At 43.1% G+C, this 72,089-nt stretch overlaps 1 protein-coding gene across 1 annotated transcript; it reads right to left on the bottom strand.

The window, feature by feature from the left end:
* Positions 1–11,017: 11,017 nt before the first annotated feature.
* GRPR (gastrin releasing peptide receptor) lies at positions 11,018–44,392 on the bottom strand. The gene is made up of 3 exons (XM_006122838.4): positions 43,523–44,392; positions 19,913–20,264; positions 11,018–16,333 (listed from the first exon to the last, which is right to left on the bottom strand). The coding sequence occupies exons 1-3, from the start codon at positions 43,939–43,941 to the stop codon at positions 15,941–15,943; spliced, it is 1,164 nt and encodes a 387-aa protein (XP_006122900.1). The 5' UTR covers positions 43,942–44,392; the 3' UTR covers positions 11,018–15,940.
* Positions 44,393–72,089: the final 27,697 nt, after the last annotated feature.

Raw genomic sequence — 72,089 nt, forward strand, 5'->3', positions numbered from 1 at the left:
TCCTGTCCCTGGAGTTCCTGTGTCCTCCCTTGTGTCATCCCAGTGTCTATAGCATGGGTGGGCAAACTCAGACCTGTAAGCCAGATGCAACCCCCTGCTTCCCTGGATGTGGTCCCTAAAGCTCAGGACCCCACCCCCAGCATTGGGGAATCCATGCTGGTGCTCCAGCCCCCATACTGCACCACCAAGAAGCTGGAGAACACAATATCTACTAGGCTGGGCCCCCTCCGGGCTCTGGTATGCAAGGGGAATGTGGGGAGTGTCTTTCTCCTCAGTTGGCTACATCAGTGGGTTTTTTTGGTTAGTTTGTTTGCTTTGCTTCTCATCTATGTGCAATCCCTAACTGATTGTTCTGTGGATCAGCGGCCGCTGACCCCAAAAAAGTTCCCCACCCTTAGTCTATAGGAAATGGTATAGTTCTTCCTTTTTGTCTTGCTTCCCTACTGTAAGGTTCTGGGCTCTGTGGTTCATCCCCTATGATAACATCTGTGCTAACATCGGAGTCATTATTGTTAGGTTGCAAGGAGTCCTAGTTTGTTTATTTGTGTTATCTAATACAGATCTTGTTGTTTTATCTAAACTACCTGCATCTCAACTACACTAAATACCAATGATGAGATGTGGATAGGGTAGGATATTGCATAGATCTAATTGTTTTGGGCTAACAGTGTGGCCTAGATTCATGTAAAGTCAGGAAGCTGTGAACAGAAATGTAGCTATCCTTTGTGGATTAGAGAAAGAAGGAGGGAATCCAGGAAAAAAGTAAGAAACCAGTCTGCTGGAAGGGTATATCTAGAAGAGAGAAAGGTGGAGAAGAGAGCCTGTGTGGCGGCGGGGGACAAGAGGGATTGAATAGACAATAGTCGAGAGAGAGAGAGAGCAGTAAGGATGGATACTGAGCAGACATTAGAGGTGAGTGGTAGGGTTCCTGGGCTGGAATCCAGAGGAGTGGGTGGGCCTGGTTGGCATTGCTGGGACAGCAGGTCTCATGAGACACTATATGCCAAAAGAGGAAACCACATATAGTAAAACCTCAGCATTATAAATAACTGGGGAATAGAGGCTGCTCATAACTCTGAACAAAGCATTATGGTTGTTATTTCAAAACTGTACAATTGGTTCATTGACTTAATAGAGTTTTAAAATTTAACTATGCAGAAGAAAAAATGCTGCTTGTAACCATTTTAATTCAAATGAGTCAAGCACAGAAACAGTTTTCATACCTTGTCAAATTTTTAACGGTCCCTTTTTTTAGTGGTTTGCATTTAACACAGTACTTTACTAGACAGAATGTGATTTTTTGGCATTTGTTCTGATCTCTCCTGCCTGATTGTATATTTCCAGTTCCAAATGAGGTGTGGTGTTGACGGTCAGTTTATGACTCTGAGGTTCTACTATAGTAGTTGGCTGGAGGACATAGTCATGAAGAGGAAGCTGCAGCTCCTAGATGGAGAGGCTGCATCATGAGAAAGAGGACAATGTGGGGGAGAAACAGCAATGGGAAGTGTTAGACCAGTAAGAGAGCTAATCCCCAGAAGAGCCAGAAGGAGGCACCACCTGTGGTGAATGAGTAAACCCATGATACCGCTGCTTCTCCGTCTTCACTTTTCTGCTGAAGACCCACTTTAGATGTGGTGCCTACAAGAAATCAGCCAAGTAATGACTGATGATAAACTGATGAGCAAGTTGTACACTCATGGAACAGCTTGATCTTATCGTTCTCATTATCTCTTGCCTGTTCCCTGCTACTGTTGTTACTCACTTGTTTCAAATTAGATTGGAAATATTGGAAGAGCTATGTTGTACCAATCTACCTGGCTGTGTCCAGACTGGCCAGCTTTTCCGGAAAATCAGCCACTTTTCCGGAAAAACTTGCCAGTTGTCTACACTGGCTGCTTGAATTTCCGCAAAAGCACTGACTTCCTACTGTCTGAAATCAGTGCTTCTTGCGGAAATACTATTCTGCTCCCGTTCAGTCAAAAGTCCCTTTTGCACAAAGCTTTTTCACAAAAAGGCCAGTGTAGACAGCTCAGATTTGTATTCCGCAAAAAAGCCCCGATCACGAAAATGGCGATCAGGGCTTTTTTGCGGAAAAGCGCGTCTAGATTGGCCACGGATGCTTTTCCGCAAAAAGTGCTTTTGCGGAAAAGCATCCATGCCAATCTAGACGCTCTGTTCTGAAAATGCTTTTAAGGGAAAACTTTTCCTTTAAAAGCATTTCCGGAATATCATGCCAATCTAGACGCAGCCCCTGTGGTTTTGGACATTTCGGTGTTCAGTGGGGCCTCGCTCTACAAAATAAAGATAATAAAAATTATGATTAAATGAGAACATTATCGGTTCCTGAACCCTATTCTTTAAAAGTATTAAGATGTCTAACTGCACTGAAATCAAAGAGAGTAGGGCCCCTAAATGTCTTTGTAGAGCTGTGCCTTGACTGGGTGGCAAGCATGGGACCAGCTCCAATTGACTCTACAGGGAAAAGGATCAACATCTAAGTGAGAAGTACAATGGCATTCAGTAGTGCCATTGTTTACCTTTTTACTCAGATTTTTGCTTGTCCTCTTTTACATTGAATTGACACATAATTAAGTGCCTTGTTTCTTTCCAAAGTCTTTTAATCACTGGTCTGGCATTACAGCCCTGATCATTGTGAGAAAGTGGTTGATGGTTATTTTTAAATTAGATTAGTTTAGTTACTATTGAAGATGTTGTTCTCCCACTGACCCTTTTTAAGAGTGGATGTTCATTACCTAAGACACTCATGGTGCTGATATACTGCAGCTAGCCCTAGTTACACTAATTTTAGTCATTGCTATGCAAGACTACTTTTTCAAGGGAAAGAAGTATTTATGGGGGGGAGGGGATTTGGGAGGTTGTGCAATGTTAGTATAAACCGTATTTGCAGAGACTAAAATAACATCATTCTTGGAGCTCAAAATAGCATGTAGAGAAATTTTCTAGTGATATTTGATTAAAAAAATTAATCTAATCTTTTTAACTAGAAGCAAGCTAATTGCCAGTATTTTGGGAAAATATTATTTTAACTAAGATATTACATACAATGGGAGTTAGCCCATTTCCATGCATCTAATGTATTGTAAGTATTTCTAGATAGGCAATGTGGTAATAGGCAAAGTGCTAAATCCAGTAGTTTAGTTTGGTATAGGAAGATGGTTGTGGATTCTGCTTTTTGCTCCTCTTGTGTTCTGGGAAGCTTTGCTTTCATAAAGAGCTTATTTTATTTTTATTTTTATGAACAGTGGCGTTTTTCCAAAGGTTTTTACTTTTAACAGATGAAAGACCCAATTTCATTGTTATTTGGATTGCTCCTGGGATTTCAGTAGATTTAGACCCAGTCTCTGTTAGTAAATTCATATTTGTAAGAGAGAAAATAATCTTTCTAATTAGCAGCTTAGTTCTGCAAGCTCTCAAGGGCTCACGGTTCAGTTCACACAAAATTCAACAGGACTAGAGAGTATTCATAACTTTGCAGGATCATACCTTATACTAAGGGGAGACTTGGGAAAACATAAGGATCAGATCTAGATCATGTTCATGAAATAGAATTGATTAACTAGTTTGAAGCATCTGAGTATCATTCCTCAGGATGATTGTATGAGAAATAATACTGCTACACGGGGCGTTTTATTTTGCAATAACGTGATTTCAAAATGGCGGCCAGACACGATTATGCTAATTAAGGATGGGACATTTAAATCCCGCGCTTCATTAGCAATTTTGGTACACTACATTTGCATCCCTATTTTGAGATAGGGAGCAAGTGTAGACATCCCCCAAGAGATGAATACAGATCTGTACTGAAAAAGAAATATTACTAGAACTATAGTCTGTTTAATATGTCTTTTGAGCTTTTGGCAGAAAACTAATTGGAAGATCTGCTATGTTGATATTTAAAATATCAAATCCAAATCAACTAAAAGCATAATATATCCTAATTGTTGTAGCAGAAAATACCTACAGCTAGCCAATTATTTTAGTTTTGGTACCTGGAAAGAGTCCACAGCACCTATCATACAGAAATAAATGCATGTGTATCACTAACTAATGTTAAAATTGTAAGCAAAAGTCTCAAAAGCAAAATAAGAGGCTGAATTGCTTAGTGACTAAGGGTGAGTTTACACTGCACCGTTTTTTCTGGAGTAACGGCTGTTATTCTGGAAAAAAATACTAGCGTCCACACTGCAGTTGCATTATTTCAACAGAAAGTCAAAATAATGGACAGCTTTTTCCAGTGGCAGGTGTGTGTAGACACTCCACTGCTGCTATGTTGAAAAAGATCTTCACTAGGGCCATTCTAAAGTTATCCCAGTGCCTCCTGGGATTCTAAGTCGAGAAAGCGCATCCACATTAGGGAAGCCTGCCTCAGACTAATTTTGAGGCTTCCTGAAGTGTGGATTCTTTATTTTGAAATAAGCTTTTTGGGAAGATATCTTCCCGAAAAGCTTATTCCAAAAGAAGCTTGTAGTGTAGACATACCCTTAGGTATTAAGATTTCTGCTGTTAGTGTCAGTTCCTTTGCTTTTGTGTATTTCTAGGTTCACAAAGCAATATAACCTGATCTCAGGCAATTCTTATTTATTGTCCATACAGGTACATTAATTCCAGAACTGTTTATCTATCTTATGGCTCAAAGACTTTTCTTGGGGCTGTTCAATATTCAATCTAATTGTATCTACTTTCATCTATCAGGATGTTTTAATGGACCAAACATCACAGTACCTAGGGACCAGTTTTCAGTGATTTCAATATATGTTAGGTGTCTTCATGCTTTTAAAAATCCCACTAGGGCTCTATCTTCATTTTTATGACCTTACATGGTTCTTTTTTAAATCTAGATGACTATGTGAAAATATCTGTTCAGTTAATTCCAAGTAGACAGTTGTTCATAAGAGCACCAAAACACCATCATAATGACACATCTTCTGCTTGTTTTACTAGAAAGCAACAGGGTGGAATAAGCTTAGAATCTGAACTTTCCCTACAGTTACAAAGAGTGACTCACTTAGGGTATGTCTACACTAGCTCATTAATTTGAGCTAGGTAGGCAAATCAGGCAACCGGAGTTGCAAATGAAGCCCGGGATTTAAATATCCCGGGCTTTATTTGCATGTTCCTGTCCGGCCGCCATTTTTAAATCTCCCTTAATTCGAACGAACTGCCCATGGCTACATGCGGCAGTTTAAAGTCCTTAGTCTAAATTAAGTCCTTAGTTCTAATTAACTGTTACTCCTTGTGGAATGAAGGACTTATTTCGGATTAACTTTAAATTGCAGCGTGTAGCCGCGGGCAGTTTGTTCGAACTAAGGGGAATTTAAAAATGGCGGCAGGATGGGAACATGCAAATAAAGCCCGGGATATTTAAATCTCGGGCTTCATTTGCAACTGATTTGCCTGATTTGCCTACTTAGCTCGAATTAATGAGCTAGTATAGACATATCATTAGAGTAGTGTGTGATGAGTAAGCTTGCACCACCTCTGAGCAGACAATAAGTGTTCCATGAATTAAAAAGGGCTTTCCATTTTGTGCAAAGCACTGAATTTTAAATTTGCATTTAAAAATAGTGGAATCTGTGACTATCAAGTTTCATATTCCCTCACATCACACATACTAAGGTGAACGACCTTAGTTTGGATGAATATGATGTCTGAAAACTCCACTCGAAATATAATTCTCTGATTATATAGAATAGCACTTCCTAGTTTTTAAGGCACCTCTGATTTGTATCAAAAATAACTTCTTCTGTTTTAGCTGCATGCTTTGAATGCTGTTTCAATTTTAGCCAAACTCTTCTAGTTCACTTTCTCAGCTAGTGTGATTCTTCAGCTCCTCTTTAAATGGAACAATGGGGGAAAAATCATTTCTATTTTGTTATTCTCAGTTTTTATATTTTCTTGTAACGGGGTTTTCTTTAAGTTAGCTGTGAGTTAGCTGACTGCTTAAACCAGGGGTTCTCAAACTTTGTGATACCACAACCCCTCTCTAAGTTGCTCGCGATCCACCTCTAAGTTGCTGCAACCCCTCTCTAAGTTGCTCATGACCCCCCAGGGGGTCAGGACCCACAGTTTGAGAAACACGGGCTTAATCAGTTAGCTGGCTGTCTAGTAGTGATCCACAGCAGAGGAAGAGTCTGCTGGACTTCAACTGAGGATCCCTACAAGCAAGTGGAGAGCTGGTTCAGATTTAATACATTGTGCAGAGTTGATCAGAGACACAAACTGAGACTCTGGTGAACTAAAGCCGTGTTTCTAAACCAGTGGTACAAGTACCATTAGGGTTACTTGAGAGAAATCTGGAGCAGAGCCAGCCCAAGCTACGGGCTGACCGGGCTACTGCCTGGGGCGCCCCATTGTAGGGGGCGCCGAGCGGGGCTGCCGGACCGGGCGGGGGTGGGGCCACGCATGTGCTGGGTACCCGGGGTGGGGCCGTGCATGCGCCACACTCCTGGGGGCGGCGCTGCGCTCCCGGGGCCTGGGGTGCACAAATGGCTCGGGTCGGCCCTGATCTAGAGGATAAGTCAACAAAACTGAAATTTGAAGACAACTGAATTTTTGTTTTAAGTTTTACAGCACGTCATTATTTTTGTACTTTTTACACCCAAAAATGTCATTTTCCGCCTGGCTATGATGAAGTTCCATCGGTGTAACTGCTGACAATTTTTTTAACATAGAGTGATGCCTTGTCTGTTAATCGGTCTCATTCAGCTGAACTCTGCACTGATCAACATGGAAGTTCAGTTGTTCTAATGAATGTCATTCTTCTGGCTACAGATGCCAGCTACAGCTGTCAGAGATTTGGTAGCCAACTGGACCCACCTAAGGTGTACTTTCTTCTTTAGTTTAATACCTAAACATGATACATTTTTACTGACAGCAAAGTAAAACATTAAGGCCCATATCTTCAGCAGCTATAAATGGGTTTTATAGACAAAACAGGGGATGAATTTGGTTCATTGGTCCATTGTGACTCCAGTGGTGATTCCCCAGGAATAGATTTGACCCAACATAAGAACTTCCAGTGACAAAAATAAAGCTCAAGAGCTGTGTCTACATTGGCAAGATTTTGCACGAAAGCAGCCACTTTTGCGCAAAATCTTGCCACCTGTCTACATTTTCTGTGAGTATTTGCACAAGAACACTGACGTTCTAATGTACAAAATCAGTGCTTCTTGCACAAATATTCTGACGTTCCTGCTCAGGGATAAGCCCTCTTGTGCAAGTATTCTTGCACAAGAGAACAGTGTAGGCAGGCAACGTTAATTTCTTGTGCAAGAGAGCGTCTACACTGGCATGGATGCTTTTGCGCAAAATCACATGCCAGTGTAGATACTCTCTTGTACAAATACTTTTAACAGAAAAACTCTTCCGTTAAAAGTATTTGCGCAAAATCATGCCAGTATCTTATGTGATGCCATCCTTAACTTCACTTCACTTCAACAATATTGGAAAAGCCGCTATAATGCTTGCCAACTGATTCAAATTGAACAAAATACACACTTAGCAAAGAAGAGATTTGTTCTAAACAAAAAAAGATATATTTTTATTTTATCTGTCATGCTTCTTTAACTACAGGGATGCTGTTAAGTCAAATCTTCATGTAATTCAATATTTGTCTTTTGATACTACATTTGATTTGAGTCCACACTTATGTATAAAGTATGCATGAGCATATAAAAACACATGTAAAACTAGAAAATATTTCAGAAATGTACAAATGAAACTAAAGATATACATTTTAACATCTGAAGTTGTTTTTGTATAAATTGGCTTCTGAGTCTTATTTCCAAGGAGCTGAATCATTATTTTTCTTATCAAATGGAAACTTGCATTAATAGTAATTTGTCAACAGATTTCATAGCTAAACTACATAGCATTCTGGAAAAGAGAAAGCAATGCATGTTTAATATAAAATAAACATTATCTCTGTACACATTAAGATATAGTAATTGTAGGCAGATGGTTTAATTATGCATATATTACCTTACAAGGGAATGAATTTTCAGGGTAGATATTAAACTCACATGAATCTGGAGCTAGGTATTTTACAGTTTTTGTTCAGCACTTGCATGTCTAAACTCAGAAGGATTGTGCCTTTGAACTACCTTTACTTTAGGTGAGAAGTGTTAAGAAATCTAGTCTAGAAAGGCTAACTGATCACTACCATAATACTTATAAAGAAAAACAAATACTGAATGGTCTTTTTAAGAGGGATTTTTAAAGTGCATGGATTGCCATCCTCCCTGAAGAGATTCTAGACCAATTCTCTATTGTAAACAACTGGTTCCAAATGCACATCCAGAGCAGTTATAGTAACACATTTATTTCTCTTCCATGAATAGGCAGGTGGCTCTGGATTACTGCTGGAGTCCTGCTTTCAGTCATCAACTCCAGGGCCTGCCTTGCGTTCACTAGATGGAATCCACTTTAAACCTTTTTGGTGCTGCTTATAAATCAGACAGAGGAGATGCATGCTGTCTGATATGATGGGACCCTTCCTGCCCTCAACATAATCTTTTCACCACCTGTAAAATACAAAGCTTTTGCAGTAATCCCCATTCCTTCCTGTATCAGGAGTATCACTCGGAGACTGAGAAAAAATCCTGATTTACCACAGTTCAGAACATTCCCCATAAGCAACCAACTTTTTAGCCTGAGGCAAGGTGTTTCAGCCTGCTTTTCCCAAGCCTCTGGTGCAGAGGGCAAAGATATAAGCACTGGGGGGGCTGAGCTAGGATTGTAACTCACCACAGTTGTCTAGTATCCTGTTTCTTATCCCTGCAATCTGTCCACAGGCATGAGCGCTCACATGGGAGGTCTCCCACTACGCAACCTTTTTTAGCTGGCTGCAGTCCTGGCAGAGTGGGGATGGAGTCATCAATCTCCCACTTCCATGATCACTGCCTTCCCCCTTGGAGGAATAGCCTGCAGGCTGCACCTGACAGGCCCTCCCACAGTTAGTTCAAGGGTGAGGGAAGCCCTTGGCTCAATCCCTCTTTCTCATACCTGGTTAAAAGGTAGTTACAGGCATGGCTTTAGCAGAGTTACAAGGCATAACTGGCTTAGTGATTAACAAATTCATTCTACACATGGTCTCTGAACTGCGAGGATGGCCTTTGAAATCAATGGTTGGACAGGCAACATGGTTCTGCATCTAGGACACTGCACTGGGAATTGGGATACTGGGGGACTAGTCTCATTTCAGTCCTTGATTTACAATGTAATCTTAGGCAAGGGATTTCACTGGTCTGTGCCTCAGTTTTACCAAGTGCAAAATGGGAGCAACAATCACTTCCTTTGAGGTCCATGGAGAAATAGTGCTGCATAAGAGCTATTATCATCATTTGCAGAGCTTGCCTGCACAGCTGGATAAGACTCACTACATGAGGAGTGATTTCTAAAGCTCGTTAATATGTTCCATGTTCATTGGTCTGTATAGACACTACTGGTATGCACTAACGGCTCCCTAGCATGCTTTAGTGTAGTACACTGAACAGAATCTATACAGACCAATTACTGCATATCATATTAGTGAACTTTAGAACTCACATCCCCATAGTACATATTACCCCACTGTGTGGAGAGGCCCTCAGTCTGTCTCATGGTGCGTGAACTTCCCACATTCACTTTTCAGCAAAAAGCAACAATAAGGGAAAACAGGTCCAAGTGACAAGAATGTTTATGTCCTGTGGTAATCTGGTTCTTAATAGCACACTTATCTGCCTCCAGGTGAAAAGTGAGCACAAATACAAGTCATTCAAGTCAATATACTGTGTAGGCCCTAGAGTCTGCCTTCTCTTGCAAACAAACAGCAACACTTCTTAGCAAGTAGATATTCATTATTAATTAGCTCGAAGCATAATTAATACTAAATACAAAGCTTTTGCATTTTATTTATACTAAAATGGATTTAATCCATAATTCTACCTTCATGGCTCCACTTATTGTGACTACTCAAGCAAACTAATTGCACATATTATCTAAGTAGATATTTCCAGAAACAAGCTATTATATACTTGAAAAAATGAGAGGTTTTGGATATGATTTTATAAAGTTAGGGTACGTCTACACTACCACCCTAGTTCGAACTAGGGTGGTAATGTAGGCAACCGGAGTTGCAAATGAAGCCCGGGATTTGAATTTCCCAGGCTTCATTTGCATATTGCTGGGCTCCGCCATTTTTAAATGTCCGCTAATGCGGACTCCGTGCCCCGCGGCTACACGTGGCACAGACTAGGTAGTTCAGACTAGGCTTCCTATTCCGAACTATCGTGGCACGGACTAGGTAGTTCGGACTAGGCTTCCTATTCTGAAATACCGTTACTCCTCGTGGAGTAACAGTAGTTCGGAATAGGAAGTCTAGTCCGAACTACCTAGTCCGTGCCGCATGTAGCCGCGGGGCACGGAGTCCGCACTAGCGGACATTTAAAAATGGCGGCGCCCGGCAATATGCAAATGAAGCCCAGGAAATTCAAATCCCGGGCTTCATTTGCAACTCCGGTTGCCTACATTACCACCCTAGTTCGAACTAGGGTAGTAGTGTAGACGTACCCTTAGAGACTTGTAAAAAAGTCCTTTTGTTAACCATGGTGCAATGCAGGCCTACAATTCCCAGTGAACTAATCATTATGGGTACATCTAAACTACATGGCTCCGTCGATGGAGCCAAGTAGATTAGTGTACTCGAAAAAGGGAAATGAAGCGGCAATTTAAATAATTGTCGCTTCATTTACAACAAAATGGCTGCCGCGCTATGCTGATCAACTGTTTGGCGGCACAGCGCAGTAGTCTGGATGCTCCACGATCGACAAGGGAAGCCCTTGTCGACCGCCCAGTAAACCTCATTCCATGAGGCATAACAGGGCGGTTGACAAGGGCTTCCCTTGTCAACCGCGGAGTGTCCAGACTACCACGCTGTGCCGCCAAACAGTTGATCGGCACAGCGCGGCAGCCATTTTGATGTAAATGAAGTGGTGATTATTTAAATCGCTGCTTCATTTCCCTATGTCTAGAAACCTTATCTACATGGCTCCATCGACAGAGCCATGTAGTCTAGACATACCGCATGATGTGTAATATAGAAAGATTAACATTGATCTGTTTTTGATTCAATACATATAATTTCTTAAGTCCTGATCCTTCAAAGAGCTGTGCATGTGCCTTAAGTTAAACACATGTACATCTTTGCAGAATTGGGGACTTAAAACTTTACTAAATTTCTATTACTCAGATTCCATGCCTGGTTCTAGTATTTTAAAGGCCATGTGTTCTCTGTTAGGATGATTGCCATTGATTAATGTAACTGGGGTTCAGTCAGTGCTATAACTCCCGAGCCAGCATCTGTTCTCAGTTACAATCACGTAACAGAAAGCAAAATCTGATCTAGGCTGTATAGCTCTGAACCAGCTTTAATTATGTTTGTATGAATAGTGTAACTAAAAGCAGAAACTGACCCATGAACTGTACAAAACAAAATACAAATACTTGGCAAACTACATCCTTTCAGTAATGGCAAATTGTATATATTTCTGATCCTAAATACAGATTTAAATGACCTTCAAGTCAACTACCTCTTTAACAGCAATCTAGTATGGTTGCTTGGCTAACTAATATGTGTTTTATCTTGAGAGATTATAGAAAGTGGTACCATTAGAAATTGGATGAAGTGCAGGTCATATCACAAAGTAGAGAAGCAGGAAGCATTTGATTTTTAAAATATGTCTTCTGTATACTTCTTTGTGTCCCTGAAGAGTTGGCTCTTTTCTCTTGACCAATACTATATATGGGTTAACCAACATTGAAAAAAATTATATAGTCACATTTTATATGGTTCCATAGGAGATGTATTCTAAGCTAGATTGTGATAATGATGCATAACATTGCAAATAATAACCACACATTCAACTTTCAATGGATTGCTTATTGCTTATTTAGCAGCAATAAAATTCATGCCCTTAGAGGCCAAACCTGAGCTAAACTGAAAGACAGATTTTTCTCCTGGAGTAAATACAGATTTTCTGCTCTAAAATTGCTGCTTCTTTTTTTTTGAAGGGGGAGGAGGGTGGGCAGAGGGACAGTGGCACAAGCAATAATGGAATTCTCTTTTGCCAAATCATGCCTGGAAAATACCATCTGTCTAGTCTATGACCATAACTTTACTTCCATACTGATCAAAATGCTTCCTTTTAATGAAAAGTAAGAAATCACGGCTCCGAGTAGATGGCATATTTTTCTGCCCAAAATAAATATTTGGGTTCAACAATACCACCATTTTATTCCACCATATGCTTGTTTAATTATTGTTGCCATGCAGCGCAAACATTTGATGATCTGTAATTCACATTTCCTAGCACTATGTTTAGAAACACTGAGTCTCAGTTACTCCAAAGGTACAGAGTGGCATGATGAATGAAAGAGCTGGATTTATACCTTTCAGTTGCAGAGCTTTTCTTGTCTTTTTAGATTGTTTCTGGTGTTTTTCTTATAAGCAATTCTAAAAACATAAGTCCAAATCAATGCAATGTTTAGCTCAGTCTTGCAAGACCAGGAGGATATTTGTCTTTCACTGACTTCAAGGGGAGTTGAGGGAGCAATCAAAACTCGGGATTTCCAGTTTCTGGGAAATGTTTTATTTTGAAATTTCCCAGATATGGGAAATTTGGGGTATGTGTGTTTGAAATCCTGACCTGGGGTGAACTGTTTCTAAAGTCCCATTTGTTTTTTAAAAAGCAAAAACAAATAAACAAAACCAATTCAAGCCAAACCAGCAACCCCTCCAAATTTCCTGAGACTGCATCTTGGCCAAATCCATGATCTTACTGAAATCAATAGTAAATTTTGTATTGATTTCCATAAGATTGGGATTCAGACATTTGTAGTCATGTGAAAAATTGCATCATGTTTTTGAAACGGGGGTATTGAGATAAGTAATAGACTACAAAAAATACAATCCTAAATATTTCATTGTTCTTAAGAAAAACCTTTAGAAGTCTCCGTCTTTCATGTCCCAGGCTGTGTTTTTCTATTACATTAGTGCAATGGTGGGCCAAAAACAAGCACCAGGCTCAGACAGACAAGAAGACTTGAGAAAAAAAATTGTTCTTTGTCTCTTATAAAAATTTCAAATTTCCAAGAAAACATAATTGAAAAATCTGTCTGGGATAGCCCATTTCATTTCTTTGCCATCAGAAAATTTTTGATCAAAATGTTTTACAATGGAAAACTTGTGTTTTTATTAAATGAAGACTATTTTGAGGAAAGTAGACACTTTCTTCAATTTTTATGTTAGAAACCCAAAATCTGGTCTTTCTTCCTTTCAGACCCCAAGACTTTCTCAATTTTCAGTCAAAATGTTTTGGTTTGCAGTTTCTAAAAACCAAAACTTTGTAAAGTTTTTAAATTTTTGATGAAAAGTTGAAATCTTCAGCAAGCGTGAGTGAACGCAAACACACACGCGCGCGCACACACGCGCACGCACATATATCTTTGACCAGTTCTAGAAGGGCAGATGAAAACAGGGTCATCAGAAGAATACAGTAACAGACTGTCATACATGAATTTGTAACTAGAAAGAACTCTCTTCTTTTTCTGTATTATCTTAAATATCTTTTGCATCAAAATTAGTGTGTTTGCTTTTGAAGAACAAACTGCTAGCTGTTGTTTGCACTTTGAGGAAAGTACTTTTAAAATCAGAACAAAAAATCTCTCAACAGCTAACCTCACAGATCTCAGTACCCGTACTTGCAGTAAAAAGGTGAAAACCAATGCTAATCAGTCTAGATCTACACTATAGCCTTTTTCTGGCAGATTGCTTTTCTGAAAGAGGCTTTTCCGCCATTTGGTCCAGTCTAGATGGAGCCAAATGGTGGACAAGCCTCCTCTTTCGGAGGAGCCCTTATTCCTCGTAGAACGAGGTATACAGGGCTCCCCAAAAGAGTGAGTTTGCTCTTTCACAAAAAAAGGCGGAAGAGCAAATGTGTTCCCTGGACCTGATGGAGTTTTTCCGGGATATCTCCAGTATCCTAGAAAACCCCCACAGTCTAGATGTACCCTCAGTTAGTACCACACTGATGCATAATATACACTAAAGTAGTTACCTGATTTACAGCTAGGTCCATCTGAAGTCAATCAGGTGGAACGTAATCATTCTATAAGGTACTGCTCAACATTGGTTAAACCTAAACAGTTTTTTTCATCGTTTACTAATTCACATTACTTTAATTTACTTAATTACTAGAGTATGGAAAATGTTCATTGCAAAATTCAAAACCACACACATTCCCCTCATTTGGGATTTAATGAACTGCTTGAAATGCATCCCAGAGTCTTTCAAAAGTTCCCAAACCTGGGCCCAGTGTCATGGTTTCACATCTATACCAGGCAAAACTAGTTTCTACAGCTGTGAATTCTGAGCTAATACAACCCCCAGACTGAAATATAGAGGACACTCACGTAGACTGAAACAGAAGGAAAATAACCCTTCTGAACTGCTCCACATCCAACATATACCCAGCAGGCAAGCTGGCAGACACCTCCTACTGAACTAAATGAGCACTGGGAAATTTGCTCTGGTCATGCTACAACCATTATATTACATTTCTGCATAGTCAATACAAATTTACCACAAAGTTTGGCTGGTTTCATTCTCCCTTTGTCTTTGACGTTTTCCGCTCACACCAAGATACACCATCAGCATTCACGGCTCTAACGTTCAAATTCTTCTCTCACGTGCGCCATTTTGCTTTGTAACTGAAAAGCTTGATCTGTATCCCACTTATTTCAAAGGGAGTTGGATTTTTCCTTATGTTAAAGCAGGATTTGCAATCTGTGGTATTTGTGGCACATTATCTTTCTATGCTAAAAATAATGGATGTCATGGTTCTACAACCAGCACGGAGTAGAAAATACTGAAAACCTGATTGTCCACCAGTTTTACATCAGTGTAATTCCACTGAATTCAGTGGAAGTACAAGTTGAAAGTTGCTGTAATGGGTGTGACACCAGGCCTTGAATTTTTAATGTCATTCGTGGTACAATACATCCCCATGAAGCACTTCTGTGCTTACTTTGACATTCATTGTTCATCCTGAATCAAACACAACTAAAATTCTGTATTACTCATTTAATAACATAACCCTCATTATTTTGCACCCCAGAGAGAAGAGCAGAGTAGTCAGTAACTCTCAAAGTGCTGTGTTTTCCCTTCTGCAGTATGGCAAAATGTGCACACTCAAACTGTAAACATCTTCTAACTCACATTTATTCAAATATTACCGCTTTCCATTGGTAATGTACAAGATACTGCTCATTTCAGATGGGGCAACACACCCCAGTAAACAACACTGTTAAAGTCTTTTTATGCTAAGAATACTGTACTCAAAACATTTATAAATATTTAACAGCTCTAGGAAATGGTCTAATTTTATTTTTTTTTAAAAAAGGGTCTCTCTCATCTAGATGAATTCACATCAGCCAAAAAACATGACAGAGTAAATCCCCATGAAGCATTTTCTGCAAACAATGGGACAAATCTTGGATCTCTTACATAGTTTTTATGTGACTGAATTTGGAGTCTGCCTGAATCAAAACTGAGGCAAAACGATGGACCTCAAGATTTGGCTCCACACCAGTGAAGGACTGATCTTACAGGGGACGAGTGCACTGAACTCTTGTTAAAATAAGTAGGCATGAAAGGCGTTTGGCACAGCACATGAGGTGTTCACTATGATGGTGTCAGGCCCTAAGGGAGCTGCTGCGTAGAACAGCGCTTCAGCTGTGAATGAAAACCCAGGCCCCTGGAAGTGCTGGAATGCAGCTGATGTCTCTACGCATGTATGCTACTCATTATCCCTGCAAAGCAGAGCTGGCAGCCATGCTAACTACACTGCGTGACAGTTTCCAAAGCTGTCCCCTGCCAGGTGCTCTATACACAGCCTTCATGACAGACGTGGTTGCCGTTGATGAGGCTGAACGTGGCTACTGAATGGTTGGTGCTCTTGAGAGAGGTCATTCGAGTGGTGCTTCTGCCCATGCTTTGGGACCTGATGAGGAGACGCGTTCTGCAGCACAACAGCTGGTTGTTGAACTGTTTCCTAAAACTTTTGCTGAGCAAGTAGAGAGCAAAAGGGTTTACACAAGAGTTAGCAAAGGCCAGGATTCGAGCACAGATGCTGGTGATGAAGTGCAACATTGAGGTGTCTACCTCTGAATAATGGTAGGACCGGTATAAATAAATAATGTGATTAGGAAGCCAGCAGAAAGCAAAGAGGCACACAAACACCAACACTGTCTTGGCCAGACGCTTACGCGAGTCGATCTAAAAAGAACACAGAGAAAAATAAATTAGCAAACATTCCTCACTTTGGCAAAAAGGTGGTGGAACTGGAAGTGCATTACTGTTCCTATCACAAGGGAGTGGCCGGGGGAAAATGAGACTGTTAATGCAGAAGGGTCTGGACAGCGCAAGACTTTAGCAACTAAAATATGTCTTCTATCTACAGATAAAACACAGGTCAACCTAATGCTCAGTGATAGTATATTACTAATCTCACCATGATCAGCAGAAGTCCAAGAACCAGCAACTTATTAATCATGATGCTGGGAGCTGCCTAGCACACTGCACAGAGCATAGATGTGATACTACTAGGGACCACATGGTACGCAGACTCTGCTCATCATCAGGCAAGATCATTGTTTCTCCTTCATGGAGTCTTCTCCCCAGCTCCTGTAGCTTCCTTTCTCTCCCTCCAAGCTTCTTTTGTATTTCCCTATGTAAACCCCTCCTAGTCCCTTGGGTTACTTCTTCTGTGTTTGGTAACTTTTCTCCAGAAAACAGTCCCCTTCTCCCCCCCTCTCCCGATAAGATGGGTAAAATGGCTTTCCCCCAAGTTGCACGCACTCCGTGGGATCATTTTTGTGTGGTCAAACAAGCATCATTAATGTTAAGTATTCCCCATTGCCCTTCATCTAGTGAATACCAGTTGCATGTCCTGTCAGCAATGGTGACTGTAGGCTTTCCATGATACAGAAATTTCATGATACAATTTAATAATACCATCCACCATTCATAAGTTGCACAGACAGGTCCCCTAGTTTGTCACAGGGCATATGTCATAAATGGCTTTCCCAACCTCCCAGTTTGTGCTATGATGGAGAAGGCCAAGTTGCAATGGAAGGACAAACTCTCTGAGGCCTGGTCTACACTAGCAAAAGCTGTATTCTGTTCACATGACAGTTAACATGCTACACAGACAGGGCAAGCTACAGTTGTATATTGATTTAGTGGGGAAAGGTGAACCTTAAGGGACAATCCTGTGAGGGATCCTAGAGCCTGAACACCTCTAAAGTTACAACCTGCCCAGTAGGGTGATACAGCATGATCTCTCTCATTGTAAAAACATACCTATTGGCATAGTGCAGACAAGACCTTAGATGGGATCCACCATCCAAAAGAGGAAGATACAACTGCTCCACCTCGGGAACCTCTGGACAGCATTGCAAAATGGGAGCTGCAATGCCTCCTGTATCTTGGTGGCAGAGAGGGTCTTAAGAGGCTGTCGTATGCATGCCTGTTGGGGTCATGCCCTACCTCTTCCCCTCCCCTCTTAGTGTGGCTCTTGCTGCTAGCTCCACCTGTGAGTCTTCACATTGTGAAGCACCATCTGTGCCCATCCCAGTGTTCCGTACCTATACAGCTGAGAGGTACATTCTGGTCCTTGCAAAGTAATGGGCTCAGTTCTGATTGCTACACTTGAGGAGGGTGAGAGTTGAAACTCTGGATATACCTACATAGCAAAAACTGTGCACAGGCTTGCTTCACTGAGCATGGCTGACTCCAGCAAATATGGGTAACAATAGCAGTGAAGACAGCACAGCATGGGTTAGTAAGCTGATTACACACTCAGGGTCCATGCGGGGCTTACACTACCAGCTGTGAAATTGTTGCTGTGATGCCTTCGCTGCTTTTGTTACCCTCTAGTTTGGACAGAGTAGCCCATGAATCACTTTTGCTGAGCAGGCATATTCAAAATCTCAGCTGTCACCCTTATAAAACTGAAGCATAGTTAGACAGGTCTCATTTGAGGTATGAAAGTCCTGTGACACATTAGAGACTAACAAAAATATCTATAATATCGTGAGCTTTTGTGGGCAAAACCTACATCAGATGAGCTGGAGAGGAATCATCTGAAGAAATAGGTTTTACCTATGAAAGCTCATGATACTATATATATTTTTGTTAGTCTTTAAAGTGCCACAGGACTACTAATTTTTAAAGTTACAGACTAACACTGTATCCTTTGAGACTTTTTGAGTTAGATAGTTACTTCCCAAAGCACTATAAGTAAATTGAGAATTAAGCTGTTCACAAAAAGTAGATCTTTTCCTGTGATAGAAGCTAGCATGGAACAGGCAAGAAGACACTGGCATTGTGCATCATGGCTTTATTTCATGTTCCTTTAATTCCATAAGCTGAAGAGTAGATTTTGAATTCCGAAAAGATTGACATGTACCAGATGACAGTCAAACATCCCCAAAGATCTAACTGTAAATTCAATCCTGTAGGATAAGTCTCTCCATGAGTGAACTGTATTTATATATATACTTTAATGTAGCCTTAATTTGATATTGAAGCTATTGTGGCCCACATCTACACTATGGCAAAAGGAAGCAATGCAATAAAGAAATCAATATCACTTATCTCAGACAAAGAACGATGGCTACAGAGTGCACTAGAGGACTGAAATCATTGACTGACTCAGCTTGACCAGACTCACTTTTTGCTATCTTTATTATTCTGTAAACAAAACGTAGGGGGAAAGGACAAAGGAGAAGTGACTCTATATTTCTAGCGCACTTTAGACGGTAACCAAAGCAGTCGTCAACCTGGCAGAAAGGTCGGAGAGGTGGGGAAAAGACTTATAAGCATTCAAAAATAATGTAAAATAAGTACTTTGTGAAATCCACCCACTTTACTGTACTGAAAGCACATATTTCGATCCATATGGTGCTACCTTAAAACTAATGGTGGAAAAACTTCTTAAGGTTCAAGAAATTAAGCTCATATATGTTTCTGACAAAGGGTAAAGCCACTGTTTGTACAACTAACCCCACTCAGGTAGAGTCTGAAACATAACAGTATGGGCCTCTTGTGACTCAGGTATATTGGAAAGAGCTTACCTCTGCGAGGAAGTGGCACCAGCTCAGTTCAAGGCAAGAATATAAACTGATTTATTGAAATTAGAGCAAAACCACATACTGACACTTATTTCAGTTTAAGGGCAGCTTCCTTCAGATACTTTAAATCAAGAGGGAATTGGTTTATGCAATGCTGCAATAGTCCACATGTAAATTGAAAGAGGAGAGTCCACACAGAGGGTTGTACTGGTTTAAAGCAGTTTAAAAACAAATCCAGGTTAAATTTGTGTAACTTTCCTATTTAGACAAGATCTAAGGGTTGTGGCATACGGGAGCTGGAGATGTCATTTCCAGCTCAAGCAGACATACCTGTTCTAGCTCTGATCAACCTAGTGTGCTAAAAATAGGAGTTGAGCCACACTTTTGAGAGCAACTAGCTCCCAGAGTACATGCCAAGGGTTTCCATACAGGATCGTACTTGGGGCTAGTTACCCCAGCTCACTGCTGGTGACCCCAGGAGGCTGTTGTTTCCAGTTCTCTATCTTGATCAAAGCTACGAAGATGTTACACCATCTCCAGTATAAACATACTTTAAGTGCTCTTAGCTGGAAACAGTAGTAGAGTCACAAATGTCCAGCCACTAAATGGGAACAGACCTTCCACACTCTCCTAGAGTAAGTTTCTCTATTCATGGTACAAACTTCATGTCATTCCACACAAGAGTAATATACTCAACTTTCCAATACAAATAAATTCATACCTGTTTCCTAACATGTATATTTCCTTCCACGGGTATGTTGTAAGCACTCCGGATCAAATTTTTAGCAATGAAATAGTAATATACTGAAATGATTGATAGAGGAATGATGTAAAAGATCAGAAATGAGGCCATTGAATGAATTTTTGGATGTAGCCCGTCAGAATGCGGATAAGGGGCACAGCTGATGAAGGTTTTGTTAGTGCCTTTGTCATGGAAAGGGTGCAAGTCAGAAAATACAGCTTCAGGAATGGCAAGCAGCATGGATAAAACCCAGATCATAGCAGCTTTCAGACAAATCTTCATCAGCGCATGGGAAGCTTGGATATCCATAGGTCTCACTATGGCTTTATACCTAAGAACAAAGAGAATGAACTGTTAGTAACCATGACAATGAACAATAGTCATCCTGGGTTAAATTTAACTTTGGCCAATACTTCACAGATCTCTCTCTCATTTTGGAAACATGCCAACAACAGTTTTCAACTGGCTCTGGTTGAAATTTTTAACATTTCTGAAATTTTGCAATCAGGTCAACTTGTCACCAGTTAATTCAATTTCAGGTGCATTGATTTTAAACATGTACAGAGATCCTCTGAAATTCATGTATGAGTACAAATGGCATTAAGAGGAAGTAAAATGAGTTTACTTTTAAAGCATAAACACTATGATACTTCTGCTACAAATGCAACAGCAATTAATTCAGTTGTGGAATCTCAATCATAGGACATTATTAAGGGCGGGTTAGACAAACACCTGTCAAGGATGGTAAGATGATACTAGTCCTGCCCTGAGTGCAGGAGACTGGATTAGATGACTTCTCGAGGTCCCTTCCAGCTTTAAGATCCCACGAGACGTATCCTTTCTGCCCAAGGCTGTGTTTATGGGTAATAAGAAGGAAATGAAGGAAGAGCAGGGTGACCCTGCCCTTTGTACCTTCACTTCAGAGCACAAGGAATTGGCACTGGGTAGGACCACTCCCATATGTATCACTGGGGAAAACTTTCCAGCACATTGTATGTGATACGTTTACCCTTACAGTGTAATGTACTAATGCAACAATTACTCTATATAGGAAGCTATTCTGTACATGAGGTAATACAAGCCTCTATTCATTTTATATGTCAGGGTTGTAGCAGTTAACTGATATGTTGTACTGGGGCCACACCATTGGAGATGTTATGCAGAGTATATTAAGATATTTGTGTGTTCTGTGATCGCCAAGTTTTTAGAGAATGAAATAGTATGATTCCTCATATGCTTTAGAGTGTGGATCAACTCTCCCCTCCCTTCATACATACACTTTCCCCTCAACTTCTCTTTAGAGATTTCTATTGAGGACGTTTAATCAGTCATGCAGTTTAAAATTAATTTAAAAACCTCTTGTTCCCTCTCAAGATCTATATCAGGATACCTGTGACTTCAATTGTAATTCGTTCCGTTCTTCTAGTTAAATTTTTTTTTGTGGTGGGTCAACTAGTATTTTAGGCCTGGTAGGGATTTGTCTAATGTTCACTGGCCATTCTATGAATGTATCTTCTCCTATCTCTGTCAGTAGCAAATATATCAACTTTTTTCCAACTAACTGAGAGGTTGGCATGTGCAATCCCTTGTGATGCCTATTATTAATGAATGTACTTAACAGCGTACACTGCAAGGTTCACTCTACTTCCCTTCAGGCAAAACTCATCCCCTCAGGCTGTTGTCATCAACAGTAAGGCATTTTATCATGTTTGCAGACAGTTGTCAAGAATTGAAATAAGCTAACATCAGGCAAATCTCAAGTTTTCCTCTTCTGTGCAGGCAGATCAGCTATGATTAGGATCATATTAACTGTTCACAGTAACATATGTTGTGTAATGAAAGCCAGTCTCTTGAGGCATAACTGATAGTGATTTGGATGCCATTTCTACCCCAAAAAGACCATTTCAGTGATTTTTTTCTAAATCCTTCACTGTCACTCAGCATTATAGGACCCTGTTTGTTGCAACACCTGTTTAACTGGTTAACATTCTGCAGAGCTGAGTAATGAGTTCCAATAGTCACTACACACACAGACCTACAGACACATCCATGCTGCGTGCTGGGCAGCTAGCCATTTATTGCCCCAAAGCACTTTTATAAAATATTGAATGTCCAGTAATAATACTGAAAACTCCAGTGATTTTAGTCCCTAACTTAAATCACAATGAAGTCAGTGGGAGTCTGCCCACTGAAATCAGTGAGAAGTCATTGGATCAGACTCATGGATTCAGGAATCAACATATTTGCCTCCTGTGGTTATTAATAGCACGTATTTGGGGGGATGTAGTGGAGAGATCCTGAGGGATGAGGCCTGGTGTAAAGGGCCCAGTATAGGACCTAAGGCCTCCATTTAAATAGCCAGGTACTGCTGATATAAAGCAAAGTTAGCAAAAGTTAGTCTGTGAGAAAAGTTAAGCCCTGTTACAAAGCAGATACTTGGTGCAGTTTCACATAAACTTGGCTAAAGCAGAGCTGGCATAAGCACTCAAGGCTACGTCTACACTGCAGAGTTTTTGTGCTAAACCAGCCATTTTGGGAAAAAAACTCGTGGCACGTCCACACTACAAGCACATTTTTGTGCAAGAAAGAGTACAGTAGATCGTCAGAAGTCAGAGCTCTTGTGCAAAAAGGTGTGTGTGCATGGACACCAGAGGTTTCTTGTGCAAGAGACCCCTATCAGAAAAAGCACAGGTGCTCTGATGGTCATTCTGTGAATGGCAATCAGCGCTTTCTTGTGCAAGAGCATCTATGCAGTGTGGACGCGCTCTTGCACAAAAACTTTTGGGGGAAGATTTCATGTAAACACATCCCAGAAAAGAAGTACCAGAACACCCCGATACAAAGACAATACATGGACACACTGGCCCCACTTAAAGAGAAGGTCAGTCTGAAAGCGCAATGGATAGCAATGTTTTGATTGAACCAACAAGTACAAGCTAAAGCATGGTAACTAACCATGTAAGAGGCACCACGCATTACATTTTTGTATCAGCATATAAAGGAGGAGCCAAAAACGGGATCTCCTTCGCTGGCTGAGGGGGGAACAGAAAGTCCCTCCATTCATTGGCATGGGCATACATGTATTACTTGTAGCGCACTAATGCCATGCTTTGTCGGCAATAAACCTGGCCAAGTGCCTTTGTCGCTGAATGGAGTCTGTGGTCTTTCGGGCAGTTGATCAGAACCTACCTAAGCGGTTATCTGAGCAGGGCCAGTGCAGCACACCGAGAGAACACACACACGCAATCAACACCTGCCGATGGGATAATCAGCATCTGTGCTTCTCCTACTCTCTGTACTAGATAGTGAGGTCCTTAAGCACATGCCTGTCTTTAAGCATGGGAATAACTGTGACACTCTCCTAAGTACCTAGGAGGGTGAGCACCCTCATCATCACCCCCACCTGCCTTTAGCATGGAGCAGACTTGTCTGTGACTGCTGGGGATAAGCTCTCTGGCAGTACAGGCCTCGCTTCTCTGTAGAGATACAAGTTGAACCTCTCTAGTCTGGCACGTTCGGGATATGATGGGTGCCAAACCAGAGAATTTGCCGAACCATGGGAGGTCAGTATTGTGAGGAGTGGGTCTCTTTATTTTTATTTCACCAAGGCGAATAAATAAAACAGAGCTTGCAGTGCTGCTTAATAATGTATGGTAAAGCATAAAACCCCTGCTTATGCTTAGTGGTATTTCCAACACTTCCACTGCTTACTGGGCTCTTAGAAGACATTTAGGGGTAAATTAGAGCTAAGTAACAGCACAGGACACTGACAGCCAGGACTGGTGGATGAGAGCCAGATAAGTACTTTACTTTTTCTGGTGATCTAGACTTTAAGAAGATATTTTCAGTATAGTAGAGGCTGGACCTCCTTTGTCTGGCACCCTTGGGACCTGGCTCAGCCTGAATGAGGGAATTTGCCAGATCATGGAATGTCCCCTACCACCAGCCTCGCACTAAGCTCCCCCTCCCTGTGGCTGGCTCCATTCTGGCCCCACTGCCACTGTGCTCCAGACTGCAGGACTTGGACTTGGTTTCTGGCCTAGGCTAGGGCTCCCCGAGGCTGGGGCTCCCCAGCTGCAGTGGCCCCGCTTCTCCTCCAGCCAGCTGGAAATTCCCAGGGACGGGGCTTGCTGGCTGCCCTGTCTCTGCCGTGCTCTGCCAGGATCCCCAGGGACAGGGCTTGCTGGTTGCCCCACTTTTGCTGTGCTCCGCCCGGGATCCCCGGGGACAGGGTTCACCAGTCCCATTGCTGCCCCACCCGGCTGGGACTTCCTGGGGATAAGGCTCGCACTCCCCTGCTGGACCATGGATGTTGCAGACCAGTGAATCCTGGATTTTGGAGGTTTAACCTGTACATCACTCCTGACACAACATCTGTACGGACATTTCACAATGACTGTGATGAACAGAGTGACACAGATTTTTATCTGAGCCCTCACAGCCTCATATGTCACTCTATTGGTGAGCTAGCCTATAAATACCAGGCTCAGAAGATTCCTGTAACCCACATGTACTCTTCTGTAACCCTTGCCAGTTGACACTCAGAGATTCCTGGGTCACTTCAGAAGGAACTTCGATAGGAATACTGACCGTTAGTCATAAGTTTAAATACCCTGCTGAAGCAGGGCCTAAGTGCAGCTCCTAAACAATGTGTTATCTGCTATCTAGGCTTGATCCTGTCATTACACACACACATACACACAACTCAATGGTAATTTGAGGTGTACAACACATGGCACCATTCAGAGCTCAGCAGCAAATCTAGGTACCACCTTGCTGGCACTGCTGCCTGACGTTGCTCTCAAACTGAATAACTCTAATTTTTGTGCAACACTCATATTTTTCAGCTGAAAAACGCCAAAAGAAATTCCCACACAGGATTAAAAAGCAAGAGATGATTCATATGCAGTAATAAAGGCCAACATTTGGAAAGAAGAAAGTGGCTTTTGAAGACTCAATCACGTAAAATGTGATGTTAGTCAAGAATCACTGCCAGTGCCAAGCACTCCGAGTTGTCAATCTGCACAGATGAAAAAGCCTGGATTGCTGATTCAATTGGAAATATGAATGAGACTGACCTATGCTTCTGCAAAGATTGGAACTTCTCTGTACCCATTGTATGTATCAGACAGAGAATCACACAAAAGCACTAATGACCTCATATGCAGGACGGCTGCCTGAGTTCTATGTGCCTTGGGATCCTATTCTCTGCTGATACAAAGAAAACACAGATGAGGCTTTAAACAAAATCAACTATTCTTTTAAAACCTTTTCTGAAGGCGCCACGTTTAGTCTAAGCCGGGAAAGGAGTCAGTCATAAATACATGAGGCTGGGTGCTCAGCCAATGCAGCAACAGGGGCACCAACCTGCCGTAAAGCCAGCATTTCATGATTCGACCTGCGTAGGGCTCCTTGCAGGGAGGCAAAGAACTGTTGCAACAGCTTCAACTCCAGTCTTTTTTTCCTGGGTTTTTCCAAAGGGGTCCTATCCAGAATGGCCCTGCCCCTGGCAATCTCTAGCTGCTAGGACAGCCTGGGAGAGTAGTGGACAGCCAGCTATTAGAACATGGCTATTCTAATCTGTGCCAGGAAATTAGCCTGGTGTTGCAATAGCTTGGAGGATCCAAATTATTCCTTTTGTATCTTCTCCTATGAGCTGCACCCAGCTCTCCCCAGCCAAGGCTCAGGATCTGGGCCACTGACTCTAAATGCCAATAAACTTCTGTTGCACTGAATTATAGAAGATGAATTTTTCCTCAGATTTGAACAAGGCAAGAAGTCAAAAAAGAGCTAGATGCATTGATGGAGGTTAGGTCCATCTATGGCTGTTAGCCAGGATAGGTAGGAATGGGGTCCCTATCTTCTGTTTGTCAGAGACTGGAAATGGGGGACAGCGGATGGGTCACTTGATGATTTCCTGTTCTGTTCACACCCTCTGGGGTTCTTGGCACTGGCCACTATCGGCAGACAGGCTACTGGGCTAGATGGACCTTTGGTCTGACCCAGTATGGCCATTCTTATGCCTAATGAAAACCTGATCCATTGTAGTGCCTGACATCATAGGTGGCAAGTTATATGGGCCTGTAGTGCCTCAACAACAGGAATATTCGTGGCCTGGGCCCTGCTCCACCAAATTTTGGGACCAGATCTTTTTACTCTGCTTGATGTCCCTGCACTCTCCCCGCTGCATGCCCCTGAACCCGGCTGCCGCCCCTGCGCTCCCCTCCATGTGACCCACAGCTCCATCTGCTGCCCCCATGCATCCCCCGCATGATTTAAAGTGGCCTTCTCTTCCTCCCCCCGCTGCCAGCCCTAGCAGTGCAGTGAGGTTGGAACAGTTTCCAATTGGCATACGGTGTGGCTAATCTACACCCCTCTGTCAGCAGAGGGATGTTAATTAGATGTATCAAAAGTGCAAATGAAGCTGGGATTTAAATATCCTGTGCTTCATTTGCATAATGGTGGACGCCGCTTTTTTTCAAAATGGGGCCGTTCAAAAAACCCCGGCAGTTGAGACAGGGCATTTTTGACAGGAGTACAAGATCTTTGGAAATGGGGCATTTCTGTCAAAAATGCCCCATCTAAACTGCCTTTTTCTTTCGAAAAGCCCTGTTTTGAAAAAAGTGGCAGTCGCCATTATGCAAATGAAGCATGGGATATTTAAATCCTGGCTTCTTTTGCACTTTCAATACATCTAATTTACATCCCTCTGCCGACAGAGGGGTGTAGTTTAGATGCAGCGTATATCACAGCTAGCTCATATGTGTGGAGATCCCCACCTCCCCTGAGCCTCTGCCAGAGGCTGGTGCTCTCTGTAAGTGCAAGCACTCCCCGTCCCCCTCCCCCTGCACCTCCTCACACAGCTCCTTCCCTCCCAGGGCTGCCAATGGGTAGTCTGATTTATTTAATTTTTGCTCTTGTGACTACAAATTAAAAACTGTCAGGAGAGGAATAGAAGACAGGCTGCTAGGGACCTACCATACTTAGATCTCTCTAAGTACGTGTCTCTTAACTAGGGCTACCAGTTTGGGTTGGACGTATTCCTGGAGGTTTCATCACAACAGAATCTTTAATTAAAAATGAATCTTAAATTCCTGAAGACTCCATGACTCCTGGAAAGTTAGAATCCCAGATGGCTTCTATTTATGTGCATATGGCTAGCTCTGTATTGGGATCATTGGATAATTATTTCCTGCTGTTATAGTCATTGAAAAATAAATGCCATAGACAAGGGATATGTACGGTAAGGTTTTCTCATATTGAGGTTAACATGTCACAGAAAATGTTGGAAAATGTGTATAATTATTTCTTCATGTAAAAAAGCTACCAATCATAACACATTACCAATGTACTTTGCAGCTTCAGCTACACAAACATTAGTTAATGCCATGCAAACAGCACTAATGCCACATCCACAAACATAAACAGATTCCTATTTGTACCATAAGAAAAAAAAGAACTGCTCATCCATTTTCTAAAAGCACTCATTATAACAAAGCCTCACACCAGGGACTCTGTACCTTGCCAGCGGGAGTAAATTGGCTTAGCTCCATTATGGTTCTTTACAAAGTTAAGGCAATTTTCACCAGCTGAGGATTTGCCCCCAAATTATTATTGCTCAGAAATCCCTAACTGCAGAGATTTGAGTGGCAGCTTGGATTTCACAGCAGGGAGTGAGACGTTCTGTTTGTGCTGCAGAAACCTAAGCCCCTTGTGGTTTTTTCCTCCTCTACTTACAGCTGAGGAGCTACCTATGGTCGTGGCATCCATTGCAAAACAGCATAAGATGGCTAACTCTACAGGAAGACGTGATGTTTTCCCTCAGGCTATAAATCGATTTAGCCATATTTGTTTTGGTTTCTGTCATTTGTATGAAGGAGGAAATTCCATGCTCTGTGAGGGAGGGGATGCCCCAGGCAGCCTCACCTTTCTTTCTGTTTCATGCCTCTTTTGAATTGATGACTCACTCTCCCTCTTTCAGGACATCAGTTGAAGCAATTGTTGAAGTTTGAATCACTGCATCCATGTGTGGAAGAAAACATTGTCCTCACTCTGCGTAAGTAACAAGTAGCCAGAGGCAGTTTTATTCGAGCAATATTGCAAGGAAAGCCTGATTCGGACGGGAGCCCTCCCCCCCCTTAGGCAGATCTTCAGAATACAAGCAGTTATGAAGCAGTTTATATACTGTAACTTTCCCAGTACAAACACCAATGGTTAACAGTTATTTCTTAGTTCCTCCCAGATGCTCCTTATCTCAAGGAGTCAGCATTCTATCCTTATCTCCTAAAGTGAGGCGAGAGGCGAGATCTTTTACAGCTCTCGCGTTGTCAGGTCTCAGAATTAGTAGCAGAGCAAGAGTTAGGCTAAGAAACCTAAAATGGCTGCACAGAAATCCCCTTTTCTATTCCCTGCTTCCACACATTCCCTATTTCTTTGATGGGGTCCCTGTGGTATTTCTGATTGTCACACTTCCCTGGAGGAGGTGATGTAGATGAGTCAGACAAAAGAGCTGGATGAATAATTGACTTTTTCAATTTTCTGGCAGTTCTGAAAAAAAAATCTGTTTTGACCTGAATTGAAACCAACATTTTTTTCCAGAATTTGGGGCAAACCAAAAACACAAAAACAATTTATTTTGGGTCAAATGAAAAATGTTGGTATTGATCCATTCACCTTTTTAAATGGAGGCAAAGGAAATGAAAGGCTAGATTTACAAAAATGGAGGAATACCGCTCCTTATATCTAATAGTCTAGTGATTAGGGCACTTACTCGAGAGGAGACCAGGTTGAATGCCTGTTCTGGGACAGGCATATGAACACAGCTCTTTCCCCTGTCACGTATAGACTCTACCCATTGAGCTATATGGTGTTAGGGAACCACTACTACCTTCTCTTTGTTTTTTGTGAAGCTAGCTCCAAAAAATCAGAATGTTTTGTTTTTGATAAGTGTTGACTCAAACAATTTGAGTTTTATTTTGGGATTCTGAGTTAATTTCATCCTGAAACTTAAAGAAAAATCTCAGAGGGTGGGGCATTAATCAAGGCAGACTGAAGTGTTCACAAATGCAGAGAAGTGAAATTGCTGAGTTCTGCAGATCTAGAAAACAAACTCCCATTAAGTATCTGGTGTGTTCTGCTGAAAAAAGGGGAGTGAAAATCCTCTTATTACTATCTGCCCGTATTTGAGCTCCCAGCAGAAAAGAACCAAGAAACCATGAGCAATTTAAAAAATTCAACTTTTCCAGAGATCAAAAAGTCTCACGTTCAATGTGTTTGTAAAATTTCACCTGAATCAGTTCCTCTGTCTCTTTTGCTAAATATGTGCACTCCAATCTGAGCTTGTTGTTCTTAATAAATTGTACATCTATATTGAGACATGTGAATGCAAAGGCAGCTAGTGTTTGGAATGTAAATCTCTTCTTTCTTTTCCACTGAATTGACATTTCAATGGCAGAGTTAGCATATTATCTACTCTTCCCTTAGAATCATAGAATCATAGAATAATAGGACAGGAAGGGACCTCAAGAGGTCATCGAGTCCAGCCCCCCGCCCTCAAGGCAGGACCAAGCTCCACCTATACCATCCCTGACAGATGTCTATCTAACCTGTTCTTAAATATCTCCAGAGAGGGAGATTCCACCATCTCCCTTGGCAATTTATTCCAATATTTGACCACCCTGACAGTTAGGAATTTTTTCCTAATGTCCAATCTAAACCTCCCCTGCTGCACTTTAAGCCCATTACTCCTTGTCCTGTCCTCAGAAACCAAGAGGAACAAATTTTCGCCTTCCTCCTTGTGACACCCTTTTAGATATTTGAAAACCGCTATCATGTCCCCCCTTAATCTTCTTTTTTCCAAACTAAACAAGCCCAATTCATGAAGCCTGGCTTCATAGGTCATGTTCTCTGTACCCTTTCCAATTTCTCCACATCCTTCTTGAGACTTGAATTCAAATCTTCCTCCTCACTTGTGCACATTAGAAAATCACCATATGAACTGGATGAATTACAAATTCTGTTCAGGAATAACTCGGGAGTGATACAGTAAAGGAAGTTTAGAGAAAAATTAAATTTCATTGGTATTCTGGATGGAAATTTAACAGAGACAGCACTGTTCCTGGCTAACATCACTGCTATAGAGCCTTCCTGACATGAGCACTGAAATCTATCTCAACTTAATTTTCAAAATAGAAAACAAAAGTGTTGAAGAGGTTATGTAGTTTATTGTACTGAAGTAATGGGAGCTCTGGGTAAAATCCATTCCTTAGCAAACAGTGCAATATTTCTCTGTCAGCCATGCCATTTCAGATTTTGATGGGATGAGAGGACTCTGGGGGGCATGGCTACACAGCAGGGCAAAAGTTGCATTAAGCTACGCAACTTCAGCTATGTCAATTGCATAGCTGAAGTCAAAGTAGCTGAATTCGGCTTTTGGTGCGGTCTACTCAGCAGGAAGTTGAAGGAAGAACAATCTTTCTTTGACTTCCCTTACTCTTCGTGAAATGAGGGTTACAGGAATTGGAGTAAGGAGTCCTGCAGCTCACCATTATTTTGAAATAATGGCTTGCAGTGTAGATGCGCTCTTTATTATTTCAGAATAATGTCAGTTATTCCAAAATCATGCTGCCGTGTAGATGGACCCTAAGTCATCTTATCCAGGACTATGCATTTTAGATGCACTGGCTAAGGGCAATATTTTCTGGCATATTTTGAAAAGTGAATAATACAAATTATGGCAATAATCAACCATTTTAAGGACTTTATGACTGCAGTCGCTGTTCTTTGTTCTGGAATTGGCCTGAATACAGCTGGAACCCTAATAATGTGAGGCCTACATATATCTGATACTTATATGACACTTTCTCATTCTTCCTTTTCTCAAACTTAGAAAAAAAGTATAACAAAAGAAATTTAACAACTGGTGCCTCCCTATCTGGAAGGGATGGGTGAAGGAGAAAAGAGGGGTACAAGCTAAAAGTGGTGTATGAGCCCTCCTCCTGTTACACCTCCCCACCCTCAGCATGGGCCCTTTGCACTCTCCCATTCTCTCCCCACCCCCCAAGTTACCACAAGGACAGGGTGAGGGGGCTGTGTAGCTCTGTACTCCTGCTGCACTGGATCCCCCTGGCACCGGACATTCAGCTGCTCTCCCAGACACTGCCCTGTGCAGCACACAGCTGCCTGCCAGAGTGTCTGGCTGTGGTGGCAGCAGAGGAGCTGACAGCTTCTGTGCAAGGCGTGAGGGGCGGCTCTGTGCCCCCACAAGGGGCGGGGACAGAGGGACAGAGGCAGCCAGCCTTTGGCACTGCCATGATGGTGATTTAAAGGTCCCAGACCTCAGGGCAACTCTCCCCTTTGCCCCCCAGTCAGTGGGTCTGGGTGGCAGTGAGCTGTCTCCTGCCCTGGTTTGGCTTCTGGGGCAATGGCTGTCCAAGCTGTTCTGCTGGATAAATAATGAAAGAGTGATTGGTGCCGGTGGACTGGATCCTAACCACGAGGATTCAGAATTGCTCACACGCTTGTTCTTACTCTTTGTGGCCCACAGACTATTATAAATATGGATCTACATTGGGACAGTTGTTTTGTGGTGAGGCAGCCACACTACTCATTCCTACAGGAACTACTAAGGTGCTGAAACTTTCAGACTCCAGAAGTGAGAGTTTCAGGATGGTTGATGGAACACCAAGCAGAGACAGGCACCTCCCTGCAGCTTAGACTTAGGCATCTACTGCCAAGGAAGGAACAGGGCTTAGGATACCCTCTTTCTCTTGGCATCTCCCATTGGCCAGCTTAGACAGCTCTTTGCTTTGAATGCTGGCTTTTGTGTATCCCATTCTACAGTGCCACTCGCTCTCCATTGATGTATAAGGATCCTAGCTCAGACTTTGTGGATTGCAGTGTTGTCCCTGTGGTTTTCTAGGAGCTGTGATGTTGAGTGTTGCAATGCCTCCATACCTTTGTGGATCCAGACATAAATGCCTTCCTGAAGTAAACTGATGGCCATCCAGTGTTCCCTGTAAGCTGAGTGCTTGGGCAGCCAGGACAGATTCATATGACATCCAGCTAATTAGCAGAGCACCCACAGCTGGCAGCATGTGTTTCTATTGGTGGGGCACATCTGTGCGTGCCTGGGTGTACATAAAAAAATTCATTCCTCATATGGGGGAGAAAAAAAAGAGGGAACACCGCCATAAGTAATAACTGTCAAGACACCTGTTTCCTTTACAGAACGCTCCCCCTCCCAATTCACTTACATCCTTTTTTTTAGTTTGTTGTTTATCCCTCCTTGCTTTCTATCTCACGTATAGATTATGAGACCCTAGAAAGGAAACCGGTCTCTTTTTTGTTAACTGTTTGGACAGTGCCTAGCAGAATGGAGTCAGCTTTCCTGACTTTCACAGTAATGCCTAAAACTACCAAATATTAAACAGTCCAGCGCACTTTTGCTTAAATATTGCCATGCACTGGCCTATTAACACCAATTCTGCCCTCAGATTTTCCTTTGTAAGTCCCAATGACTAAAAAGAGGGTTGTATGTGTTTCTGATAATATAATTGAAATCACCATGTTTAAGCCATCTGGTTTATCTGGAAGAGTAATCAAGATACTAAGAAAGCTATTGCTCTTTGCACTGTTTCTCTTGGTGCAGATGGACAAGAGAGCTGAGCTAATACAAACTAAAACCCTGTTATAAGGGTTTGTATTATGTTGACACAGTGCAAAGCAATACAGGATGTAAGATTTTGTACATTAAGCAAAAGAGATATGCATATCTACATGTGTATTGTGCCTGCCGCACTATAAGAACGATTCAAAAGCAATCATGAGGAAACAATTAATTAAGAGCCCAATCCAACTCCCATTGAGGTCAGTGGAGTCTTTCCATTGAATTCAGTGAGAGTTGGATCAGACCCGAAACCATTCAGCAGGTTAGATTTTCTTATCTGAACTGGAAGTGTTAACATTCAGGTTCAGAGCTCTCATATATGAATCCAGAAAGTAATTGTGAGGGAACCAGGCTGCAAATTTTCATATGCTTGAAAAGGCAATCTTCTGCTTTTCTGAAAATTACCAGACTTTACTCAAAAGCTTCCTGATGCTACACAGAAAATTATAGCACAACAAGCAAATTATCTGAAAACAGTGATTTAGTGCCCTGGAAGCTATACATAACTTATGAAGTATTATTGTTGCTAGACTGCCTGCAATACATTCATAAAACAGATACACATTGAAGTTTTACAATCCAGGCTAAAAATGATTTCAAGCTTTTTTTAGCCACAAAAGATCAAACCTTTAAAACTAGTTTGGAAATCCAATCTGGGTAGAAAAACAAGCCACGCTAGGTTTTATTTCATTGTGGCAGGTGTTGTTCAATCCTACTGTGGACACCATAGTCTGCTAATAATAAAACTGGACAGCTGAATGGATCTTCAGGCATTACCCTTTCTTCTGGTATTATACATAAAGGGTGCATCTACACAGCAGAGCTTAACTCACCAATCGCTTAGCTTATTTCGAAATTAGGAGCGTCTACACAGAACTTATTTCTAAATAGAGCACTCTTCTTCCGACTTCCCTTACTCCTCGTACAATGAGGGTTACAGGCAGGGCTGGCCTGAACCCTTTTGGCGCCCTGGGCCCGGGCATGCAGCGCCGCCCCCAGGCGCAGGGTGCATGCGCAGGCCCACCCATAGGGTGCAGGCCCACCCCCCCAGGGAGCACAGGCCCGCCCCCGGGGCGCATGGTGCATGCGTGTGCCAGCCACGGACGCTGGCACGAAGCCCGGGGGCCGCCCCTGGGACGCTCAGTGCATGTGCGGGCCGGTCACGGCCACTGGAGTGCAGCCCGGGGCCCGCCCCCGGGGCGCACGATGCATGAACTGCCCAGCCTGGCCCAGCCAGCACTGCTGCTGCATGCGCCAGGCCATGCAGGGCCCCACAGCCGTGGGGGCAAGGGTGCTGCTGGCCGGCGCTGCGGGGCCAGCGCTGAGGGAGCCTGGCGCATGGCTCCTGATGGCAGCTGTAAGGGACACCGCGCGTACCTTACAGCTGCCATCAGGCGCCCCCCCATGGGTTGGCGCCCTGGGCAGCTGCCCGGCTCGCCCATGCCTCCCGCCGGCCCTGGTTACAGGAGTCCGACTGAGAAGTCCTTCAGCTTGACAGTATTTTGACATTATTTCAAAATAACTGCCTGTTGTGTAGACACGGACTAAGTTATTTCAAAATAACAAGTTATTTTTAAATAATGTTGCTGTGTAGACATACCCACAATTACTGAAGTATTCTCTATGTCTACAGGGAACAGGAGAAGTTAATTCAACAGGCAAGGAGACTGGCTTTTCTAATTCTGAGCCATTGGTAATATCTTCCCAAAGGGTTTGGATTTCTTTTCCTTCTATATTAGGAGAAGAGTACATTATGCGTGTAGTCATGCTTACTGTTAGGCACATAACATAGTCTGAGCCCAGGACATGTGTATCTGAGTTTTAATTCCATTTCCACAGCTTCTCCACGCTAATACAAAGTTAAGTGTTAGGGCCAATATTTTCAAAAGTGGCCTCATTATTTGAGTACCCCACTTTGGACACCTCAAACCTGATTTTCAAAGCCTTAAACTCCAGCAGCTACTATTGTCTTAAATTGTAAACAACCAAGGTTTAGATCCACAAAAGTGCCTAACTAACATGTTAGGCACTTAACTCCAAAATATCAGTCCTCAAAATTCTCACTCTGCGGCTGCCTAACCCAGTAGGCAGCTGAATTCACACCATTGCCTGACTCTCCTCCAAGAGAAGTCCCCTGGATACCTAAATACCTGCCAGTGTTGCACAGCTACCTAAGGTCTACCCAAGTCCTAACAGGCCCCTCAAACTAGGCATTTCCTCACTTGTCTTGCCTGCAGAGTCCTATCTGGGAGGAGTGTTCAAAGATTACCATGCAGCATGCCTACCAGATCAGATACCAACCACAAAATACATGTGGCAATTCCTTTCCATTCCCCATAGCTCTCTGGTTAGAGTCCTCGCTCCAGATGTGGGAGAACCAGCTTCAAATCCCCTTTTCGCCTGCCATGAAGCAAGAATTTGACCCCAAACCTCTTAGGCAAGTACCCAAACTTCTGGGCTCCAGCTATATTGAGGTTTCCTACAGAAGCTGTCCCATGTTATATGACTAAATGTGTATGAAAGGAGAGACTTGAACCTGAATCTCCCCCTTGCAGGCAGATATGCCCACCATTGGAGCATAGCATCACTCTTGTGCTCAGTCACTAATTATACAAAGTAGAACAGCTCTAACAGCAGAGATTGAGAAATCCCCATCCCACAATGCCTTGTGGGCCAGTGCTTATGGCACACAGCTACGAAGTGAGAGAGTTGTCTTCACTTCTCTGCTTTGAATCAGGCAAAGCCGGGACTCAAACCCACAACTCCTATAGCCTGGGAGAGTGCCCACTAAACTACTGACTTGGGGGGTGGCATCTGCTTCCACATTTTGGGGGGGAAAGTCAGGTATGGCTTAGACATCTAACTTCAAGAGAGGGCTCACAGCTGTGAATCCCAAGCAAAGGAATCTGCCCAAGTTCTTTTGAGATGTGAGGCTGAGGCCACACCCCACACTTTCCTTTGGTTATCTTAAATAGCTTCCCACTTAGCACTCTGGGTTTTATGAATTTTGATTCTTATGGGCCTTATTGTGTTCAGAATCTGGGGACCTAACTCATGGGTGTGGATTGCATTCAGTGCCAGGGCACCCAAATGTGGACATTACAGTGATGATCCTGAGTCTCAGTTGTAGACTTAGTCCCTCACTAGATGTGCATAACTCCTGCACATGAGTTTATCAAATGCTATTGTATTCTATAACTATTAAGTTTTCTGAAAGAGCAAAGTGGCTCATAACCCTGCAGTCTATTAACACCTTGATAACCTACAGGTTGAACTTCTCTGGTCTGGGACTCTCTGGTCTGGCAACATCCGTGGTCTGGCAGGACCATGGATGTTGCTGGATCAGAGAGCCCCTGAACCAGAGAGTCCTGGCTCAGGGCAGCAGAGTCCTGGTACCTGGGGGAGCTTCGGGGCTGCAGAGTGCTGGTGGCCCATGGCTGGCCACAGAGATCCATCGAGCCCAGAGCTGCTGGGCCCTGATGGGCCCGGGGCAGCAGAGCCCCAGAGCAGTGGAGTCATGGAGAAATGGAGCCCCGGTGACCCAGAGCAGTGGAACAGCAGAGCCCTGTAGCAGCCCCGGGCCTGGCTGAGGAGCTGGGAGCCCTGTGGTCCAGGGCCAGGGAGCCTGGTAATTTGCTGACAGATCCCAGGAGAGCCTGGAGTCTGTCAGCAATGGGGCTGACCTTCTTTGGTCCAGAAAACTCCCTCCCTCAGACTGGTCAGGTCCTAAGGGTGCCAGGCCAGGGAGGTACAATCTGTAGAACAATATTTTTCAACCCTTGGTCCGCAGAGTATGTCTAAGATTTCTAAAGGGTCACAGCTCTATTTGAAAATGTGTAGGGGTGTGCAGATGAAAAAAAACTTTGAAAACCACCATGCTAGAATGAGTAAAATAAATATGCTATTTGTAAACTCACTGCAGCCACATTTTTTTCCTCGCATATTTTGTGAAAACAAAATTATGTCGGGAAGATGAAAGGCTTGCACCTCACTCCATGAAAACAAGTATCAGAGGGGTAGCCGTGTTAGTCTGAATCTGCAAAAGCAGCGAGGAGTCCGCCACAGGACTCGTCGCCGCTTTTACATGAAAACCTTGACATTTGATGGAACAATCTCTGTGAAAAATGGAGCATGCGTGTTCAGTGCATGGCAGCCCAGCTCATTCAAATTAAAAAAAATGTAAAATGCCTGTCAGCCTCATGCTCTGAGGGAAAGCTCAATTACAAACCAACTGAGGAAACTCCAGTGACAAGGACTTTTAATTCATTTAAATTCATTTAAATGAATTGGCTTTTTTCTTAGTTCACAAAGCATCACCTACACAGTCAGTTTTGACTTTTCTGGATGGGTTAGCATCACACACGTGGGCTCTCACCACATGGCTAGCATACACCCAAGCAGACATACTCAAAGTCAGCCCTTGTGTGGGATTTAATAAATGACAGCACAAAAAGGCCTGCCCTTTGAAAGCATAGAACAATAACTCAGCTGAATGGCCTTCCCCCAAATGGGTTTACTCACAAACTCTGGAAAACCTACACATTCTCTCACCAAGGACTCACACGTCCTTTTTACCCCGACCTCTTTTTTACCACACAGCCACTACTTATTTCCCTCATCTTTCATATCCAGCAATGCTGTCTGATAGGCCACGGAGCATAGCTTCAAACACTCCACACCCTTTAATGCTTTCCTACCTGCCTCTACACCCTTGGAGAGCTCAAGGGAACCCAGAAGCCACCCAGGTGGCTATGAAGCCAAACTGCACAAGATCTACCCTTCCTTACTCATGCCCAAATCAGATACACAGACCTTTGCACAATGTAGCTAATATGACACCATATTCATGTTACCTCTTTCTTGTGCCTCCCTCCCTCACTTGGGACTTGACTTCAAACTGTTTATCCTAAAGAATTTACTTTTGGTTTGTCCAGCACCTAGCACAATGGGGGTGTGACCCTGATTGGAGCATTTTGTCTTTACTGTAGAATTAAGAGTAAATACACAGTAAAGTGTAAATAGCATGCCTCATCCAGTTTTCCCTTATCCTATAATTTAACTGATTCCTGTCTACAAAGAGCACACTTCTCTTCACAGGGCAGGCTTAAGGGGTTAGCAGGTAGTTTGTGAAATGATTCTTTAGGAGCAGTTCTCAACCAGGGCTCCACAACGCACTGGAAAACCACAAGCCATTTCAGAGGGTCCACCAAGAGGGCTGCTTGAAGCCCTGGCAACTGAAGCTCAGAGTCCAGCTGAAGCCCTGCCTGTGGGATTAAAGCTCAGAGCGCAGGCCCAAGAACTCCATGCACCCTAAGCCCTGACAGAAACCGCCCCTCAAGTTAGAAACCCAGCCCCCCGTTCCCCCAGTGTCCTGCTGGGCAGACGTCTTGAGCCCTAAGTACCCCATGGGACAGAAGCCCTGAGCCTGGCACTCTAGTTGTGGCAGAAGCTGCCCTTTGAGGCTGAAGCCTCAGTGTCCAGAGTCCCATATGACAGAAGCCTAACCCCCCGCCCCCACCATGTGGACCTAAAGCCCTGATTCCCCCCCAGCATAATGGGGGAGAAACCCCCCCTGCAGCTGAAGCCCAATCCCTGCCCCACAACTGAAGCCGAAAGGCCGCCCATGATCCTGGGCCATGGAGTTCTTACAGTGTGTGTCAGAGGGAGGGGGACTCCAAAAGAAAAAGGTCAAGAACCCCTGCTTAAGGAATAGTTAACTAATTCATTTTGGGGAACAGGGTGGGAGGAAGCTTTTCAGGCCCCCATCTAGCCTCCTACTGTAGGAGAGCTCAGAACTAGAGCTGGTATTTGAGCATAGCTGCTAACGAGGACAGAAGTTTTGCAAGTGACAATTCAATTATCTATTAAATTGTAGGTCCCTGCAGGGCAAAACATTTGGAGGGATTTGTGTGTGTGTTAGTGAAGTTTAGTATTCATACCCTAATTTGCAAACACTCTGTGTGATAGGATGATGGTCATATCCCTAGTGTACAGATGGGAAAACTACAACAGAAAGATTAAGTGATGCATTTATGTACACAGAGAAAGTCTGCATCAGACTGACAATTAGAAAGCAAGAATTCCTTGCTCCTAGTCCTGTGCTTATTCCTCTAGAACATTCTGCTTCTCACACTACTGAACTGCTTCTCTTTGTGCCCATGCCTCACAACTGTTCGCTCAACAGAAAAGTTCTGTTAATCTCAACAAACAAACAAACTGCTTAAAGATCACAAATTTTGTATCGGTATGCCAGTGAATTCATGCTTCCTTAGGACAAGATCACAGGGAAGAACGCGCCTAATGAAAACATAAAACTAATGGTTTTATAAGCCATTAATCCAAAAGGAAATACAAATGTCTCCAAATCAGTTAAAATGACCATTCAGGATTAAGCTTGCTTCATTAACAGCCCATAGTGAGTGCCATTTTTTTGAATTTCTTAAAGATTACCGATCTTACTGGAGATGGGTGGAATGAATTTTTTAACACTGTAGATAGACGTGAGAACAGTTACATGTGATAATGGGACCACAGATTAACTGATGTTAAAATTAACTTCACAAAACCAGAGCAGTGAGAACATTTACACATGAAATACAAAATTTATTTTTTTATTAATCAAAGAAGCTTGGAAAAGTCACCATTTCATTGATGCAGCTTCCATCATTCTTATTGTCATTAAATAGCCATTTCACATTGCACGTTGCAAAAAAAGCGTGTGTGTGTGTGTGTGTGTGTGTGTGTGTGTGTGTGTGTGTATAGAACTGCCAAGGTTATTGCCATGTGCTGCAGTATGCTGGTCATGGATTCTGCTAATTGGAAGGCTTTCTTCCTCTTGACTTGAATCAACTCATTCAACTATTCTATCTTGAACTTTTCCAGTTGGAACTTGTGTGAAGCTGTTAAGAAATAGTGGCATACGTGAGAGCAAAGAAAGGGTCTAAAGGTAAAAATAAATGGGGGGTGGGAGGATTCTGGGTGGCAGCTGTACTTTATCATAGTTATTGATGCAGGCATTCAAGAGAATGGGTTTGAATATTCTATATTCTGAACATTTTATATATTGCCTTACTGAGCTCTGGCAAATCTATAAAACTGCATTTCTCAAGGCCTTCCTGGCCATTTTTACATTGTACTTTTGTTAAACTTTTCCTGGTTGATAAATTAGCGCATTTGGCAATGAAAAGAAAATCAGTAAATAAATACATGACGTTCTCAGTGGTACTCAGTCTGATTATGTGTTTTGTAGCTCTTTGGTTTGTCCACTTGAAGCAACTTAAAATGGTGTGGTGGCTCTATGGTTAAAGTGTTCTCATGGTTGAACATCTGGGTTTTCCTATTTATTCCTTATCCCTATTTTCCATATCTCAATGTAAATCCCAGAACAGAATAGCAACAGAGCAGCTCCTCAGAAAAACCTTCAGTCACATCACCATCCTCTCTCCAATCTCCTTAAAACTCATGTCTGATGCTTACAAAAATAGGGTGCCATGACTACTGCTTATTATCCTATTGGACTAATCTCACTCCTTTCTCACTCCCAGTCTGTTTCTTGATTCTGTCTGTTGTTTCTCCCCTTGTGATTAGACTGCAAAATATGATTATGTTCTGACAGTGTCTCGTAAAATGGATCTCTGATACCTAATTGGGGCCCCTAGGCACCACTTCAATAAACTACAATAGTAGTGTTTTTTCTAACTGTCAGCACACTGTGCGTCTTTACTAATGGCACACCAGACCTGTCACCTGAGTCTACTTTTATATAGAAGATGAATTGGGAAGTTTGCAATCCTGTGACAAGTGCCTTCCACTGGATACACAGCAACAGGCTTCCCTGCAGCTCAGACTGTGCAGATGTTTACACTCTCTGGGGCTGCACAAGTTTGGTATAGCGGAGTAGTGGGTTCAGATTCTCCTGAGCTTCCCTTTGTAACCAGCAGATGCCTGGCTCGGCCTCTCAGATTTGGTCCCCCCGGTGAGGCTAGTATGCCCTGTTGAGATTTTGGGGCTATGCTCCTCCTTGGTGGGGCTCAGATGCCCTGCTGAGTTCTGTGGACTAATTTAGCTTTTAGTGTGGTTTGGATGCTACTCAAAGTAGATTGAGCAGTTCCTCAGAACTATGACCTTTCTTGTTCTTCCTTACATATATTAGTCAACACTGAAATAGCTAGCCATCAAATTGTAACCATTGGGTTTCGGTGTCAACATTTTAATGTGATGAATGACAAAGTTCTCATACGTCAAAGCTACTGTCTCAGACTGGCTGCTGGTTCAAGCAGAGATTACAGCATTGGCTTACAGGTGCGTCACACTTGGGTGGCTTTCTTTGCACCCATAGGAAATAGAACATGTCTTTTTTTTTAAAATACTTCTCTGAGGATGTGTCTATACTACAGGAAAAATTGAAGCTGCTGCTGTCGATCTTGCAGGGTTCAAATGAGCGGGTCTAGTGAAGACATACTAATTCAAACTGAGAGGGGCACTCTGGTCAATGCTGGTAGTCCTGCTTCCACAAGGAGTAAGGGAAGTACAAGGGAGAGTACTTTGACTTCCCGCAGTGTGGGTAGTGCAAAAGTCGAGTTAAGGTACTTCGACTTCAGCTACCCAATTAACATAGCTGAAGTTGCATATTTTAATTGGACTTTATCCTGAAGTGTAGACATACTCTTAAGTTTTAAATTGGATTCTGGAACATAAGCTGACAGACTCCAGAAAATAAATGTTAGACTACTGAGCGTCTGCAAACTGGACAGTGTGACCCATGTTTTTTGGAACTATGTTCCAGTAGCTCTGACAACAACCAAAATAAAAATTGTAGTAAATGAAACAGATAAGCTCCATAGAGGAACAGTAGCAGTGTGATGCACAGAATTTAAGTTTCTTCACTCTAATTACAGTAAATAGTAGTTTTATGGATACAGCCTCCTACCATGAGTTCAAAACCTCAGCGAGTGGGCAGACTGTGCCAGAGAGAAAGGCATCTTAGTTCTTTAAGTCATTTTCCCAAAATGACATTTCAGTATGGTGCAATTTCAACTTCCATGATGGGCAAATGGGTTTGAGTTCAAGTGGGCTTCAAATTAAGAGTTTTGGTCTCTGGAAAACAGCTTGATACAGCTGCAGTTTTCTGTTCTGTTTCATTGTTCCAGCAGTAGCTTGTGTTCACAGACTGTTCAGTAAAAACATCTGCACTGTTTGCTTTTGTTAGCAGCTGATCAGGTATAATTTTTCTTTTCAGTGAATATGTGTGTGTGTGTGTGTGTGTGTGTGTGTGTGTGTGTGTGTGTGTGTATGTATGTTTGTGTTTGTTAGTCTCTAAGGTGCCACAGAACTACTCATTGGTCTTATTTTCTCAACATGTTTTAAGCAATTTATATTAAACCCAAAGAAAAAATTCTGAATTCCAGTGGTTTCTAGAGAAAAACAGCATGACATGACTGCTTTTCTGTAACATTTCAAAGGAATTCTTCTAGCTAAAGAACCCAGTTGCCCATCACACAGAAATTAAAAGCACAGGTGCATGCGATCCTGTTCTTGTGTATTAATATAGATTTGCTAGTTTTCTAGCTTCTTTTTCAGCAAATCGACTGAAAAGTATTGGTTTCATTATGGTGTATATTTTATCTAGGACTAGCAGTGATAATGGTGTCTTTATGTGTGAACTAATCTACAGTCTTTATTTTGTTTTTGTTTTCAAACCACAAAGCATATGTAGGAGCGAATGTCTAAACTCTGTTTACAATGAAATGAAAATATTTGAAGTGATTTTTGAAGGAAAACTCTACCCAACTGACATGGTTAATTCTATCTATGCACAGCATCTTACATTTGATTTCCTTATGTATAGGAAAATACCATCCACAATGTCCTTCTGTGCAGAACAAAACTGACCCCATTTTTTTAACTGGAAGAGCTGGTATTTTTATGAGGTTTCAGAGTTTTAAGTAGGTATATCACTAATCATTAATCTGTTACTTCAATTCTGCAGCACAAAGAGTGCAAATAAGACATTCTGGGCTGTTTGACCTAGGCATGCATATATTTAAGAGCTGTACTACAAGTGAATTCTGGTAATCTATCTGAAAAATAAGCTGCATCCTTAGAAGTAGTATTACCGTTCAAATGTCTGTTGACTTTTGAAGAGTCCAATTTGTAAAATTGATTCAGAAAGCCTTACATGATTAGAAAACAGATTGATACCTACACTCTCAGTAGATTTAACAAGTCAAACATTATACTTAATTCCAATAACTCATTTTTATTTTTTACTGCCCAATAACTGGGGGGAAAAAAAACTTGTTTGCCAGAAATTATAGCACAGACCTGTTTTGGTTACAGAAGGGCAAATCAGAGAACCGGGGCAAACTTATTAAGGGCAAAATCTTACATGTCTGATATGGATATAGGTCCTTAATATCAGGCATCTAATTCTGAATATTTTGAAATACGTGAGAAGCTGTTGCTTCAGATAAAATCAGCAATTTGAAATCTGAACGGTCAGAGAGAAATGATTTCACCTGTAGTAAATTGCTACTTCAGTCTCTTCACAATTCTTGAAATATGAACCTGAGAAGACCTGGATACTCAATCATATTATCTAGAAAACTTAAGAAAGAATTCCATCTTTGGACAAATTATCCTTCACTAATGGATACTTTCCTCGCCAGGCTTTAACTTTTCCCCCCATTAAATTAAACTGGCCATGTTAACTAATCTGTACAAAGATTCATTTAGCCTCAGAAAACTTCCCTGCTGACATTTGTGTTCAGAGGCACAAACACTAGAAATAAACTGATATTGCATTAATCTACTATGATAGGTCGGCAACAATATATATTTTACCTATCTGCAGTTGTACCTTGTATAGCCTGTGGGTCCATAAAAGTCTAGATCACATTTCAGGCTTTCAATAGGAAGCTCACCTGTCGGCTGAGAGAGCTGTAAGTGTGAAGACTGATACCCCCACTGAAGTGAGTTGTATAAAGGGGATAAGTTTACATCCAACCCGGCCAAAAAGCCATTCGTCAGCTAGGTACCTGCTGGCATCCACAGGGACACAGGTCACTAAAAGAAGTAGATCTCCTAAAGCCAGACTGGAGATGAACAAATTAGGAACATTTCTCATGGACTTCACAGTACAAAAGATCTTAATCAAAGTGATATTGCCAATAAGTCCTATCAAAATGATGATCCCATAAATAGTTGGAATGGCATACAGGAAACCTGTGTAGAACCAATCATCACTCAGGATGGAAAGATTTGCACTTTGATTGATAGAAATGTTGCAAAGAATAAAGTTATCCACTTCCAAGTCTAGAAGAAAGCACTCTTCAGAAGCCATTGTCTCAATTCGTTTCTACTGGAAGATAATTTTCTTGTTCAAAAATCCTCACATAACGCTTCTTGAGTTGAGTTTTGTTGCTGACTGCTAGTTTTAAATAGACAGAAGAGACTGAAAGTCATATATCAGCGTATGATAGATCTTTAAAAGAAAGTCCCTGAACAGAACTATTTCCTTAATCTGTTCCATAAAAGTTTGATCCTGGAACTTTTCTCTCTCTCATTCATTTGGCTTGCAAATAAATATTACTCTGTTCTAAAAGGCCATTTGCCAAATTAAGTGGCAAATAGACACAAAGTATTTTCAGAATCCAAGCTAGTTAAATTCTCAGTCTCAGCACACTGCTCCTGAGCAGAGTTCAGTCTGAATTACATGAATTACGATTTGCAAGAACTTTTGATTGTGGCTGTCAAACTGCATTCCCCAGTCTCTTCCTGTTCTCAGCATCTGCAGCTGTAGGCTGCGTTTAAAAGTGAGGGAAAGGAACAGCTCTTTTAAAGACTCTGATCCTATAGGCAGGAACCTCTGGACGTCAACACTCTCCTTACTTTGCAGGAGATAGCAAGCTTGCTTAAATGATTATGGCAATCGTATGGAAGCTGCAGGCTACTGCTGGAGAATGCCAGCCACCTGCTGGACAATTTAGTCACTGCCTGAGCATAAAAGAAGTTGTTAACTCTTTAGATCAATAAAACTGCATTATTGTTACCTCTTGTTTATTTCAGTATTATAAGTGCGACGAGCTTCATTGTGTCATTTAATTCACTCTTGAATATAGTTCAGGGAATGCCTTAAAAACACTATTCAGATAGCCTGAAAATACCGGGATTTGCCCAGGAATTACGCCTTAGAAACAGAGAGCGCTGGCATTCAATCTGCTTCAATCAAATAAAATAAAGACACAGAACCAAAATCACCCCCAGACATCATCAATGAGTTTGACCAACTAAGACAAAATTAATATTATAGGGTACGTCTACACTACAACGTTAATTCGAACTAACTTAGTTCGAATTAGTTAATTCGAACTAAGCTAAGTCGAACTAATGGATCCAGACTAAAAAACTAGTTCGAATTAGCGTTTTGTTAAATCGAACTAGCATGTCCACACAGAGTGGACCCTGAACCGGGGTTAAGGATGGCCGGAAGCAGTGCCGGCAGGGCATCAGATGAGGACTTAGAGCATGGAGCTGCTGCCTCAGGCTAGCCGAGGGCTGCGCTTAAAGGGACCCGACCCCCACCCCGGACAGACAGTTCTCAGGGGTGCCCCGCTTGCAAAGCAGTCCTGGCTTGGAGTGCCCTGAGTGCCCACACTGGGCACATCACAGCACTCGGCCATCAGACCGGCTGCACTTGCCGCAGGCTGCCATCTGGGGAAAGGGGGCAATTGGGGGGCTGCAGGAGAGCTTCCAGCCCCAGAAGCCCGCAGAGCCAGCCCAGTCCTCCCCATCGGGGGCTCGTACCCCATTCCTCCCTCACCTCCTTCCACTTACCCTTCCCTAGCCCCTCTTCTAGATGTACAGAATAAAGGACAATTGTGTTCAAAAATGGAATCTGTCTTTATTGAACAAAACTGGGGGAGACTGGGAAAAGGAGGTGGGAGAGGGGAAGAGAGAGGCTGGGAGAGGGGAGGGCAACTAAAATGATCAGGGGTTGGGAACAGGTCCCATATGAAGAGAGGCTAAAGAGACTGGGACTTTTCAGCTTAGAAAAGAGGAGACGCAGGGGGGACAGGATAGAGGTCTCTAAAAGCAGGAGTTGGGTGGAGAGGGTGCATACAGAAAAGTTCTTCATTTGTTCCCATAAAGAAGGACTAGAGGACACCAAAGGAAAGGAATGGGTAGCAGGCTTCTAACTAGTAACAGAAAGTTGTTCTTCACAAAGCAAAGAGTCAACCTGTGGAACTCCTTGCTGCAGGAGGCTGTGAAGGCTACAACTAGAACAGAGTTTAAAGGGAAGTGAGATCAAGTCATGGAGGTCCATGGAGTGCTATTAGCCAGAGGGTAGGAGTGGTGTCCCTGCCCAAGGTTTGTGGAAGACTGGAGAGGGATGGCACGGACAAATGGCTTGGTCACTGTCTTCGGTCCATCCCCTCCAGGGTCCCTAGGGTTGGCCGCTGTTGGCAGACAGGCTACTAGGCTAGATGGACCTTTGGTCTGACCCAGGACGGCCATTGTAAGCTCAGGGCTCAGGGTCGGGGGTCTCAGTGGACCCCCTTGATTTTCATGCACACCTGCTCCTGGGTGGCCAGGCTGGCAGCTCTCCTGCCCTAGATGGCCACTTTCCTGTGCCTAGTGCGGAGGTCGTGGACGAGGTCCACAATGTCCGCACTAGCCCAGGCGGGTGCCCGCCTCTTGCGGTCCTGGGCAAGCTCCCGGGAGCCGCCAGCCTGGTCCCGGGAAGAGGGGGAGGGCTGGGGGGCATCAGGTGGGTGGCTTGATCCGTGCCAGGTGCAGGGTCTGCTGGCTGGCTGCTGGCAGGCTTGCACCTGGCACGGGCACCGTAGCCAGCCCGTGCCCCTTTAAGGGGCCTGGGGTCGGGAGAGGGGCAGACGAGTTTCCCTGGTGTTGGCCAGAGTGGCCACCAGGGCAAGCTGGGGAGGGCTAGCCTCCCACTAGTTCGAATTAAGGGGCTACACACCCCTTAAGTCGAACTAGTAAGTTCGAACTAGGCTTAGTCCTCGTACGATGAGGTTTACCTAGTTCGAACTAAGCGCTCCACTAGTTCGAATTAAGTTCGAACTAGCGGATCGCTAGTGTAGCACCTATCAAAGTTAATTCGAACTAACGTCCGTTAGTTCGAATTAACTTTGTAGTGTAGACATACCCATAGTTATTTTAGGCAGAGACATATGAAAACTAGGGAATTGCTGTAAGGGAGGGTGAAATCTGCATATTATTGGAAACATCGCTATAATTCAGGAATTCCATGGCAACCATGTGTAACCCTTCTGCCAGGCCGAGTAAATAGCAGCAGCAAGGGCCGGGTTCAGTATCTAGGGGTCTCCTCCCAACGAGGTAATACAACACTGGCTCGAGCCCCCACCCAGTGACCTGGGAAATCTTACATACACCTCTGGGTGCCTCAAAAGAGGCAATTCTTCCCCTCTCGCAAGCACAGAGCCTCAGTATAGTAGCAAACCTTTAATAACATGAGGTAACCGACATCTGCATTAAATTGGGGAAACACCACAACTGGGATTTACCAACCAAACAAGGAGCAAAGGCCCTCCCCCCAGCCACAAATCTCCCCAACGTCCCAAAAGTCCAACACCCCAAGAGTCTCAGCCCTGGGTCAGTGCCGTCCCAGGGTTCAAAAGTCCACCCGGCAGAGTTTCACCATCCCAACCTGGAGGGGTGGGGGATCGATGCACCTTACGTGGCCCGGCGGTGGCTCCGCCTCTCCGTGCCGCCGCCGTCAACGCGAGTCACTCCGCCACACTCCACTTGTCGTCAGGTGAGCCGCCTCCTCTGTCCGGCTCCGCTAATCCGCCAACCGCCTCGGTCCACGCTCCGGGCTGCCAGCTGGTTGCTCCTGCCGCTGCTCCGCCAGCTGCCGCTCTTACCAGCTGCAGGCCGCCGTCAGCCGCTCCGCTGTCTGCCCTCAGGTCGCCCCGCCAGCTGCATCTACTGTCCGCCTGCGCTTGCTGGTTGCCCCTTGCAAACTGCTCTGCTAGCAGCACAGCACCAGGCTCCCCTCAGCAACAGTGATTTCAACTCTTGTCCACAGCTCAGCAACAGTGATTGCAGCTCTTGCCAGGCTCCCCTCAGCAACAGTGATTGCAGCTCTTGTCCACAGCTCAGCAACAGTGATTTCAGCTCTCGTAGCACTGGCCCACAGCAAAGTTAGCTCCACCGCTCACAACTAGACTCCTAATGGAATCTAAATTAACTCTGATATTCCACAGTGGAGAGAGGAGGAAGTGCAAGCAGTGTTGTTTAGGCCCTCAGACAGGGCCCCACCACCAGGTACCAAGACCTGTCCCCAACCTCTCTCAATTTGACTGGGTTTGGAACCCATGCCCCTTGTCTAGCGAGTGCTACTTAGTTTATGGCGAATCCCTCTGTCATAAACAGTTCCACCATTCCATTGTCCTTGATTCGCATAATCAGGGTAACAACACTTTTATCCCCTCTGCCTCAATAACAGAGAGACTGGGGCTCCCACAGTGGCCAAAGTGACGATTTGGGCTGCTGTGGCACATACTAGACAGGGTGGGTGTGTCTATGCAAATTGGGCTCAGCCCCTGAAGTCTCTTTGCACCACTAGCCACAGTTTGCCACTAGATGTCAGGATAGAGTTTACCCTGACCCTGCTTACACATGGGAAGGGGTAAATTTTACTGTTTAACTCAGGATCTTCTATTTATGAGGCACCTTTCATGCTGATGATCCAAACATTTCTCTTCTATGCAATTGCATACGCAGACCAATAATATATATTTTCATGAATCCTAGAACTGATATATCTAGGTCACTCCAACTGATGCAGGTGCTGTTTCTAAGGGTACGTCTAGACTACATGCCTCTGTCGCCAGAGGCATGTAGATTAGGCTACCAGACATAGGAAAATGAAGCGGCGATTTAAATAATCGCCGCTTCATTTAAATTTACATGGCTGCCGCGCTGAGCTGACAAACAGCTGATCAGCTGTTTGTCGGCTCAGCGCGATAGTCTGGACGTGCGGGAGTCGACATCAAAGGTATTTGTCGACCACCCAGGTATGCCTCCTGGGATGAGGTATACCTGGGTGGTCAACAAATACCTTTGATGTCGACACCCGCACGTCCAGACTATCGCGCTGAGCCGACAAACAGCTGATCAGCTGTTTGTCGGCTCAGCGCGGCAGCCATGTAAATTTAAATGAAGCGGTGATTATTTAAATCGCCGCTTCATTTTCCTATGTCTGGTAGCCTAATCTACATGCCTCTGGCGACAGAGGCATGTAGTCTAGACGTAGATTAATCAAGGGATCATTATGACTAATTTTTCATTCCTTATAACAGAAATGCAACTCATAATATAAGGACCCTTTCTTCTGAAGAAATGGAGAGTAAATTTAAGCCACACTACAAAATTGAATGAAGTTATATACCGAAAACACCCCAAGATTCACACTTTACTTGCTATTGCAATAATCTTTATGGAAAATATGCCTTGGGAGGTTAGTCATTTGAAAATTAATAACTTACTGGTCAATAATATCATGGTGATATGTATGTAGGGACAGTATTTGTAAAGTGATGAATTCTCCTTGTATGCTATTGTTAACACATGTTCAAACCCACAAAGTCCTGACTAGGAGAAAGTTGTTAAACAGGCCTATTCTGAATAAAGGAATGTGTGTTTACTTCAATTTACATAGAAGTAGTAAACAGGGTTCTTGAGGAGGGAGTCGGAGGGGGGAATGGCAGGAGACAATGAAATCCACATTTTAGCAAACAGAGGGGAACAGAAAGAGAATGGAGCCACCTTCACCACCAACCCCACGTCTTATTCTTTGAATACACTTTGCTTTGAGGGGTAATCTTCTGAAGAATCCTCTTAGAAGTGTGTCTGGACTGTAAAACTGAGGTGTAATAACACCCTAAGGTATCTCTCTCTTTCCCTTTTCCTAAGAAGACCAAGAAACCAGTCCTATGACTGGAGGAAATCTTGACCTGAGAATTTAGTGTGCAATGTTGCTGAAACAGTAGGGAAGATTTTACCTGGAACCAAGTCTAGCTTGTTAAATTTTAGCTTCTAGAGAGCATATTATCTTTATTTATCTTGTAATCATTTCTGACTTTAAGACCTTGTATTTGTACGTACCTGTCCACCTGGCGCCTGGACTGCTGTGGCCACGCTGCCTGCTCAGCACTGGAACTGGAGGAGAGGTGGGTGAGGGGGAACCTTCAGTGGTGAGGAGCATACTGGTTGAGATTTGCTGCCTGGTGATCCAGAGCAGGAGAGGCTGAGGCCATGTTGTCTGGTCACCTAGTGCTCTGGGGCCTGGGAGGCTGGGATCACACTGCTTGGTTCTCTAGGGCTGGGGCTGTGCTCCCTGGACACCCAGCACTCTTTGGCCAGAGAGCTGGGGGCGATAACCTGGATGAGGGGCCATTGGCTAAAGCACAGGAGAATGCAGAGACTTGGCAGGGGCCATCAGTCACAGTGGGGGCTGGACCCCAGTGGTCACAGAATACAATGAAAGTGGGTCAAGGCACAGTTCAGACACTATCTCTGTCTATAGGAGTGCATCTACACAGCAGCCTAAACTCGAAATAAGATATGCAATTTGCACTATGCAAATTGCATATCTTATTTCAAAACTCTTTCAAAAAAGCTTATTTTGAAATTTGGGGTGTCTACACAGAAACGAATTTCAAAATAATGTGCTATCTCGAGCCATCCCTTATCCCTCATGAAACTAGGTTTACCGGGATGGCGGAATAGCACATCCATTATTTCAAAAAATATTTCAAAATGATGGGCGACTTGTGTAGATGCAGGGTAATAGCTGTGCAGTGTAGACGAACACTAGGTCTCTAGGGGATACCCCTGAATGCCAGCTCCCCGTCTGAAATCCTTCCCTCGGCCACAACATTCACAGTCCAACTGCCCTAAGCCCTGAGACCAGGGCTGAACCTCCCAAACTTCATTAGTTGCTTAAGCAGGTTTCCCCAGAGCTCCACCCTTGTGGGCACTGTAGTTCATAGTTTAACTTGTCAGAGACACACAAGGCAGGTAAAGGAGGGAACACAGGCTTTGCCCAGGGAGTTCTTAGGCTCTGTCTACACTAGGAAGGTTTGGTGATGAAAATGCTGTTGACATTCCAAAGTTGTCAAAAGTGAAAACTAGTCTGACTAGTTTTTCAGTCCCATTATAGACATTTCTTGGCCACAATGCTAGCTCCCCAGTCCCCAGATAGAGCAAAGCAGTGTGGGTCAGCATCTCATAGTGCAGTGTTGTAGGAAGGCAGAGCTGATCCCTGCGCTTCTTGGGATTCCCTCCGAATTCTCCCCACAGAAATCTCAGCTGCTGGGAGCAGCATCACGAGTAGCTCGATGAGCTCTCTGTGCTAAGGAAAGTCAAAGCAGCACAGTGTCTGTCCCCCTGTCGACCCCTCCTCACCCTCCCTTCCACCCACACACACACACACACACACACACACAACAGCAGTAGCCTGCCTGTCGCTGTGTTCCTAGTGCAGGGCAGAACAGGAGCATTCCAATTATTTGTTCTTTGTTCCCCAAAGAGAGCAGCTCACTCAAGGGGCGGGGGAACATGCTTGCAGCAAGGTAGCAAAACTCATAACACTGAGCAGAGCCATCAGGGTAGGCACTGTGGGATACTGGCGGAAGGCAGTTCTGTCAACAAAACAACCAATACAGTCCACACTGGCTTTTGTTGACAATAAAGGGTGCGGAAAAGACAACGGTCTCGCGCAGGGCTAGAAGCTTTTTGTCGCCAAAACCGGGTGTTTTCCAGACAAAAGTCGCACTGCAGTGTGAATGCTCTCACTGTTTTGTTGACAGAAGGAAGTTTTGGCGATAAAACTTGCAAATGTAGACAAAGCCTCAGACAAGCACATACGGCACTGGTAGCACAAGAAAATTACAGATCTAGGCAAAATAATATAATCTGACTTTAATCTTCTGTCCTCCACTCCGGAGAATCCTTGGCTTTTGGTCAGTGTCCCTGAGGTAAGTCAAAGCTCCAGTCTGTCTTCCCTCCCACTCTTGCAGCTATCTCCTCTGTTTCTGCCTTGGGATGGCTGTCCTTACTCAGAGAGCACATCTCTTCTTACAAGTAGTCTGAGACACTCAGATTGTTGCTCCTCTTATGCTGGAATTTTCCATGCACCAGTCTAAGACTCCTGGCAAGAGCTCTTACAAGTCATTGGTTCTGCCAGCAGCAACTCAGTTGTTCTACTAGGGTAGAACTAGTTAATTGCTAGGCCATGTTTCAGTGGCATAGTCAGTTCTGTTCACTATGTGCCAGGTCACGGCTATCAAAGGGGTGATCTAATTCATGATGAGTGTTCCAACTATAAATCATATTTCACATACAAAAAGCATCCCATGGGCACACAGAGACATATTCCCCCACCTGATACAGCCTGATTTTCAAAAAGAGCTCAATACCCAACATGCTAAGTTCTTTTAAAAATCTGCCATCATGGGAATTCTCACACTTTCTTCTGGGGCCTGAGATGAAGTCTGCACTAGATACACTATTGGTCAAATCCAGTATGAGACTTAGAACATGAGCCACTGATATTGGGGTATAAACTGGAGTCCATGTGCACAGAAATCCAGCCACTTGGATTGTCCTCTACTAATCCTGTGGATCTTAGAACAGAGAGGGGACAGTAGCATTGGCAAGGGGCAGGAAAACACACATCACATGGGCTGACTAACTCTCAAGAATCATGCTTGAGACCTTGCAGTTAATCAGTTCATTCCTGCGACTGCTCTTGGGTCATACACAGAACAGCGGTTGTTGGCCGCTGGTGCTGGATTTAAATTTGAATGTATTTCACGGAAGATGCTAATAGCCAAGCACAATACAGTGTGACTCACAGCACACACTTTTTAATGTCATGGGGCTCACGACTGTAAAAATAACCTCTAAGCTCTTTGGAACCAGGACTTTATCCTCTTATATCTGTTCAGTGCCTAACACAATGGAGCCGTGAAATTGATTGGGGCTGTAGGAACTACTTCCATGCTAATTAACAATATTTATAGGTGAGGAAACTGGCAAGACTCATCTGAAGTACGGTTTCACATGCAAAGTGCGTTACTGGCAGCTGAGTGTGCAACCTCTTGTGCATAGAAGACCAGAAGAAGCTGTTAAATAGAACTGTCAGAACAGCATCAATTCAGGTGAGATGACAGAGACTGTGTTTCAAATACCACCATCCCGCCCCCATTTCCCTGGCATGCACAGGGAGTGCACAAGCGATGTAATTCCTTAAGATGGCCTGCTCTACCTCCTACCTGCAGTCAGCTCCATGGCCCAGTAAAAATCCTGGCAGCTGGTTTTCTCTATCCTGTCCCACTCTCTTTAGCATGGAACCCATGCTCAAGGACACAGAGTTGAGAGTTTTTCCACTACTCCTTCAAACAGAGGCTATGTCTGAACTGGCATGCATATCCATTCAGACTGTTCACATATGGTGTGCTGGATACGGGTATCATGTGGAGGATGCTGTGCTCCAACCACAGATTGATCAGTATCTATGTGTGGTCAGCAGGCCAGGTGACTGTTCTCAAACAGGGATCCATGTTCCCCTGTTGTCATCAAAAAAGTGAAAATAGAGGGAAAGGGGCCTTTTCAGGTTGGGTGAGAAAAGGGTTCAATGCATTGTAGAAATGGGGAGTGTGGAACTATTGCAACTTGAGATCTGGTATATAAACTTTGCCCGTGGTCATATTGCACAATGACAGGCATATGGGACAGGCCACAGCTTGAGACATGTCTCTCTCCCACCCAACATACACACATACACACACAAACACCCCTCCCAGTATGCTAGTTTACTCACTCTGTCCTTGCCTACAGACACATGCTTCTGGGATTTAGACGTGGACAATAAAGGGTGTAGAGCACAAACCTGCTTAAGACACATGGATGGGTACTAGTGTACACGTAGCCAGAGTCTCGGGGGTGGTCAGTGAGAATACAGGGGCAGGCTGAGCTCTGTCCAGTCTTTAGTGGACCATTCACTAAGGTGAATGGGTAACTGGTGGCTGGGAACAGTCATGTAGGGTCAGATACTGACTCCTCTGGCTTGGGGGGGCTAGGAGCAGAAGCCAGTTCTCCCATGCTTAGGGTTGCCAGCTCCTGCGCTGGCCCCCCACATAGGAGGGAGGCATGAGTGTCAGCCAGCTGCCCCACATGTGGGGGGCCAGGAGCAGAAGCTGGTAGTCCCACACTCAGAGTGGGGGGGGGGGGGGGAGGGTTGGAGAAGGATCTTGCTTAATTGGTTAACCAGTTAAACCTAAGGTTTCACCAGTTAACTGATTCACTGGGATTTTACACCCCTAGCTGCTGCCTTTGTTGCCAGATTTTTTGCCTCTCTATGGGTATGTCTACACTACCACCCTAGTTCAAGCTAGGGTGGTAATGTAGACATACTCTATGAGACTGCAGTGTTCTCCTGTGGGTGCGAGTGTTGCAGGCTGTGGAACTCCATCCCTCCTGGCTGCCAGTGACAGACAATTGTTGCAGTATAATGTTGCAGTATGATGTTTATATAAATCCTTCTCTTCATCATTAAACACACTTTTCCTTAGTCTCCAGTCAATTGTCATGGCTCTCCTCAATTCCCCAAGTAATGCCAAGACAGACAAAAATGGCAATATTATTAATAATAATGATAACACTTAAACTGGGAGGAAACGAAACAGTACAGCCATTCATTTATTAAATACATATATTTAAAAAAATAAATGTAAGGTACATTGTCAGCTGGGCTATTTAACCCATTTTAAAATAAAAATATGCAATTACAAAACTAGGTGACACAAGTCCCTGAGAAATGTGTTAAAGAAACACCATGATGTCATATTAGCCTGTATGGTCTTTCATACTGTTTTGTAAGGGAGAAAATCATGTAATATAGCAGTTTTCAATAGTACTAATTTTGAACAAATCATTTTGTTCCACACTTAATATCTTAGGGTATGTCTACACTACAAAGTTAACTCGAACTAACAGACGTTAGTTCAAATTCACTTTGATAGGCGCTACACAGGAAAACCGCTAGTTCGAACTTAATTCAAACTACCGGAGTGCTTAATTCGAACTAGGTAAACCTCATTCTACGAGGACTAATGCCTAGTTCGAATTAAGTAGTTCGAATTAAGGGCTGTGTAGCCACTTAATTCGAACTAGTGGGAGGCTAGCCCTCCCCAGCTTGCCCTGGTGGCCACTCTGGGCACCACCAGGGAAACTCGTCTGCCCCGCTCCCGGCCCTGGAGCCTTTAAAGGGGCACGGGCTGGCTACGGTGCACGTGCCAGGTGCAATCCTGCCAGCACCCAGCCAGCAGACCCTGCACCAGGCACGACACGAACCAGCCACCCACTGCCACCCAGCCCTCCGCCTCTTCCTGGGACCAGGCTGGCGGCTCCCGGGAGCCTGCCCACGTACACAAGAGGCAGGCACCCACATGATCTAGTGCGGAGATCGTGGACCTCATCCACGACTTCCGCACTAGGCACAGGAAAGTGGCCATCTAGGGCAGGAGAGCTGCCAGCCTGGCCACCCAGGAGCAGGTTTGCATGAAAATCAGGGTGGTCCAGTGAGACCCCCCGACCCTGAGCTCTGAGATTAGAATAGCCATACTGGGTCAGACCAAAGGTCCATCTAGCCCAGTAGCCTATCTGCCGACAGCGGCCAACACTAGGGAACCTGGAGGGGATGGACCGAAGACAGTGACCAAGCCATTTGTCTCGTGCCATCCATCTCCAGCTTTCCACAAACAGAGGCCAGGGACACCGTTTCTACCCCCTGGATAATAGCACTCCATGGACCCAACCTCCATGAATTTATCTAACTTCTCTTTAAACTCTGTTATAGTTCTAGCCTTCACAGCCTCCTGTGGCAAGGAGTTCTACAGGTTGACTATTTGCTTTGTGAAGAACAACGTTCTGTTATTAGTTTGAAGCCTGCTACTCATTCATTTCATTTGGTGTCTCTAGTCCTTCTATTATGGGAACTAATGAAGAACTTTTCTTTATGCACCCTCTCCACACCACTAATGCTTTTATAGACCTCTATCATATCCCCCCTCAGTCTCCTCTTTTCTAAGCTGAAAAGTCCCAGTCTCTTTAGCCTCTCTTCATATGAGACCTGTTCCAAGCCCCTGATCATTTTAGTTGCCCTCCCCTCTTCCATCCTCTCTCTTCCCCTCTCCCACCTCCTTTTCCCAGTCTCCCCAAGTTTTGTTCAATAAAGAGAGTTTCTATTTTTGAACACACGTGTCCTTTATTTTGTACATCAGGAAAGGGGGGCTAGGGAGGAGTAAGTGGAAGGAGGTGAGGGAGGAATGGGGTACGAGCCCCCAATGGGGAGGACTGGGGTGGCTCTGCGGGCTTCTCGGGGTGGAAGCTCTCCTGCAGCCCCCCGATTGACCCCCCCCCCGGATGGCTGCCTGAGGCAAGTGCAGCCAGGCTGATGGCCGAGTGCTGTGATGTGCCGAGTGTGGGCACTCAGGGCACTCCAAGCCAGGACTGCTTTGCAAGCAGGGAACCCCTGAGAACTGTCTGTCTGGGGTGGGAGTTGGGTCCCTTTAAGCACAGCCCTCGGCTAGCCTGAGACAGCAGCTCCACGCTCTAAGTCCTAATCTGATGCCCTGCCGACACTGCTTCTGGCCATCCTTAACCTCGGTTCAGGGTCCACTCAATGTGGACATGCTAGTTCGAATTAGCAAAATGCTAATTCGAACTAGTTTTTAGGTCTAGATGCACTAGTTTGAATTAGTTTAGTTCGAATTAACTAATTCGAATTAAGTTAGTTCAAATTAGTGCTGTAGTGTAGACATACCCTTGGTTTATTTTCTATTATTTTGTCTTGGGTTAGAGAGAGAACAAATCTTGTAAAAAAGAAACAATTTGTCTTATGAGTGCAGAAACTCTTGCAATGTATAATAGTTGCCTTTTGAATTACTTTAAAAGTGTGTTGCTGTCTCAGTAAAATGCAACAGACTGCTGTCTACTGCCTATTAATATTTTGGTATAAGTACCTAGGAGCAAGGATGGTTGGTGTTCCTAGCCTCTGTTTGCCAGTAGCTGGAAATGGGCAAAAGGGGATAGAACACTTGAACCTCTGGGGAGCCTAGCATTGGAAACTGTGGGAAAACAGGATATTGGGCTTGATATAACTTTGGCTTAACCTAGTATTCCCATTCTTAGGTCTTAATAGACACTGGGTGTCAGTTGTGTTTTGAGTTCTCAACTCGCATCTTAAAACTTAACACTCTGATAATACCTTTACCAGACTTGAAAAAGAACTCTGTGAAAACTCCAAAGCTTGTCTCTCTCACCAATAAAAGTTGTCTCTGGCGCTCACTGAGGCAGGGCTCCAGCCCACCAGCTAACTGTCCCTTTGGTCTTGCTTCTTCTGCATATTTTGAGGGGCTCAGCGCTAAAACTTCTACAACAGAAGGCAAATCTGACTCAATGGTGGGCTGTCCCAAGTGTTCTGGGGGTAGGCCATTCTTTTCCTTCAGGCTTGGTTCTCAATCAGTATTGATTCATCCTTGGGGTCTAACTGTTCCTTTCCAGTAGCTGCTCCAGATACGCTCATCTATCTGCAGCTCCTCAGGTGAAGCTCCTTTCAGGCTGAGAGGCAGAGGTCTGGCCAGTCAGTCCTGAATGGAGCCTTCCTCTTTCTTTTTATTTCATATTCAGACTTAGCACTAGCTGCAGGTATAATGGATCACGTCTAGCTAGGCCCATAGACTCTCCTTAACCCTTTCTCCAATGGTGTGGGGCCTCTCTGTCATCACAGGAACCCTCTCACATGAAGCTCCTCCAGGTCCCTTCTTCTTCTTCTTCTTTGTGTACGTAGACCCAGTCAGGACATTAGTGAGATGCGCTATCAACTTTACATCTCCTTTCCCTCAAATACTGTGACCAATGTGATCTCAAAAGAGATACAAGGGGTAGAAGTACGTGCCAAAGAAGGGAAAAAGTCTGCACATTGTGCGGCTTGTCATGGTTTTATTAATTAAAAGGTGTTAGAACATTTTAGTGACCAATTCTATGTAGAAATTAGCCAAGGATGTGGTATAACCAGGTAGGGATTGGATTTAAGAAAGAATTCAGGGTTGGCTTTGTTGATGTTTGAGAGATTGAAGTCAATAACAGTGGAAATCTCATAAGTTCAGCTCTTCTTTTGAGATGTGGGCCAACCTGAACCAGAAAGCAGATTCCCAACAATTCTGAATTCAAACTTCTTAAAAATCAAAGGATCCAGTTTTGACCAATCCTTTAATGTTAAGGATTTATAGTCTATTATAACACACAACATGTGTGTACAGCATTTTCTTTATGTTTCTAAATTATTTTAATATATATGTTCTGTTTCATAATATAATCAACAACGTACTACCTGTGTGATTTTAATTAAAGTGAATGAATTAATTAATTTTATAAAGAGACAACAACACACAGTTGAAACTGCCTGCTGGATAGTACATAGTACTACCAAAGAAATATTTGAAAAGTTAATGAAATCCAACAATAATTATCATGAGCTGCACATGCAAAAAGTACAAAAGTGGCAAAAAATGTACTGCAGACTTACTGATCTCTTCATTTCTAGAAACTGAAGGTTTCCAGAAACTCATGGACCATGCAATCTGAAAGAAACAAATATCTAGCAGTTATATTGAAAGGGTACATCATTTTTACAAAAATCCTGACAAGTTCTGTTAATTATAATAAAGACCAAGGTTTCCGGACAGGTAGGGGATAATCAGTTGACAGCTCTCTTCTCATATAATGCCATAGACTATGAAAAAATGAATCTCTAGATATATCCTACAAAGCATTAAATGTCTGGACCAAGGTTTATAACTAAAAAAAGCAAACAAGCCACACGGATCCTTTATATCTTTTGCTAAAGGCAAATATGCACAGCGATCAGGTTATTCCACTGCAAAAGCACATGCCCACAGATTATAAACACAGAATGAAATATCACACTACAAGCAGAAAAATATTTGTATTGTCCCTAGGGCACTATAACATTTATCATAACCAACAGCCAGTATCAGATTACTCATTTTGGTTCAATTTTATTTTAGCCCTCTTCTTGTATTCATGTTAAAATGCATTTCTCCTTGTTTGCACAAATACTAAATTCTGCATAAACATGCTATATTTATGAAGAATTGTCACTGTACATGTGGAAAGAGTGTTTTGTTTAAGGTGAAGTAACAGAAATGTTTATTCTGTGTCACGATTGTCAGTCCTGTCCCTCCCCCACTCCCCCAAGTCATTTGGAGGTTCATAATAAAATCTAATGGGCCCAGATCCACAAAGGGACTTTGCCATTATAATGCTGAGGCACGTGGAAAGTCACTGGAGCAAAGTGGGATCCAAGAGGCTGCCTTTACAATGAATAGAGAGAGAGATGTGCTTAAGAATGCAATCCCAAAAAGCTAACATGGTAGGCATTTTCTGCCTAAGTCAGCCAATGGAAGATGTCACCTAGAGGGAAAAATGCGGGGAATACAATCACCCTTTGATCATGTTTTCATTGACCACTCAAAAGGTTATGATGCTTTCCAATGTGACCAGTTTTGGAGGATACTGACAGACATGGAGATACCAAGACACCTCAATGGACACTGTGCAAATCTCTGCGATCAACAACAGACCATGATGCAAAAGCAGCAGGCAACAGTGAGTGATTTTTCACTGTACAGGGTGTGAGCGAAGACTGTATTCTGTCCTCAGACCTTTTCTGAAGGCATGTAGAAATTATTATGAGCTAAGCCCTGGAAGGTTTTGAAAAAATGGCAGGTGATGAGATTTCTGTTGGCCGGCACTTCTTAACTGACTTCACCTGTGCAGAGGGCACAATGCTCTTTGCTACTACCGATGATGGAATTAAATAATGCTGGAATCTGTAAAAACAGATAGTGAGGATTATGGACTGTCCCTTACTGTGTTGAAAACAAAATGCATGTATCTTGACACGATTAACAAAACCAGATGCAAGCAGACATCACAATGGTCAAGCTGTAGAGGCAGGCGCTCAATAATGTGTTTATCTGGGATCATCCAAATACAACCAAGGAGACTGTTTCAAAGAAACTGAAAAAAGACTAATAAAGGTCACTCAGCCATGGCCTCTCTTATAGAAGTTTGGGAAAAAAATATGGCATCTCAGGTATGTAGCTTCAACTAACAAAAAGCTTGATATTTTCCCATAGCAACATATGGATCTGAATTATGGGACATGAATGCTGCTGACAGGAAGAACATTGAAGCCTTCAAGATAGATTGCAAGCAAAGATACTTGTGTATTCCCCCAAGCAGAGGAGAAGATGAGTACTTCTGTTAGGGTATGTCTACACTACAACACTAATTCGAACTAACTTAATTCGAATTAGTTAATTCGAACTAAGCTAATTCGAACTAGTGCATCTAGACCTAAAAACTAGTTCGAATTAGTGTTTTGCTAATTCGAACTAGCATGCCCACATTGAGTGGACCCTGAACCAAAGTTAAGGCTGGCCAGAAGCAGTGCCGGCAGAGCATCAGGTTAGGATTTAGAGTATGGAGCTGCTGTCTCAGGCTAGCCGAGGGCTGTGCTTAAAGGGACCTGACCCCCACCCTGGACAGACAGTTTTCAGGGTTCCCCGCTTGCTTGTCTACCTCGATGAGGGACAACAAAGCAGTCCAGTCTTGGAGTGCTCTGAATGCCCACACTCGGCACATCACAGCACTCGGCCATCAGCCCGGCTGCACTTGCCGCAGGCTGCCATCCGGGGGGGGGGAGGTCAATCGGGGGGCTGTAGGAGAGCTTCCACCCCGAGGAGCCCACAGAGCCACCCCAGTCCTCCCCATCGGGGGCTCGTACCCCATTCCTCCCTCACCTCCTTCCACTTACTCCTCCCTACCCCCCCTTCCTGATGTAAAAAATAAAGGACACATGTGTTCAAAAATAGAAACTCTCTTTATTTAACAAAACTGGGGGGGGGGGGATTAACCTCTGGGGAGAATGGGAAAAGGAGGTGGGAGAGGGGAAGACAGAGGGTGGGAGAGGGGAGGGGGAAACCTGGGAGGAGGGAGCTGAAAGGGGGAAGCCAGGGGAAGAAGGAGGAGGGGAAGTATCAAACTATGGTACGCCATATCTTCAGTACTGTGTACAGATGTGGTCTCCTCACCCCAGAAAAGATATTTTGGCCTTGGAAAGGGTGCCGAAAAGGGCAACTAAAATGATCAGGGGTTTGGAACAGGTCCCATATGAAGAGAGGCTAAAGAGACTGGAACTTCTCAGCTTAGAAAAGACGAGACTGAGGGGGGACAGGATAGAGGGCTATAAAATCATGAGTGGTGTGGAGAGGGTGAATAAAGAAAAGTTCTTCATTAGTTCCCATAATAGAAGGTCTAGAGGACACCAAATGGAATGAATGGGTAGCAGGCTTCAAACTAATAAAAGAAAGTTCTTCTTCACAAAGCAAATAGTCAGCCTGTGGAACTCCTTGCCACCTGAGGCTGTGAAGACTAGAACTATAACAGAGTTTAAAGAGAAGTTAGATAAATTCATGGAGGTTGGGTCCATGGAGTGGTATTAGCCAGGGGGTAGGAACGGTGTCCCTGGCCTCTATTTGTGGAAGGCTGGAGATGGATGGCACGAGACAAATAGCTCAGTCATTGTCTTCAGTCCATCCCCTCCAGGGTAGCTGGTGTTGGCCGCTCTCGGCAGACAGGCTACGGGGCTAGATGGGCCTTTGGTCTGACCCAATACGGCCATTCTTATGTTCCTATGTTCTAAGCTCAGGACTCAGGGTCGGGGGTCTCACAGGACCACCTTGATTTTCATGCAAACCTGCTCCTGGGTTTGCATGTGGCCTTTGGTGACGAGGCTGGCAGCTATCCTGCCCTAGATGACCACTTTCCTATTCCTAATGCAGAGGTCATGGATGCTGCAGGCCTCCCCCCAAACGTCGATGAGGTCCACGATCTCCGCACTAGACCAGGTGGGCGCCCGCCTCTTGCGGCCCTGGGCAGGCTCCTGGGAGCTGCCAGCCTGGTTCCAGGAAGAGGCGGAGGGCTGGGTGGCAGCGGGTGGCTGGCTCGTGCCGTGCCAAGTGCAGGGTCTGCTGGATGGGTGCTGGCAGGCTTGCACCTAGCACGGGCACCGTAGCCAGACCGTGCCCCTTTAAGGGCTTTGGGGCTGGGAGGGGGGCAGAAGATCTTCCCTGGTTGTGCCCAGAGTGGCCACCAGGGAAAGCTGGGGAGGGCTAGCCTCCAACTAGTTCAAATTAAGTGGCTACACAGCCCTTAATTCGAACTACTTAATTCGAACTAGGCTTAGTCCTCATAGAATGAGGTTTACCTGGTTCGAATTAAGCACTCCGGTAGTTCAAATTAAGTTCAAACTAGTGGTTTACATGTGTAGCGCCTATTAAAGTTAATTCGAACTAACAACTGTTAGTTTGAATTAAGTTTGTAGTGTAGACATACCCTTAGAAACATGACTAGAGGGAAGCAGATCCTGCTGATGGAAATCAACAAGTGCAACTTTATGTACTTTGGTCACATCAGGTGTTGAGAGGGAAGGAACCTTGAGAAAGTTATTCTGAAAGGAATGTTGGCATGTTGTGGAGAATAACCTGTGAGAAGATGGAGAGATGGTGTGCTGCCAACCACGGAGAGGTCAGCTGCTGAGAGCTCAAAACTAGCTGTAGATTGAGAAGGCTTCTGAAAATGTTGCTGTGATGAATTAATTTTTTCAGACATGAATGGATGGATTTTGCTTACTTATCAAGAGCATCCAGACAGAGTAGGATTAATTATAATCCATGCTTATTTGGTCAATATGCACACTGGAAATCAGAAGCAGGAAGCAGAGATGCCTTTTGACTTTGTAATCAGTCACTAACCATAGTTTCTGCAGTTCTGTTCAATTCAGATTAGCTGCTAAACAGATCACAGTCAAAAGGGGTATGTACATCAGAAGCCAGTTAAAAGCCAATCTCTGACAATCATTACTACATCATTACCACATCTTTTAACTATACAAAAAGACAATGGAACTCTCAGATAGCACTGTGTGGTAACAGAGAAAATGCTGAGATATTAATAGCACACCCTACTTACAGTACAGCATTTCTCCTCTCTGCCTATTGCAGAATCACCAGCACAATCTGTGAGGGCAAAAGGAGAAGATCCATAAATAAAGGAAAACCAAATGATGTAATTAGCTCCCTGTATGAGGTGGAAAAAAGCTAAACAACTGAAAAGTTTAAATTAAATGCACAGGCCTTTGAAAAAATGTTGTTATAATTGAGTTGAATGTGGGTGGCAATTACTTTGTTACCATTCTAGCAGCAAGAGGAAGAGATGTTTAGTGATGGCTAAATAGTTGCTGTCTGAGCCACAGTGGATCTGAGAACAAAGCCTCAAAAAGAATTTATAGCTGAAGAGTACCTGGCTTCACATGGCCTCACTGAGGGGAACCTTAAACTAACAGGAGACAGCAGATGACTTTATTTTCTGCTAAGCAAATGGTTTTGAGTTGAGTTCAGATGGGTCCCATGGAGAAGTTCAGATTATAGTTTACAATTTATCTATATATTACATCATTTAGAGAATCCCAAGCTGCTGTTCAGAAAGTCAGTTCAAACGCTAACGAGAAAAAAAAAAGTTTTAAAATGAGATGTAAATAGGAGGAGTGATTCAGTGGTTTGGAAGCAGGTGGCAGAAAATGCTAGATTGATGAGGTAGCACAAGTGGGAAAATAGCTCCCCTAATGGGACTGGGGAGGTGAAAAGTAAAGACTGAAAAACCAACCAGGGAAGAGAATGACAAAGGTGCAAGTCCACAGAGTGTTTCGATAATCAGGGATAACTTTAGCCTGAGTATAGCGATAAATGGGCAGCAAATGAAGGTGAGGGTATTTGAATGACAAGTTCTTACTTCCTGATTAAATTTTCTAACCAATCACAGGGTATGTCTAAGCGGCGAGGAGTCCTGTGGCACCTTATAGACTAACTGAAGTGTAGGAGCATAAGCTTTCGTGGGCAAAGACCCACTTCGTCAGGTGCATGTAGTGGAAATTTCCAGAGGCAGGTATAAATATGCAGGCCAGAATCAGGCTGGAGATGACGAGGTGCATCCAATCAAGAAGTGGGCCTCATCCTCCTTATGCTTATGCTCCTACACTTCAGTTAGTCTATAAGGTGCCACAGGACTCCTCGCCACTTTTGCAGATTCAGACTAACACGGCTACCCCTCTGATACTTGAGGGTATGTCTAGATAGTGTCGACAAAGTTTCTGTCGACAAAGAGGTCTAGACTACATCCAGTTCTGTCGACAAAGCAAGCCGCTTTGTTGACATCAAAGTGTGGACGCAAAGGACAGTGTAGATGCAATAATGCCTTCTATCGACAGAACTCTGTCGATAAAAGGCGTTATTCCTCGTAGAATGAGGTTTACATACGTTGACAAAACTGCTGAGTTTTGTCGACATTATGTCGACATAACTCAAAGGCAGTGTGGACGCAGGTATAGTTTTGTCGACAAAAGTTCACTTTTGTCGACAAAACCCTGTAGTCTAGACACATCCACAATGTTCTATTATGACCAAAGGAGACTAAGCTATTATTATGCCATAGGCAGAAACTAGGAGACACTGAGGTGCATCAATGCCTGAGGTCCCTTGAAGGTCAGGGAATTAAGGAAGGTACACCCAGATAATCTGGACAAGTGACCCCATATCCCAGGCTGCAGTGGAAGATGACTAACTGATTGACTGCCCCTCCTCCCATGCCACTGCCAATCTGACCTGGGAGAGAATTCCTTACCAGACCCACGTCTGGCAGTCAGTTAGATCCTGAACACGTGAGCAAGAACCAGCCAGCTCAGCATCTGAGAGAGAGAGAATGCTCAGTGCCATTGTAGAGCTGGCCCATGGATAATTTGAAACTAAAGGAGAGGCAAGACAGAAAAGAAAGGTTGCAGGAAAGGATGGATGTAAGATTTCTGGTCTTCGAAGGAGAGTAATGGCAGAGTAAGCCACATGAGAGGAGGTGGAGGAAAGGACTTAATCCAAAACAAAGCTTCAGTTTATAAAGCATCCATTGTAGAAAATTAATGCATAGAAACAAGTTGACAAAACCATGGCGGATACATGAGATCATTTATCGCTTAAGATAAAACTTTGTAACTAAACATAACATCCTTTCTTAAGCAAGAGAGAAAAGGAAATATTTTAAATTCAAAAATTATCCAGGCCTGTTTATTTCCTATGTTTTTCTTGCTATCAAATTCTACTCCCTCCTCCATAAGAAATTCAGCTCTTATTCATGATTCCTACATATACTGCTCCTCTACATAAAGAGTACTCCATCCAATCAGGGTAAAGAAAACATTAGCAATTTAGGGGACTGATCATTATAGACAGAACCCAAACTTACAAATATCATATACTCAGAAGAGCGCTCACTGTGAACAATTTGTGAATACCTATGGGCTAGCTAAAAAAAGTCCAAAGAAACTGTTCATTGATCAATTAGGAATAACCAACAAATATATAAAACACATGATCAATTAATGAAGAGTGGAGGAAAGAGAAAAATAAATTGCTTGCAACAAATATTTAGAGAGGAATTGGAGGTTGTGAGATAAAAGTTCCAACAGTGATATAAGAGAATTTTGTCCACAGAACAGGTACAGCACAAAAGAGAGAAAGAAAATGAAATGAGAAATTAAAAGGGATATAGGCAAGGTGAAGAAACCTTTTTGTTCGTATTTGGAATGTGGCTTCATTAACATTGAGACAGTAAAATGCTGAGATTATATTAATTTTATAATAATGCAACTTTAAGGAATTACTTCTGATTTACTGTGGTATAAATAAGATCATAATCAGGTATGTTATATTTAGATTGGTCGATTTCTATTGCTTTAGAACTGTGTTTCTCATCTTTTTTTTTATAAAGTACCCCTGTTTATATATATATATTTATAAAGTACCCCTGTTTTTTTATTTATATATATATATATATATATATACACACATACACAATACCCCTAGTACCTATAGTTTTCAGACACATAAAATTTTTGTCTACTGTTGCAACACATTTGTTTAAACAACTTAATCGTAGCCAGGTGGGTGATGAAATTTTTGGGTGTAAAAAGTATAAAAATAATAAAGCGCTATAAAACTTAAAACAAAAATTCAGTTTTCTCCACATTTCAGTTGTGTTGATGTACCGCACAGACTTCTCTCGAGTACCCCTAAGGGTACTCATACCACTGGTTGAAAAACACTGCTTTAGAAGGTGAGAAAAGACAAATTAAATATGAGGGATAGATTTTCAGAAAAATATACAGGGAAGTGATTATGACCTATTTTTTATATAATTACAATAACTGCAGGCTCAAGCACAAGAATTACAGACACAAGTTAGATGTGTATCACAGTTATGTATGAACTTTGGAAACCTGGCTTTGAAACTGAATAATAAAGGTCGTGCTTTGCAAATAATGACAAACATGGTATATCCACTAAAGGGGGTAAGGGATTATCAATATAATAATTCATTAATAGCAAGAGTTCCTAGTTTTTGAGAGAAAAGAAATAAGAAGAGGTCAGAGGAGAAAGTGCCTATGAATTAGGTTTAATGAGGAAGACCAGTTTTCTGAGACTCTACAAACTTTTGGAAAGATCACCCACAAATCTGCCAGCCATGTCGTCTCAATTGTCATTTACTCAAGGTTTCAATTATGTCATTCTACCATGATATAGGCTCTTATCCAGCTTGGGGATACTATATAAATTAAACAATCAATACATGAGATCCCTAGAGTCCAAGAACCATAATTTTGTTGCATGGAATTGTCATTGATTATAGCTATTAAAATGAAAAAGGATCTTTCAGGATATACACACAGTTATCAAGCAGGAGCATTCAAAAGCTGATCAGTTAAACTCAGATGAAGGCAATTCCTGAGTTCTGAGACTTACTGACAGCTTTTAAGAGTGTTTTCTTGTTTTCAGCCATACTACAACACATCTCATTTAACTGAGTAGGAAAACTAAAAGTTTGCCAATAAACTGACACGGTGGTATTATGAAATAAATTACTCTAATTTTTTCCTGCACAGTATCAAGCTTAATCAAGCATCCTACTCTTACAAATCTTAAATAAGTTGGATTCAACTTTAGCACCAAAACTGATTTAGAAACTAATTCTAATAATAGCTAAAATAATTGTTTTCTCTCAGCTTCATGAGAGACAATGGTTCATATAAAAGCTTTTATATCTTGTCTTAAGGGTTTCCAAAGAACTTGGAATAAAAAGATGGACAAAATCTCTTAACAAAATGCCTTCCAGATTTTCTAGAAAGAAACAATTAAAGCATTGAGCATAAACTTGTTTATTTGCTATAATATCACAGCATGACTGGCTTATTTGGGATGTGTATAAATGGAATGTTTACTTATGCAAACAATATTTGGGTTATTTATTTCATAATGTTGTTACTCTGGTTTTTGCTATATGTATAGTGAGCTTGTTTGGTTAAAAGGGATATCATGTAGTGTGCTTGAAAACTACAAAGAGCTGATAATGGCTATCCATAAATCAGTGAATAGAGAAAGTGCCTCCAACTGAATTTTACTGATCTGATCTCAATTAGCTGCTAGCTGTTTAAGTATGAAACAAAATACAGGACTATGTAGCACTTTAAAGACTAACAAGATGGTTTATTAGATGATGAGCTTTCGTGGGCCAGATGCACTTCCTCAGATCAAATAGTGGAAGAAAATAGTCACAACCATATATACCAAAGGATACAATTTTAAAAAAAGTGAACACATATGAAAAGGACAAATCACATTTCAGAACAGAAGGAGGATGCGGGGGTGGCGGGGGGGAGGGGAGGGGAGGGGAAGGAAGATAAGACAATAACTATCTTACCCATTCCAAAGATAGCTTCCCCAATTATCACCTCTAATACCATTAGCTCACAGACATATACCTTTCCCCACCTCTAATATCATTATCTCACAGACATTTTCCTTCCTTCCCCCCCGCCCCCCTGCCCCCGCATCTCCCTTCTGTTCTGAAATGTGATTTGTCCTTTTCATATGTGTTCACTTTTTTTTTAATTGTATCCTTTGGTATATATGGTTGTGACTATTTTCTTCCACTATTTGATCTGAGGAAGTGGGTCTGGCCCACGAAAGCTCATCACCGAATAAACCATCTTGTTAGTCTTTAAAGTGCTACATAGTCCTGTATTTTGTTGCAGCTACACCAGACTAACACGGCTACATTTCTATCACTGTTTAAGTATGTCACTATTAATGATCTGTTACTTTTATCGTCCATAAAGGTGTTACAATAGCTAGTATCAATATACATAATAAAGGGCCTGAAGGTACCAGGGGATCTCTAGGATCCATTGCCTGGTTCAACAGTTTCACAGTTTTAAAAGACGACCTCCTCACTAATTCATACTGAAGGCTGAACCTCTCTAGTGTGGCACTATCTGTGGTCTGTTATGATTTTGGTTAGCCAGATGGCCATTTATCATGGGTGTGGCCAAGTATCCCGTGATCCCATAAAGTTTGTTTACGGCCACCAGTCCTGGCTCTCAGTGTTCTGGGCTGTTGTTTAGCTCTAATTTGCCTCTACTGCCTTCTAAAAGCCCAGTGAGCAGTGTAAGTGCTGGTAATGCTCCTAGACAAGATTGATCTCCCGTGGTTTGGAACCACAGGAGGGTGCTGGACTAGAGGTCCTGAGGGTGCAGGTTCTGAGGTTCAATCTGCACTGACTTGGAGACCCCTTCGCTATTCAAATAGTCCTTGCACAGGGCATGGGAGGGCATAAGGAAATTCCCCACACCTCATATGTTCTGTGCCCTGAAGTTTACCTTTTAAACCAAAATAAGACATGAGCATAACAAAAGGAAAGAAGAGTGAGGGAAACAAAAATAAGACCATATGATCACATAAGGTAGATTACCAGTTACGTAATTTGAAGGTTCCTGATGGCTGCAAATATATTTTTAAACTAACTAAATATATGCAGACATATTTAAGGCTACGTCTACACTACAGGGTTTTTGCGCCAAAACCTGTGGCGCGTCCACAACTCAAGTGTGTTTTTGCACAAGTAAATTAACAGTAAATCAAAAGAACAGAGGGCTTTTGTGGTGTAGGTATTCCTCTTTCTATGAGGAATAACTCTTTTTTTCATAAGAGTTCTTGTGCAAAATGTGTGTGGAGACAGGCAACGGGGTTTTTTTTGTGCAAAAAGAGCCAATCAAAAAAAACACAGGTGCTCTGGTGACTATTCTGTGAATGGCAATCAGAGCTTTCTTTCAAGAGGACATCCATAAAGTCTGGATTTTCTCTTGCACAAAAGTGCATTACTTTTGCAATGCACTTTTGTAGTGAGGGCGTGCTCTTATGCAAGACGTTTTTGCAGAAGATCTTTTTCGCAAAACGCTTTTTGCGCAAGAAGCCTGCAGTGTTGATGTAGCCTGACTGACACAGACCCAAACTATTATCAGTTGACTGTTTTGCTAGAGACGTTATATATTTACTTGTAATTAGGCAACACTCACCCTCAAAGTTCTGGGTTTCAAAGGAAATTGAATCCAACTCTAATGCACAGCATGGAACTTTCCAGAATTATACAAAGATCACAAAGAACATTTTAGCTCCTGACTGCCTTCTCCTGACATACCTTACAGTAAATATGAGATATGCTAAGAATAGTGCTATAATCTGAAAAAGATATTTCTATTTTTCATGATCACTGTCAAAATGATTCAAAGGCATTGGAAGGGATAGCCACACCAGACATAACATTTATTCTATTACAGACATCCATTAGGAAGAAAGCAAGCCAGGGGAATCTAGGTTGCCACAATCTCTAATGCACCTGTAACTATTATGTTGTCACAGTTAATCAAATCCTTGCTAGGAATCCAAATGTGATTGACAAAAACAGAGGCTTTTTTAATTTATTTTTCTAACGTGAGATTAAAACCTTTAGTCAAATCCAGTTTCTTCTTGTGATCTTGCCAGAATGTAGAAAACTGCTAAATGTGATTAAATATTTTCAAAGTCCAGGGAGCATTTGATGTGAAGATAATTAAATGCTTTTCCTTAGTATCTGAAACCCATTCAGTCACATTGAAGAAAGAATGGCTGCAGCAGAAAATTCATGTTTTACAGCATCTCTATGACAAAATATTGTAATTTTTAATGAAAATTACCCACTTGAAATCAGTTGCTTAGAAGCTGGTGTAATTAGAATGTGTCCACAATGTTGTCTGACACAGTGTTCAAGGACAATTAGTAATAAGTATAGTATTAAATCTATTCCCACACTGTACATTGTGTTTCAGAACCATGCTATCATATTTCTGGGCCTACTGAAAACTCAGTGAGGCTAAATAGTAGTCTTTCAATTTTCTACAACAGGGTAACCTATGGAACATTTTCTGCGATTGGAACTATTTTAAAATAAATATTTGCTCATGTCAGAGACTAAAACCAATAGCAAATTATTACGACACAGAGAAAAACTCTATACCAAATGACTTTTATTTCAAATTAAGGGAAACAGCAAAACGATAAAGAATCAACATGGTATCTTGATGAGAATTGATGATAGCTCTAAAAAAGCAAAGAGCGTGACCACTGTAGGCTTAAAGGCAATATGGAGATTTCATTATTTCCAGCATAGCACAGCATGTAAAGGCAAATCATTTCACTATGCAAGCTGTCCGTTAGCTCAAAGTGAATCATAATAATGCTTATTTAGTGTTCCATGATAAACTCCTTCCCAACACTACAGGAAACAAACAATATGCACATATCATTGCTGCATCACGAGCTTGCAGTAGCAATGCCGATTCACATCTAACAATAAAAGACTACTCAGGTCTTTTCTATGACTTATTGTCCAACTCTAAAAAAAAAGTATTGTCACAAAAATGACCCAGTTTTGAATGTGGTCACATTACATTTATAAAACTTCAACAAGCAGGTTTTACAAAACTGAGGGGTGATGGAGAAATCACATAACACTTAGGCAAGCGCTAAAAACATTTCAAGTTATATCACTTTCTGTATAACCTTTGGAGCATATCACAGGAGATAAAGAATCTTAGAACTTCTGAAAATCAAGTTACTAAACTATCCCTGTTTTAGGGCATGTCTACATGATAAACTTAAGTTGACCTATTTTAGACTAACTTACAGCCACTGCTAGGGTTGCCAACTTTCTAACTGCACTAAAGCTAACACCTTGGACCCACCCCCAATCCTGCCCCTTTCCTATCCCATCCCACTCCTTTTCTGAGGCCCCATTCCCACTCACTCCACCCCCCCTCTGCCATTCATTCTCTGCACCCTCACTCATTCATTGGACAGGCAGTTGGATTTAGGAGGGGATGAGGGCTCCACATTGGGACTATTGGCTCCAGATGGAGCCAGAAATGAGGAGTTCTGGTGGGGGGGGGGCGGTCTAGACTGCAGCATGGAGTTGGGGTGTAGGCTCTGGGCTGGGGCCAGGAATAAGGGATTTGGGGTTCAGGAGAGTGCTCAAAGCTGGTAGGAGTGTGGCTCAGGGTTCAGTGTATGGGACAGGGCTCTGGGGTGAAGCATGGAATTATGTGGTGGGAGGGGGTATGGGCTAGGTAAGGAGATTGAGGGGAGGGGAGGGGAGGGGAGGGGAGGGGAGGGGAGGGGAGAGGAGGATGCAAGCTCCAAGAGACAGTTTAAGTATGGGAGGTGACTAAGGACTAGGGGAGGAGGTGTGGGGAATGGGATCCAGGTGGAGCTTACCTTGGAAGATGGGGAAGTCCTTGGAAGCAGTAATATATCTCTTTTCTTCTAGGCTCTACCAGTGTTCTTTGACTCTGCCCACAGGTACCACTCCCGAAGCTCCCATTGGTTGTGGTCACTGGCCAATGGGAACTGCTGAGCCAGTGCACAATATGGGGGCAGCGTGTGGAGCTCACTAGCTATCCCTCCACATAGGAATCAGAGGGATATATCACTGTTTGCGGGAGCCGTGCAGAGCCAGCTAGGGAGCCAGCCAGTCCTAACAATCACAGTTTTAATGGCCCAGTTGGCTATGCTGTCCAGAGCCACAAGGGTCCCTTTTTGACAAGGTGAGTGGAGAGCTGAGAGCCCAGGTGATAGCCCAGATCAGAGTTCAGAGCTGGGCACCTGGGAAGCAGCCCAGCTGGGAGTGGGGAATCAGGACCCCAGAGAGCAGCGGGCCTGCCAGTGTGGGAAGGGGCGCCTGGATGGCAGCCTGGCTTGGAGTGAAGACCAGCCAAGCCATGCAACTGGGGAGCTGAGAGCTGGCTTTTTCGTCAATTTCACAGCTTCAGCTGAATCATAAAATTGACCAGAATGACAGCGAATGACAGCCAATAGA

The sequence above is a fragment of the Pelodiscus sinensis genome, chromosome 1, assembly GCF_049634645.1.
Source record: "Pelodiscus sinensis isolate JC-2024 chromosome 1, ASM4963464v1, whole genome shotgun sequence".
Taxonomy (NCBI): domain Eukaryota; kingdom Metazoa; phylum Chordata; order Testudines; family Trionychidae; genus Pelodiscus; species Pelodiscus sinensis.

Excerpts from the sequence above, each read along its gene's own strand:
- GRPR (XM_006122838.4), bottom strand. The coding sequence starts at position 43,941 with ATGGCTTCTGAAGAGTGCTTTCTTCTAGACTTGGAAGTGGATAACTTT. Across the intron at positions 20,265-43,522 it reads ACAGCTCTCTCAGCCGACAG|GTATAAAGCCATAGTGAGAC; the intron begins GTGAGCTTCCTA and ends CTTTGTTCTTAG. Across the intron at positions 16,334-19,912 it reads ATATACATGTTAGGAAACAG|ATCGACTCGCGTAAGCGTCT; the intron begins GTATGAATTTAT and ends TGTTCTTTTTAG.